This window comes from Hibiscus syriacus, unplaced genomic scaffold, assembly GCF_006381635.1.
Source record: "Hibiscus syriacus cultivar Baekdansim isolate YM2019G1 unplaced genomic scaffold, ASM638163v2 tig00110930_pilon, whole genome shotgun sequence".
NCBI classification, from domain to species: domain Eukaryota; kingdom Viridiplantae; phylum Streptophyta; class Magnoliopsida; order Malvales; family Malvaceae; genus Hibiscus; species Hibiscus syriacus.
The window spans coordinates 166,118-229,531 of NW_024062917.1; the positions used below are offsets into that span (position 1 = coordinate 166,118).

The 63,414-nt window shown below is 33.5% G+C and overlaps 6 protein-coding genes, 1 long non-coding RNA gene and 2 pseudogenes across 8 annotated transcripts in view; 6 read left to right on the forward strand and 3 right to left on the reverse strand.

Moving 5' to 3' along the window:
* Window positions 1–9,706: 9,706 nt before the first annotated feature.
* Window positions 9,707–12,430, reverse strand: LOC120146546 (annotated as a pseudogene).
* A 1,356-nt stretch (window positions 12,431–13,786) lies between these two features.
* LOC120146566 (ubiquitin-conjugating enzyme E2 variant 1D-like) lies at window positions 13,787–16,416 on the forward strand. The gene is made up of 4 exons (XM_039160093.1): window positions 13,787–14,005; window positions 15,249–15,388; window positions 15,695–15,820; window positions 15,994–16,416. The coding sequence occupies exons 1-4, from the start codon at window positions 13,972–13,974 to the stop codon at window positions 16,132–16,134; spliced, it is 441 nt and encodes a 146-aa protein (XP_039016024.1). The 5' UTR covers window positions 13,787–13,971; the 3' UTR covers window positions 16,135–16,416.
* An 8,323-nt stretch (window positions 16,417–24,739) lies between these two features.
* On the reverse strand, window positions 24,740–25,368 carry LOC120146653 (transcription repressor OFP6-like). The gene has a single exon (XM_039160162.1). It carries the CDS (start codon window positions 25,334–25,336, stop codon window positions 24,740–24,742), a length of 597 nt encoding a protein of 198 aa, XP_039016093.1. The 5' UTR covers window positions 25,337–25,368.
* A 3,778-nt stretch (window positions 25,369–29,146) lies between these two features.
* LOC120146570 (transcription termination factor MTEF1, chloroplastic-like) lies at window positions 29,147–30,331 on the reverse strand. Its single transcript, XM_039160095.1, has one exon. It carries the CDS (start codon window positions 30,254–30,256, stop codon window positions 29,252–29,254), a length of 1,005 nt encoding a protein of 334 aa, XP_039016026.1. The 5' UTR covers window positions 30,257–30,331; the 3' UTR covers window positions 29,147–29,251.
* Window positions 30,332–31,532: 1,201 nt separating this feature from the next.
* LOC120146577 (2-Cys peroxiredoxin BAS1, chloroplastic-like) lies at window positions 31,533–35,930 on the forward strand. Its single transcript, XM_039160102.1, has 7 exons — window positions 31,533–31,782; window positions 32,375–32,449; window positions 32,562–32,643; window positions 32,734–32,813; window positions 33,195–33,320; window positions 35,344–35,457; window positions 35,634–35,930. Exons 1-7 carry the CDS (start codon window positions 31,579–31,581, stop codon window positions 35,703–35,705), a joined length of 753 nt encoding a protein of 250 aa, XP_039016033.1. The 5' UTR covers window positions 31,533–31,578; the 3' UTR covers window positions 35,706–35,930.
* Window positions 35,931–42,905: 6,975 nt separating this feature from the next.
* On the forward strand, window positions 42,906–44,403 carry LOC120146654 (annotated as a pseudogene).
* A 9,634-nt stretch (window positions 44,404–54,037) lies between these two features.
* Window positions 54,038–57,072, forward strand: LOC120146640 (protein TRANSPARENT TESTA 9-like). Of its 2 annotated transcripts, XR_005518244.1 has the most exons (9): window positions 54,038–54,256; window positions 54,542–54,593; window positions 54,911–54,987; window positions 55,076–55,209; window positions 55,412–55,508; window positions 55,683–55,740; window positions 56,646–56,752; window positions 56,845–56,965; window positions 57,058–57,072. XR_005518244.1 is itself a non-coding variant. In XM_039160151.1 (8 exons), the coding sequence occupies exons 1-8, from the start codon at window positions 54,204–54,206 to the stop codon at window positions 56,849–56,851; spliced, it is 585 nt and encodes a 194-aa protein (XP_039016082.1). In that variant the 5' UTR covers window positions 54,038–54,203; the 3' UTR covers window positions 56,852–56,966. The 2 variants fall into 2 exon arrangements, 1 of the variants encoding a protein (XP_039016082.1); XM_039160151.1 differs by lacking the exon at window positions 57,058–57,072 and having other exon boundaries at window positions 56,845–56,966.
* Window positions 57,073–58,006: 934 nt separating this feature from the next.
* On the forward strand, window positions 58,007–59,983 carry LOC120146655. The gene is made up of 5 exons (XM_039160163.1): window positions 58,007–58,064; window positions 58,779–58,866; window positions 59,012–59,202; window positions 59,292–59,431; window positions 59,690–59,983. Exons 1-5 carry the CDS (start codon window positions 58,007–58,009, stop codon window positions 59,837–59,839), a joined length of 627 nt encoding a protein of 208 aa, XP_039016094.1. The 3' UTR covers window positions 59,840–59,983.
* A 156-nt stretch (window positions 59,984–60,139) lies between these two features.
* LOC120146641 overlaps window positions 60,140–63,414 on the forward strand; it is a 4,753-nt gene continuing 1,478 nt past the window's right edge. The window contains exons 1-5 of the long non-coding RNA XR_005518245.1: window positions 60,140–60,182; window positions 60,693–60,841; window positions 60,937–61,103; window positions 62,042–62,335; window positions 62,791–62,839. This is a non-coding gene — a long non-coding RNA (uncharacterized LOC120146641). The remainder of the gene's footprint in view (window positions 60,183–60,692; window positions 60,842–60,936; window positions 61,104–62,041; window positions 62,336–62,790; window positions 62,840–63,414) is intronic.

Genomic DNA, 63,414 nt, shown 5'->3' on the forward strand with positions numbered 1-63,414 from the left:
TCTTAATCAATTGATATTGAACACTCATACTTCTGGTATACATTATACTCGAACTCAAACTCGAACTCGAGATTTCAAGAAATAATAACTATTCTTTAACCACTAAGATTGGTTGGTTTAACGATGAGTTTATATCATGGTTTAGGATTGCATCCCAAGCTTTTCCCTTGTGTCAGAACAGCCTTTAAACTGGAAACTTCTCACCAGGTGACTGACTTCACAACTCAGTCCCTGCATGGTGATTTCTTCACCCTTTCTCAGCCAAGGTCTCAAGTTCCTAGTCTGGATCATTCTTCAATATCCCGATATGTTGAAGCCATAGTTACTTTAAAAAAAAAGTATCTATTATATTTATCCATATCGATATTCAATATGTCCTTGTAATTTAGGACCGGTCAGTAAGTATTGAACAAGTCCCTGTACTGTTATGTGGATTGCCTTTTGGTTCATGTGCTTTTAAAATGAGCAAAAAGGTCCTCGTACGTTAGAGAAATAGCAAGATGGTTATTATCGCAACAGTTGGGGAAACAAAGACTGTTAATTTTATGAGACGGACTTAATTAAATGATATGGCATTAATTCAAAATCTGGCGTGACATGTTCATCCGATTCATTGTAGCTTTAAAAAAAACTCAAATTGTTGTATTTAACTGGTGAACAGGGTATGAAATTTGGCTCCTTTTAATGTTTCTTTTGTTCTCCTTTTAAAAGTATAAGGGCTAAAATGCAATATGTGTGATATGGTATAGGGACCAATGCAGTACTTTTACCGAGCCCATCCCTGCAGCTAACCTTTCTGGATTATCCAGCTAAAAACTGTATGGTAGGTACCTCATTGTTTCCTAATCTGTCCTCTTATCTACAAATTGATGCTACTATGATGCAGTCAGTCATGAATCATGATCACTTTCCCTCTTTCTTTAGTTTTAGTTTACATGAGCTGTTGACCTGTGTCAGAATCTGGCTTAGCTCGGGTTTCATGGATCAATTGCAATTTGAATCTGCAGCCTTTGGTGGATCTTCTGGTCTTTCCTTTCGTTTTGCTCTAATCCATCGCCATATATCTTTATCACACTAATGAACAATCATAAACGGCCCCTCTAACTTTCAATTCTAATGCCTATTTCATTTCAAAGTATTAGCTCTTCCTCAGCTAAACAGCAATTGAGGATGTTATTTTTTACATGTAAAAATTATATACACTTGTCAGATGAACAATTCCTTAGCTTGTTGGGTCCCAAAAATTAAAGAAATAGCATGAAGAGGAGAAAGAGCTTGAATTTATTTCGAGAACAGTCCTCTCATTCACTGATCTGTGTATGATAATTGAAGTCCAGCTGACAAGGACCACTCCCTATGGCCACGACTTTGGATCAGTGTTATGCAGATGCAGTTTGGTGGATGATAACTGAACCTTTACCCAAGATGGAAACTTTAGTAATCGATGCATTCAAACTCTTTGAAATTTATTAAGTTTAAAACTTTGGTACTTGATTCAAGGCTGCATTGAATGCAGACTCTGCAACTCTTCTACACAGATATGGAGAACAATCAACTTTAACCATGTTTCCTATATCCTACCCTGAGGCCCTATACAATGTTGGCCTTGGCATACACCAGACATTAAGCAAGGGTAACGGAGCGTTGGGCACTCGCACAAAGCGTGACGCTGCCTGCTGTAGGACCTGACGAGAGGGGCTGATGTGGCGCGCGAAATGGACCGAGGGTTGGCTGGGTTCGGTTTCTTCCAAGCACACGCACGATTTGGGGAGTTCTCAAAGGGGCACTCGGGATTTTTAGGTTCAGAAGTTAGGAGGTCGAGTGCTCGGAAAAGGGCTACTACTTGACGACTAAAGAAAGAGAGGGTGGTGGTGGATGATGGCTAAGGTGTTCATCGGGGTTGCAGCGACGGACTCTGGTGGTCGACAGCTAAGGTTGCTGATAAGGGAATCTATAGGGGTTGGCGGCAGTGTTTTGCTAAGGGAAATTTTAGGATTATCAGATTATCCCAAACTTATGAAATTTTAATTTTCACCCCTAAATTTATAAATAATTATAATTTAGTCCCCATATTTTCCTAAATTTTGCATTTTAGTCTAGATTTCAAATTAATCTTTTAAAAAATCAATTTATAATAATTCTACCCACAACTTCTAGTCCGAATTTTGGGTTGTGACAGCCTAAATCAAAATCATAATCCATATATTTGAGAAATCCTTTGAATCCAAGATAAAGGAACGACATTAGTTAGGTGGATCAACCTACCATTGATCCTATTCTGCAATACTTTCCACGAGAGATAGGGGTATTTTTATAAATATCTTAGATTGGATCCGTGTGGGTTATCTTTAAACTCGACCTCGACCCTGATCCAAACTTAATATTAATATAAAATTTATTATTGCGTGATCCAATCCTATCAAACCTCAAAGAGATAAAAAAAACGCATTAAGTTTATGATCTCTGTATACCGTAATTTAAACTTCATCTGCTCGGCCTAGCATTGAGGAAGGCACGTGCCATGTCGCTTACCACCTCAAAGAGTATGTGCCTATAATTTAACAACTATTTTGGATTAACAGCCGAATATAATGCCTAACTTCCACTCTAAACATTTTGATGCCACTGTTAACCCTTTTCTGTCTTTACCCCATGAATTAAGTAAGCAGCTCCAACTCAATCTTGAATAGGTAATGGGTATTTGGTTAATTATTACTTGTATATTGCCTAATACCAGAGTTGTAAATTAGGTATTGGGATCAGTTTTTATATTCTTGTCAATGTCGTCTTGATTATGTCGGTGATATTGAAGTTTTGGGACTCTAATTGTTTAAGTTCGACATTTATTTTAATAAATATCAAACATACATTATTATAGATTTATTTTAATTTAATTATATGTGTTTTTTATTTTTATATATAAATATAGGGTGAATATAAAATAGTATGTGTTCGGAGATTTATAGTCTTTTTGAAAATGAATGCCATTTCTTTATATATACGGTACTCGAATCTCAAACCTCAAAAGATAACAATAAATCTTTTAATCACTAAAGTCGTTTGATTCGTACTTATTATATGATTTGTTTAAATATTGTAAAGTGGTATCATTTTTCGTTTGGGTTCAAAGCCTATATATCCATTAACCAAGCTCAAACTTTAAATACCCAAACCTAATTCCTTATAGTAATAATCTGTCAAGCCCAAACCAATCAGTCTAATTTTCTCCTCAAACCTTACAAACTCAAATTTTGGATATTGGTCAAACCCCAATCTACCCTAGCCTTACCAGCTCACATTGCAAGTTTAAGCTGCCGCAACTCTCCTATTTCCCACGGTACCGAAAAATGCAATAAGTCAAAAGCTCGTTATTAGAGATATAAATGAACATAACGTTGAATAAATTATTTGTAACGTTCATAAAAATTGAGAGTGATCATCTCGCCAACTAGGCCTGTAAATGAACTGAACGTTCAGTGAACCGTTCATGAATCGTGCGACGGTAAGTTCTTTATGTGCGTTATTTATTAAATGAACAAACATGAACAAGATTTTGTGTTCGTTTAATTAATGAACGAACACGAACATATGTCTCATTCGTTCATTTACGTTTGTGAACGTTCGGTTATGTTCGTTTATGTTCGTTCATTTATGTTTAACCCAATCTTCTTAAATCAATTTTGGTGACCAATTTGTAAGTATCTTAAAATATTAATTAATCTGATATTCTGATGACCAACTCCATAATTAACCCAATCTTATTTGGAGAAAATCCAATATGTAGTCCGTGAGGCACCTCGCACCTATATTCATTTCCCCCATTTTTCCCAAACCCTAGTGTTCACTGGAGAGTGGAGACGATCGGTGAAAGCTTCAAAACAATTATATTATAGTGCAATCTGAAGTTTTGCAGGTTTGTTTTCATCTCTTTTTCTGTTTTATTTGGCTTAATAGTTGATATGTAAAGTTATTGCGGGTATCTTCATATCTAAACTCAAGAAAAATCATACTTCTTTCTAGAAATAGATGGGAAGATAAAGGTAACATCGGAAGTATATGAGTATCAGTAAAGAGAAAAATATATAGAATTTGCCAGAAAACAAAACAAAGGTTTTTATGCAATTTCTGAAAAAGAGTGTAATAGCGAAAGTAATGAGTTTTCCTGGAAGAACCCATTAATAAGTAAAAATACACTTTGACAATGAACTTTTGTTTTCATAGTTATTGTGTAACCTTAGTTGTGGAGTAGACTTTAGGTACGTTAAAATTTGAATGGCGGTTTAGCAATAATATCAGTTACGATATGTAGTATCGGAGGGATTTCAGATTTATGTTATTGCCTTGTAGTCCAATTTGTACCGTTCGAAATCTTCATGCAGTTAAATTTTCTACTCTGCCAACAGAAAGGATCATTATTAACAAATCTCACTAAAGTCTGACATTGATGTTACAAAACTTTTAGCCGGCGAATTTATTAGAATAACGTAGTGGAAAATGATTGTTCATATGTAATCATGTACCACTAAGATAAATGTTATAGCGTTAAATTAAAGTTCTGTGAATCATTTAATATCTTTAAAGATCGATCGAAATATCTGATATCTTCAAACGTTTTTATCAATGCTAATCAGCTCTTACGCTATTTATCACTATAGATTTGGTTGATTTGCATTGTCGACTATTTTTCATGAAAGAACAATAATAGGTAGGGTCTCCAGCGTTTATGTTCGTTTATGTTTGTGTTCGTTTATTTATTAAACGAACATGAACAAGCTATATTCCTAAATGAACGAACATGAACAAAAAAAATTTTGTTCGTTTATTTATTAAATGAACGGATGAACATACCTCCGTTCGTGTGCGTACGGTTCGTTTACAGGCCTATCCCCAACAATCAATTTATGGCCTTATATAAATCTCAATTACACAAATTTTAGATTTAGTTGGAGTGAAACTTAAGGTGTTACATAAAATTATGAAAATATCTAACAATTCAACACTTATTTTAGAATAAAATTTAAAATTTAATGTTGTTTTTTAAAATTTAATAATAAAAAATTTTATTTAACATATTTTAATAATATTTTAAATAATTTATCTTTTTATGATGTGGTCTCTAAATTTAGTGAGTCGTCATTTCTCTTTAATCGAGAACAAAATAGCCCTCAATGAAAAATGAAAGTATTGTTCTTTATAGATATCTCGAGTTTTTAAATAACGATATCTACAAGGTAAGTATTTGTTATCAATGAATATGTATTATCTTATAATTATCATACTATTAAAAAGACCAATACAATATGTATAAACTAAAAAAAATTATATACTAAATTTTATCGCATCTACTAGTAATGAACACTTTTTTATGCAAATAATATAATTATAAAATTTATCATTCTTTTGTTCAATTCTGAAAAATAATTTTAATTATTTTATTTTAAATTATATAAAAGTATAAAAATAAATATATTATTAAGATATTATTAATTATCATTTAAAAAAATATTTTGATTTCATAAGTAAATTGATATACGCCAACTCATTTGGTAATAGAGATGAATAAAGATTATTTGTTAGGTTGTCATTAAAGACAATTAAGGAGAAATGGTCGTTTAACAACTTTGATAATATTGATTCACTGAATGCATATCCAAATCATGGACAACGTTCATTAGTAAGAAACAAAAATAAAGTCAAACCTCTCTATTTAACCGAAAATCGATTTTTTAAAATTTAATAAATATTAAAGGATTCGGGTTATATTATTTTGAAAATTTCGAAGTGAAAATTATATCTTTACTAAATACTCATCAACATCAAAATTATATATAAAACTTATTTTGAATTTGTCACAAAAAATAAAATAAACAATGATGTAGAGTCTGAGACAATTAATAAGATCACATGGATGCTGAAAAAGATTTAAATTAGCAGGGCAATTATGGTGGAAGGGAAAATGTCATACATCCATGCAAGGTTTGTGGATAAAATTTTCTATAATTATCTTGTTTAGAAAGGAATGCGAAAAAGGTTATTGTCTAATTAGTGTCATAACTGATATGTACACCAACCATTTGTCTGTCTAGTAAGATGCAATATTAAAAATTTGAAATAATACCAATGTTCAAATTCTGACGTTGTGAATGAATAAATTAAATTTAAACGATCATTTTCATAAAGGATCTATGTAGTACTCGAACCAGATTAGTTGAATAAAATGGACATGGACTTTTCACTTGATCCCATTAGCTGAAGCAAGGGATTATCCTGGAAGTAAAGTCCAAGGTTAGATATAGAGATAATGGAGATTGTAGGTAAAATGTTGAGGCATTAATATAATGGAATATGGGGTGTTGTTCATCTTTAATTGTAGGAGTTGGCATGAAAATTACAATCTGTTTTATTGGGTTGCCATTCAATTTGTTGGTGTTTGATATTAAATTCTTAGGTGGCCTTTTGTGTTGGTTTCTTAAAAATCCTGAGGTGTTAGCCATAAAAGCTGTTGAGGCTTTCTTTCTCCCTGTTGTATTTTACGCTGCACTCTCTCAAATCTTAAACGCCATGCAATGAATGAAGCGTTTCTCCTTCTCTGCAGATTTGTTGAATTGCAATAAAAAAGTTACTGCCATTTTCACCTCCTGCATACTTGTTGGGATTTTCTCTAGCCATTAATACATCAATTTACACTCTTCTTCTACCAATCCTTCAATTCCATTTCCTCCTTTTAACACCATGATTTAATTAAGCTTTTAATTAGCACCCACTTCTTCTCTCCCTTTATATATTTTGCTCTTTCTGCTTCAATCCCCTCACCACTCTCCCTTACCTTCCCTTGTTTTGATTCTTCAACAACAAGCGTTTGTTTTCGGGGTTTATTGACCTTTAAGGTAACCCGTGTTTCAATACAGTTCAACTGTTTGATGTCGTCTATTTGTTTTTATCTTTTTTGGTTGGTGTTCTAACATGTTTCCATCCAGGTTTAACATTATACGTGGAAAGAAGGAAGATGAGTCGCAGAAATGGACCCAAGGTTGACTTGAAGCTGAACCTATCTCCACCGACAGTTAATCCGAGAGTGGAATCGCCAATCCGATCGGCAACCATGTCACCGACATCTCCGCCGAGCTCATGCGTGTCGTCAGAGATGAACCAGGACGTTGATACCAGTGACGTCAGATACTCGAGTAGCCCTGAGGCGACATCCATGGTGCTGGTGGGGTGCCCGAGGTGCTTCATGTACGTTATGCTTTCGGAGGATGACCCTAAGTGCCCCAAGTGCAAGAGCGCCGTTTTGCTTGATTTCCTCCATGATACCGCCACCACAACCACCACCAAGACCAGGAAGGGCTGAGTAGGAACTAGGAATCCCCTCCCTCCCCCCTCTTTTTCCTCCTCGGCCTTTTTTGCGGGGTGGGGAGTTTTCCTAATCATATAACATAGATATGGGCGTTTATGGTTAGTGGGTGTCTTAGTTTAGGTCTGGTTTTTTAAGGTTTCTTCCTTCTTTAGCAGATGACTATGTAAACTGGTTTAACTGCCCTAATTTTCTGTTTCACATATTCTATATTGTTCGGCAAAATAATGCGTGTGCTTTGTGACTTTATATCGTACAAGTTGGTGATGGGGCAGTGACGCCATGCTAAGCTTAACTGAGTGAAAACGAGTGATGGGTAAAATTTTTACTTGAATCCCCTGAAAAGATGGGTAAAAATCCTAGATTTTCTTTTACTGGGGGGGGATTATACTAGTGGTGTTTTTGCTTGACTTTTGGCCCACAAGGTCATGATTGGCAGGAATCAATCATCCAACCAAGTTGTGAATTTGCAGAATGAGATGGCGACGAAGCCGTCTTTATTTATTTCTAGTTTTTACTGCACAAAATTCACGTATACAAGTTCAAATAAGTCAAACATTAAGCTTGGAGGTCAAACTAACTACATGCTGCCCCTCGGGACCAGGGGGAGCCTGGTGCTGCCGATTGCAAATCCAATGGGGGCAGGGTAAAATTGTCTGCAAAAGTTAACCATTTAAAAACATCACATCGTATCCATAGATATCATCAGAATGATGTAAAGGCGGCAAAGAAACACGAAAAGGGCATTTAGGTAAAGAAAGGGGAGTGGTTCCAGCATTGAAAAAGAAAATAGAAGGTGAACCTTATTAGATTGAAATGCCATTAAAACACATAAATGCAGGAGTAATTGAGACAGTTGAGACTATAATGAAAGGGTGAAGGGGGGAGATATTACGTCAGATGATAAAATACAAATTAAGTTCCTCAACAGTTGTCAATAACCATTTTTCATTTTCATCACTCACTAAATGCCACCTTTCTGGTGACATTGTCTATTTTGGTAACCCTTCCTCTACTTCTTTCTCCATTTTTCTTTTCACTCTTCAACCCTCTTGAATGAATCTTGTACTACTAGCATAGGGACTATAAAACTAGACATCATTTCGTTACGTAATCATAATTTCAGTCACAGAAAAATAATAATAATGGTGAAGAGAGCATCAGAAATAATTTCAATTTCTCAAAATAATTTGTAATCATAATTTCAGTCACAGAAAAATAATAATAATGAAGAGAGTATCAGAAATAATTTCAAATTCTCAAAATAATCTTAGGGGGGAAATTGCGGCATAGGAGCTTATAAATGGGCAGGATATCACCAATTAGCAGGGATGCACATGTTCCATGCCTCTATGTTATTTGGGGTATTAGGATCATATCTTTATACTATGGTCTGCTAGTTTGATACTAGATTTTTTGAAAGACAACTGAGAATGCGTTTGATTTTCAGATATGATTTTCACTTTGTATGGAAATCTGTTTCTCTTTAATCACAAATATACTAGATTTTTAGATATGAGCGACAACTTTTGACCGTCAATGTTCCAAGGAGCCATGGACTGATTAAAAACATGCCGAGAAAACCCGACACTAGTTTGCAACTCGATTCAATGAACTCATATGATTAATGTCTACTAGAGTTTATTTTGATTCATAAAGTAACTGAAAAGCATTCAATATATTCTGCAAATGATTCAGGAACAAGCCATGTACATCACTTTGACTTCAAAAACCAGCTGCATGTCCGAATCAATCGATGAAACGAGTCAGTCTGGTACCTGTTCAGCTTGTCTTCGGATTATAGACTGTTCTGATGGTTAGTCTTTACAATTACATAAGTTTTGTTTTGTTGTAAGCATTACCATACAGAGTCAAACTAAACAAACACAAAAGCTGGCAAACTAATGGAAACAATATATATATATATATATATATATATATATATATATATATTCCACTTTTCTCCTCTAGTTTTTCCATCTTTCTAATTTTCTTCCCATCCGACAAGCAAGGCCTAAACGTCTCACTTCAATAAACTAAGCTAGACAAGTAAGGAACCAAACCAACCATCTTCAAACCTGCTGCTAACTGTCCTTCTGCCGAGCACAATACTGAGTCATGTCCGACAGGGAAATTTCCATATGCATGCAAGCACTCTGCACTACAGAATGCATAAATTATGGAAATTTTAAACAGAAACTTCCATAAATTTACAAGCATTTGTCACTAAAATTAGAAACATATTCATTGTAACATGCTTTGTGAAAGTTTAATTGAAGTGACAACATATTATACAGAAAAAAAAACTGAAACAGAACAAATTTTAATACTTCTGAGGGAAACTATTAAATATGAAACAATCAAGTAAGAAGATTCAATAATGAGCTTGAGAACTAAAGCGCATTGTAATATTGGCATGAGGAGCTGAGAAGCTTTACATAATTGCCACAACAAGAGAAGCATTGATAGTTATTACATAAAATATGTATAATACTAATACTTACCCCAATCATATTACTAAAACTATTTATAGAAAAGAAAATGCAGGATATCATTTTGATTCTAGTAGTACACAGTACGCATACTTTGTGGAAGTTTACCTGTTAGATCTTAATATTGTAAAATCCCAAAACCATATAGCAAAGTAGGGCCAAAATGCTGAGGCTCTCCAAACTCTGAAGATATAAAATATGCAGTTACAGACTTTACAAAATTTCTCAGAGGTGCTTCAGTTCTCCCCATCCACTACTGCTTCTGATATACTTATCAACAATACCAAATTCTTTATTTTGTTCAACTCGCCTGGCATAGTTCTCGGTTGAAATAGGACCTTTCTTCAACCTCCTATAATAGATTATCTCCCAAGGCCACAAGCTAGCAGCACCAAAGTAAGCTTCTGCAGATAGATGCCTTTCATTTTCTTCTTGAGTTTCTAGGCCATAATGCTTAATGACAATACACAATTCCTCTGGCGATATGGTTGTAGAACCCACAGAGGTAAGCTCTGAATCAGTCTCTAAAGGTTGTACTGTCACATCCTTTGTTGTCATTGCATCAACAGCTTGACTGCCCTTTATCTCTCTTAAGTTCTCTGGAGATAAACGCTCATCAGCAAGTGCACTTTTCTCAGAAAGTGGTGTGCTTGGATTTTTAACTCGAGGCACTGACCTGGGTGTCATATGATTATCACTATTACTTCCCTGCATAGCTTGGTCTTTTTCCACTTCACTTTCTACTTTGGCAGATGAACCAGCATTTTTAATAGTAACCGGACCCACATTATTTTCAAAATTTGCATTCTCCAACTGAACATCACCTCCAACCATAATTTCCTTGGATTCAGGTGCGTTACCCGCATCCAAAGAGCCTTTCAAATTAAATTGCCCCTTGTCCAACATTGATTCTAGAGGCCTACCAAATGATACAGGTAAAGAGTAGGATGTTGGAGAGCTCAACCTTGAGCTAGATTTAAAACTTCTGGCTCTAGAACAATGTGATATTGAACTCAACCTTAGATTTTTAGATGATGAGCGTGCTCTGGATGATATGGATCTTGATCTAGACTGTGAAATTGACCTTGGCATATGCCTTATGGATTTAGATTTTGAGCGTGATCTGGATGCACCGTGATCAGGATGAAGTGGAGAAGAAATTGGCCTTGCTTTCTTTGCATTATGTCTTTGAGGAGTTTCAAATCTTCTCCTACTTCGCTTCTTTCCTTCATGGTCCTTCTCCCAAGCCCTGACTGTTTCCTTTCCAATAAAGGAGCTTCCATTCTCTATCAGTCTCCCACTCTTTCCTGAACCAGATGCTTTTCCGGTATCCTCAAATTGATTTGTTCTTTGGAAATCCTTGTCTAGCAGCAACTTTGACCGAGAACTGGATCCGAAACTTGCTAGGGCAGCTTTTTCCTACACCTCCTCTACCATTGTCATTGTCATACCTGAGGTCAAACCTGGAGAAACATCTTCCTGAAGTAATTTCATGGGGACAGTTATGCTTTTTGTGACCCAAGGCACCGCAGCTGTAACAAGCTTGCTGCACTTTTGAATCCTTGGGATGGTTCAGAGTTTCTTCCCCTATCAGCTCTGTCACTATTTTCTCTGGCGGGCTTTGTTCAGCAGGAGAACCACTGGAATACACAATTCGATGATTTTCAGCGTCAGCTTTCCTGTCATAATCTACATAGCGGTCAAATTCCATTTCATGCTCAATGTCATTACCATTAGAATGATCATGGCGTTGCCCATCCCACCTATCATCCATCTGGTTAGATTCATCCTGACCACTTTCATTCAGCGAATCTTCCCTATAGTTGTGATTTTCTTCCCTTATAAATTGCACCATACCATGACTCTCTGGTTGTTCAATACTAGTCTTTATAATCTAGCTGAACATTTACATCAAAATTTCTACTACCAACATATCCACCTCTAGCTGGACTCCTCTTTCTACGTGGGTTGCGATCATAGGTCTGATCAGCCCTATAATTTTTTTTGAAAGGTCTAGGCTGTTTATTTGACCATGTGAGAGTTAATGGCTTCCCACAGATATTTCTTCCTTGAAGCGCTCTCAAAGCCTTTTGTGCATTTGGAGGGTAGTCATACACAACAAATCCATATCCATCTTTCAGCTTCACATTGCATCTTCCAAACCTTTTGAAAACATGCTCAAGTTCATCCCTATGAGTGCGAGACGATAGATGACCGATATACAAAGACATCTGTATCAAAATTATAAAGAGAGAGCGATAGGGAAAGGGAAGAATAATTATTCGGTTAAAAGAAAGAAAATCAATTTAGATGCACATTACAAGCTTAAATGATGCAGTATTCTGCACCTTACATTGGTTTTGAACAGTCACAGGTATAAATGACACATCAATGTTAACGCACAAAGCACTACTCAAATGAGTAGAAAGGAGATGTTTGCTATACTGCCTTAATGAATAAGTGCTAAACATCATTCAAATACTTGCACGGCCAACAATAATAGTGATAAATGACATAGTTATCCGAAAGTTCAACAACTACAAGCACTCCTTAGTTAAGCATCATAAAACCAAAGCATAAAAACAAAAATCTGTTCATCTAATCTACTGCACAACTAGAGGTAAGGGAACCGTGACAAATGTATCACTTAAGTAAGAGAACATACAAAAATTCCATTGCACAAACCTGAAAGGGTATAGTTGAAAATGACAAGTTATTCAAAAATGTAGTAGTTTTACGTGTTTGGTTGGATTTCGGAAAGGTGACCTTTTAACAGCTACAAATACGAAGTTTTTGTTAGTTCTTCCTAGACACACTCAATATTTAACAGCAGGGAAGAAACCTGAAAATAAGAATTTAATCACCCTAAAGATGAAAAGAAAAACACCCATAAAAAATAAACTGCAGTTACATTAACTTGAGCCAAGCATTTAGACAAAAAAAATACAAAATAAAAAAGAAGAAAAGGTCCATATTTCGTATAGGCACTTCACCGAACATCTAATACGCAAAAACAATTGCATCAGAGAAACAATGAAAAACCCAAAACAGTGAAGAAGAAGAAGAACACTTGAAAAGGAAATGCAATAATACCGGGCAACAGAAGCGGAAAATAGCGGAGACAAACAGTGTTTTAGATGAAAATCTGTCTTTCCCTTTCTTTGTTGGAAGGCAGTGGTGTGAATATGGTATTAAAGTCTTTGAGTGGACTTTACGTACTCTGGGCCGAACAGTATCCTTGGGCCTTCCGGTACATGGTGGGTGGTAAATAAACAGAATTTTCGAAGAGTTACCAGTGAATTATTCTTATATTATTTTTAATTAATAATATTTGTTAATTTTATTGAATACAACAAGTTTATGAAAAACATAGTATATTAATTATATTATATTCACATTGGCCCTTTTTTTTAGTATTTTAGTCCCCAACCATCTCTTTACCATCACTTGGTTCATGCAATTAGGAATAACAATCACTATTTAAGTTCAAGCCTTAATAGTAATATTATTAAGAATAACAATTACAAACTTTAAATATGAATTATAAAATATATTTTTAAATATCATAAAAAGTAAGACATTAATTTTTATATATAAATTTAATAAAAATAATTTTATATAAATATATAGTAATTTAAATATACTATTTATATCTATTTTACTATTTGTGTCTAAAATTAATAATTGTCGCAATTTACAATATTATTATCAAAGTTAAAATTTAAACCTTTTATTAAAAGTACAATATACATTATCATTATTCCATAAAATATATTATAATATGTATAAAAAAATCAAAGAGAATATTAGGCACAATTCTACAGCTCCATTGTTTCCTCATTTCCGTTGATGGGTTTTGATCGAAAAAAAGTTTTCTCTAATCACTATAATATATTTATTTTACCATAATATTTTTTGTATAATCGATATTAATAATGGGAAAATAATAATAAGAGGAAACGAAGATGTCCTCTTTATTCTCCGCATACCACAGCTTGGCCCTCCGCCATTCCTTCACCAGATTATTGACTCTGACCCCCATCTCTCTCTAGATATCTTTCCCTCTTTCTATTTTCCGTCAGATCTCTCCAAACCCATTTATCAAAATCCTCCAGTTAACCACCAATGACGCTTGGCTCAGGGGGATCGAGTGTCGTGGGTTCGTTCTTCGATCCCCTGTCCCTTTTTCTCTTTATTTTTTATACCCTCTTGCTTATTCACCCGATCTTGCGTTTTTATTGATATTTTGTAGGAATATTCATGGGTTTTATTGGTTTTGTTGTTTCATCGTTTCTTTCCTGTATAATCGGTTATTATTTGTGGGATTGGTCATATTATTTGGACTCGTGATAAGAAATTGAAAGGGGTTTCCTCTAATTTTCGATTGTTATTGATTTAAAGCTTTGTGTAGCTGTTAATTTTTGCTTTCGTTTTCGGGCTGGTTGCATTATTGTTATATTCGACGTAAAGTGTGTGCTTTTTTGTCAAGTTTGAGTATTTAATTAGCAATTCAAAGTATTTTGTTGTGGCTGTTTATCTCACAATATTTTAGGTTCCTGATGAATGTTTGTTGTGGTTTATTAATAATTAGTATTAAAATATTAAGATTTTTTTGGCTTCCTATATGAAAATTTTGTATGAGTGGTCCACCGGTTGTTTGAACTTTGAATGTGCTTTTCATGTAAAATCTTGAATTAGAGAACCTGGAAATTGCGTTGTGTGTCTTTTTATCTCTTAAAAGCACATGATATTGGCCTTGATAATGTTAAAGTTCTTTTGGTGTAGAAGCATTGCTGCTTTTGGCTTCTAGAGTTGTAATCTGTAGCTTATATGAATCGTTATGATATTGGAGGACTGAACGTATCGATTTATTGGTAGCTTTCCATAACTAATCATTTGTCAGTAGCTGTGCCTTTCGGGAGTCCTTTACACTAGTATATTAGGGACAAGTCATTCTTGTCATTGTTGAGCTCGCTTCATTTCCTTTTGTATGCCACCCGGACCTTCAAACTTCAATGGGGGTTTAGTCTGAACATTGAACTACTGGAGAATGTAATAAAGGGGGACTAGAGTTTTTTCCCCCTTAAATATGTTCACTGCTAATTGTCTTTGCCATCGCATTGCAAGGAATTTCTGTTACTATTTCACGATAAGTGGAACCTTGTGCTGATATGATATTGCTATACAAGAAGCATAGGGAGCTGCCTCATCCATGCTTGTGCAATCTAATTGTACTTTACATTATTCAGATTGAAAGGGTTTTATGGCTTTCAAGTTAATTACCTTTCTCAACCTTCTCTGGAAACAGGAATTATTTAGCATTAATCCCAATACTAAGACTTCTTATGTTATTAGTGCAAAGGATCATGGGTTTTATTGATTATTACAAGTTCTTTTTGCAGTGCCTCGGAACTTCAGATTGCTGGAGGAGCTTGAGCGTGGAGAAAAAGGTATTGGAGATGGTTCTGTAAGCTATGGAATGGATGATGGAGATGATATTTACATGCGCTCTTGGACTGGCACCATAATTGGTCCTCACAATGTAATTGCTTTTTTTCAGTCAGCGTATTATATGTTATGGCGTAGTTCCTAAGTTGAAACTTTATGTTTGTGTTGACAATCATATATGAATCTTCTGAGTTCAAAAGCATCAAGTATCTTACTGTCACTCAGTAATTCTTTTCATGTAGTTCTTTTTACAAATAATTAGCATTCTCATAATGTGCTTGCTTTTGGAATTGCCTTACTCTCCTTGATTTTGATGTGAACAACAGGTGTTTCTGGGTATTTTTGAAAACCATCATTTTGTACATGCAATTGTGGTGATTTTTATTTTTCATGTTCTCAGACTGTACATGAAGGTCGAATCTATCAGCTGAAGTTGTTCTGTGATAAAGATTATCCAGAGAAGCCTCCAACTGTCCGTTTTCATTCGAGGATCAACATGACTTGTGTTAACCATGAAACTGGAATGGTATACCAATAATATTAACATTTGTTTGATCCAATAATCAGTTAATTTATGACGCTTTTCATTGATTAGCCATTTCAACTATCAGGTGCATTATGATTCATGCAACTCTATTTTGTTATATTGTTATGTGTGATGACTAGTGACATGGATTTGATTGTATCCAATGGCAACAGGTGGAACCAAAGAAGTTCGGACTTCTTGCAAATTGGCAAAGGGAGTATACCATGGAGGATATACTGACACAGCTGAAGAAGGAAATGGCAGCCCCCTATAACCGGAAGCTGGTACAACCTCCCGAGGGTACCTACTTCTAGCTTGCAAGGCCATAAATATATATTTATATAGATATGCTGGATCTAACTGGATTCGCGGTATGCAATTATATAGTTTGTACTGTTTGTTGATCCTGTTTAAGGTAAAGAACATACAACTGGGGAATCCCTGTCCCAATTACTTTTCCTTGTCCCCATTTTCGTTATCCTATTTTGTCAAACTATGTTGAAGGGATGCTGTTTGATTAATGGGATTTTATCCGTGTGTCCAACTTTTTACTTTATATGTCAATTGCATAAAATACTTTAGCTTTGGACACACTATATTAATGTTGCATCATCTCTTGTTGTGTTATTTCGTTACAGTTAATAAATTGAATTATATAGTTTAAAATGCACATATATATTTCTTAATTATATAAACCAGGAAGCTGAAGCATTGTCTTTTTCTTTCCCAATTTCGAGAACCATTAGAACACAGAACAAGGATCCTTTAAATAAAACATTGGCAGAAGGATCGTGTTAAAAAATAATATATAAATCATATTTGCTAGAAATTAAAGTAAATCCTACCATAGATGCCTGAAATCCAGTAATAGGTGATAACTTAATGATGCAAGGAGAAATTAAAGATCTCATAAATGCAATCTTTTGTAAGCAAAAATATTCAGAAGGGGGAATGATACGTGGAATTGTCTTACAACACCCTTTTGGCAAGGCAAAAATGTGCTATGTAGATTGCGTTTTTCAAAAGACAAATCTTTATTGATGTGGCATAAATTATAGGTAGACTTTTCAATATAATAATGGGCTAAAAATATTAAAATTGATTGAATAAATTTTATTTAAAAATAAGAAATACATACAACACATGTTAAAACCACACATTTGCATGAACATGAATTGGACAGTAAGAAAGGCGACAGCACAATCGTATATGTTATCTTCAATTATCCAATGAAATGTATGTTTAAAACGCTATATTTAAATACTTGAAAATTTTATATCTAAATAATGTGGCCAAATTTTGTTAATTTTGAATTGTTAAAGATAATCTTAAACTTGATCAGATTCATATCATTACAGTTCTCAAAGATGATTGTTATCTTCTGAAACACTCGTAATCCAAGTATATAAAATTGTCTTTAACTGTCGTACCAATATGAGTTTGATCAAATTCAAGACTTGTCTTTGATAGTTCAAAATCAACTAGTTTTGGTCATAAAATTCTCATATTTCACATTGTTTAAAAAAAAATTCAATGTTTACATATAACCTTTTAAGCATACACTTATTGAGTGATTAAGATAAGATCTATACATACGTGTTGTCGCCATCTAGTTCGTGCCCGTGCTTGTGCAAATATGTATTCTCAACACGTTATGCATGCATTTGTTCTTTTTAAATAAAACTCGTACACTTTTTTTAGTATTTTAACTTATTATTCTTATTTCTTTCATTTTAATCTCAAATGATTCAAATATAAAAATTATACTTGAAATCCTTACCACATCGATAAAAGCGCTCCCTACAAAACATATCTTTTAAAAACACGACCTGCATAGTGCATCTTTACCAAATGCTATTTTCCTAAATAAATATTTTGAGTGTCATATACCCAAATAAACATTAAATGAGTATTGCTATAATAATATTGTTCTGTTTCCTTGGTTTCACGTGAGACAATGTGCTTTCCTAGCTAAAAAAACTACTAATATATCTCTAAGATCACCTAATTATAAATTTGGTAACATTTTTTCCCTAATAATTATAAATATGTCGTTTTAGCATTAAAACTGAAATTAACATCTAACGTATTTGAAATAATAATATTTTTAGCCTTTGAAATTTATACCTTCTATCAATTTTATTCGAACAATTCAATAAACTTAATCATTTATATTTAAAAAAATTCATCAATTTTTTTAATAATGTCAAATTAAAAGAACTCATCAGATCAAAATGCATCAATTTTATTCGAAACAATTCAATAAACTTAATCATTCCATAATGTTTTATTTATAATGTCAACTCGATCGATACACTCTGGAAATAATTTTTTGAAAGATTACCCTACAGGTTGTTTGTCTTTAATCTTTATCGATTCAAGGCGATACAAGATATAGAAACACATACGATGGGCTAACTACAATTGTTTGCAGGCTTGAGCATTAATTACATCAAGGTATCTCCACAATTCATTGTGACTGTTATGTTCTTTTCAATTTGGGATTCATAGAAAACAACTGTTTCTCGGTTTTTCAAGAAATAAAATACATGCATGGTTTTCCCATGATTAGTATGGATGGACAGGTTATGGTTCTTTCATCACAATCAACTCCGCTGATTTTGAACAACAACAGAGAAGATTCATGAAAGGATTAATCTAAAAATAAGTCTTCAAACTATATTTGAAGTTAATTTTAGGTGCTTAAAGATTTTTTCATTCAAAATAGGTGCCTAAAGTTTTCAATGTTATTCTTTTAAGTACCTATATTAAAAAAGAAAACGTTATCTAACACGTGTCGCGTTTATAATTTTTTTTAAATTATTTTTTAAAATAATTTAAATTTATTATTATTGTTAAAAAGACCTAATTTAAAAAAATACAAGAAAAAAAAACCAAAACCTTAAAATCTTTAATTTCAAACTCCATTTATAGTCGTCAACGGTCATCTTCGGTCATCACCTCTGTTGTCGAATAACCACTCTGTAACACCCTTAACTCATATCCGACCCGAATACAAGTCTGAGGTTTCACATTGACTTTTCAAAACCTTGACTCATATAGAAAATCCCGGGAATTTTTAAAACTTTCATTAAAACGAAATACTTTAATTTACATAAGACCATAAAAATACAAAATCGATCAGAGTATTCGTAATTAACACTTATTACATACCAACACTTATACATAACCAAGTACATACTTTGTCAATTACTTCTGATCTGATCTCTTAGTAGTATTGTTGTCCGTGCTACTTCTATTTTCACCTTTCCTGATTCTTGGTACCTACGTGTAAATCACTTACACGCTAAGTCATAGACTTAGTGAGGCAATAAATGAATATGCAACAATAAACTTATGAATGTTCATACTTACATTTGGATCATGACATTTCAATATGCGTGTATCTATCGCACGATAACATATAATATAATGCACATACGAAACTTACCTTCTTGTATCACTTTCACTGTAAATCGGTATTTCAATTGCATAGCCCATGTATATTATTGAGATTAGAGGTATGTGAGTGCATTGAGGTTGTGCACTAATGCTGTCACCACAGCTCGTATCTATTCCCTCATGGGGCACCGAACCTTAATTCAGTATTCGTCCCGTAGGACTTCTACATCCCGAAAGACTACGTCCCGAAGGACTATTATACCCTCGACTCTTGGCATGCCAATTACACCTATAATTCTCATATCTTATACTATGGGCATTATTCTTATATTTCATATGTTCATGTACTCATATCATTTCTCTTGTGATCATGTATCTCATATCACTTCATATCATGTTCTCATATCACAGGTCATATCACATATCATATCATATCATATCACATGAACATATATATATCTTATGCATGTATCACAATAATTATCATGTATGCATGTTCACAACTACTGTATTATAAAAATCAACATAGGGATTTGACTTATCACAAGTCTTATTCCATTATAATATACATATAGTATGCACTCACCTTAGCTTTGCTTTGATTCAATTCTAATCCTTTGATCGTTCCGGAATAAGCTTACTTTTAGTATCTACATAATCGCACATGAATCTATATCAGTATTATAACTAATATGCTCTAATGATTCACTTTTTAGACTAAGAGAAAAGTCAATTTCATCTTTTAATGAAGGTATGCATCGATGCACTACTGATGCATCGGTGCATAAAAGGTATTCGATGTAGTATTATTGATGGGATGCATCGATGCACTCCTTATGCATCGATGCACCAATTGCATTCGATGTTTCATTATTAATGGGATGCATCGATGCACTACTTATGCATCGATGCATGAATTGCATTCGATGTCTTTATTTTAAAAGAGTGCATCGATGCACTACCAATGCATCGGTGCACATTCAAACAATTTCTGGGTTTTAACCTTGATGCATCGATGCACCATGAATGTGCACTCTGCCCAGAATCCTCTTTTTGAACCCGAAAGTTCATTCATTTAGATTAAATCCTTCATGTTTAATCCCCTTTTTCATTCTTAACTCTAGTACACATCCTTAAACCAATTCATACTCATTTATTTCATCTTAAACCTTTAAATCCTATCCTTCATATGTAATTCAAGAATTACATTAATAAATCAACATGTTTGAATTCCGTTTTTAACACTTCGTATATCTTAACTAGATTGATGACAAGTCAAATATAACTTTCAATTCTAGTTATGAACTTTATTCCAAGATTTCATTTAAGAACTTCAAATCTTAAATCTCTCCTAACTCAATCATCCTTTGATGTTAAGCTTTCCTTAAGCTTAGTTATCATCTAATAATCAAAACCCAATATTAAATTTAACAAGAAACTCAATAATCAGAATTCTTACCTTTGCTTTGGTTCACACGTACAAGGAAGAAAGAAGAAGAAGATAACTCTGGAAGGCTTTGGTGTTCTCTTCTTTTCATCCCACTTGTACTCATATATATCCTTATCCCTTCTTTAATTAATTTTCCTTGCAAATGACTCTTTTGCCCTTCCATTCCTTCTTCCTTTCAATTCAATCCTACACAATCATTTATATATAAATCTTTATACTATTCATTCATTCTATTTTAATCACCAAAATCTGAAACTTTCCAATTTAGTCACTAACCCGGTATTGAGGATGTTACACACTCATTTGTCACCACCCACCCACTAACTGACCATCATTCATCTAAATCCTTAAACCCTAAAAATTTCAACCCATGAATAACGGAGGAGGAATTACTAGGATTTAATCCCAACGCAAATTCCACCAAACAAATTGTAATAAATTTGATTACTTTGAGGCGAGGGAGGATTTGCTAGGTGATTCAAGAATGACCAACAAATTGTTCAAGAACTGCGAGGAAGGGGTATTTGCGGGTGATTCAAGAACGACGGGGAATTTATTGGGATTTGTGTCAAAACGCTTTGATCTTGCATTGGTGACGGGCTGATGGCTGGTAGTGGTTCCGTCGACGTTGTGTGGGTATTCACCAATGATGATGACAGCCGACGACGATGATGGACTTTGAGTTGGTGATTTGGAGGTATTTGGGGTTTTATAATTTTTAGGGTGTTTTGTAAAAGAAAAAAGAATAGAAAGGGTTTTTTTTTTGAAAATTTATAAATTTTATTTAAAAAATTAAAGGAAATTAAAATTGATGCCACAAGTCAAACATTGATCGATTAATTCATTTTTAATGGATTTTTTAACGGTCGTTACAGTGTTGGCACATAAAAGAGTAACATTGAAAACGTTAGATATATATTTTAAGCAAAATATTTTTTAAACGTTTAAAGTTAACTTTAAATATAACTTAGATACTTATTTTTGAGTTAAAACATTCCTGAAATCATGAGAAAGTCATTGGGTAATTATAGTCAACTCAGTATCCATGTTTACCAGCATGGCTAAAGACGGTGTTCCAACAACAACAATACAAAATATATTACAATTGAAGTCCCCAGTTCCCACCACTTGTAGTTTTCTTCTTAACAAGCTATTTAAATCTTTCTCACAAACTTTTTTGAATGCTCAAGTCGCAGATAACGCTTTCCAAAGAAAACTATTTGTCCTCACACAAAGTTGTTAGAGGGCCTCCTAGGATACAACGAAGTTTGAATTTTCTTTGATAAGCAGAATAAAAAAAATTCTCTTATTCTTACTCTTGTTATAGAAGATTGGATTGTTTGCAAAAGAAAAAAGTGATTTGAAAAACACAATCAATCATCTATTTATATGCATCCAATATGCATCACTTTGAAAGGTCGTAACATTTAATGTAGGATATGTCTCTTTAAAGAAACATGTCCCTTGGATGATGATAAATCATCACTTAAGTTGTGCTATAACTCTTTCATTATTCTCACTTAATTTAAAGTTCGAATCGCATAGAGTGTTTGAATTTTTCTAAAACTTTTTCTATGTAGTGAGACCGGCTTAGTGAAAAACCATTTTCATGTTTTTGTATCTACCTCATTGAGATCCTTCATCTTAAAATTTGAGGCTAGATACTCTTTGGTCTCGCAAACACCTTCCATGTTCGTCCCAAAAATTAACAAATCGCCCACATAAAGACAAATTATTACATTGTACCTATCGGTGAATTTAGTATAAATACATTTATTTCCAACATTATGTAAAAAATTGTATGATAAAATAACCAGGTCAAATTTCTCATGACATAACTTAGGTGTCTGTTTTAAACTATATAATGATTTCATCCACTTACATACCTTATGTTCATTCCTAGAAATCGCAAAGCCTTCTAGTTGCTCGATGTACATTTCCTCTTCAAGATCACCATTAAAAAGACTATTTTAACATTCATTTAATGTATTTATAACTTATGAATAGACGCACGTGTCATAAGAATTCGAATGAAAGTCACTCTAACCACTGTTGCATAAGTATCAAAATAATCTAGGTCTTCCTTTTGTCTGAATCCTTTCGCCACCAACCTAGCCTTATAGGTTGGAGAACCCCACGTTGGAGTATTCTTTCTTTTAAACACTCGTTTACATTCTATTGGTTTCGATCTTTGAGGAAGATCAATTAGAGTCCAAATATTATTGGTTTTGATCCTTGCGGAAGATCAATTACTAAAAAATTATATATATATTAACTAGAGTGATTGAAGATATTATTGTTAAATAATTCATTGAATTTAGAGACAAATTCTAATGTGATTTTATTTTATTTAGGGAGAAACTTTTAATTTTAATTGTAGTACTTTTAAAATTTATTTTTTATAAGATTTTATAAGATTTATTTAATTTAATTTATAAGAAAATAGTGAAATGAAATTAGAAAGACATTTAAAGTTTATGATAATTAAAAGTAAATATATAAAATAAAATTTATATAGGACAAACGAATTCATATTTATATAAATAAAAAGTTATATTAAATTCAAGATAAATATAATAATAATAATAATAATAATAATAATAATAATAATTTATGTGAGATGGACGAATAGGGTTAAATAATATGATTGTGATCAAATATATAGTTAAATAATATTATAATTTATGCTAAGATATTCCAACTATACATGAGGGGAGGTGTATTTTTATAGCATAGAGGAGCATCTCATGGTAAAGTAGTACCTTGTTTTGAGCTTTGTTCTTTTTGTAATACCCAAAAGAAACTTTAAAAAAGTTATGAGATTTAAGAGGTTGTAGTATTCGTCTCAAATGATTTCAACTATGACAACAAAATCACATTCACGTCTACTTTTATCGATCAGATAACCGTATCTATTTACAGAATTATAATTATGAGATTCTCATAAAAGAAAAAGGAAGAAAGCCATCATCAAAATAATTTAATAATTATAAATAATTAAAAGTTTTAATTTTTTAATTGAAGTGAATATATAATAATATTTAGTAAAACATCTTTTCTTTAACGATGAATATTAGTACTCTATAAATGTTTTTTATCTGTTTAATTTCATTACAATTTTAATAAAATAATATATATATCACAATCATTCTATGGAAGAAATGAAAATACAAAATATGACTAGTAAGAGTCAAACTTGAAATCTAAGATTCTAGCTACACCTAATTACTGAGTTGAACTAAGTATTAACCATCCTACATCGGAGTATAAAAATATGATAAAGGTTTAGAGCTAGCAATGAAAATAACCCTTCTTGTAGGCAGAACTTCAAACAATCAATTAGCTTTAATAATATTATTGAAAATTTTAAATATTATTGAAAAATTTAACTTATTTAATGTTTTAGTTTTTTATATTTTTATTGATAATTTATTTATATTTCTCTAAAATTTTATATTTTTTTATTAAATATTAAAAAATCTTCTCTAACATAAAATCAATCATCTAGGTTAACAAACAACTCAGCACCTACCCATTTGGGTCGGCTCAAAAATCAACTCCATGATCTCAAATATTGAATCCACCAACTAGCTCACCATAATTTACGAGGTTACCATTACAAGATACATGCAAATAAATTATACCAAATAATAATAATAACAAATATATTAAAAATTGCTTACCCACTAACACACTTGTGAAGCAAAATTTTCAGATTGGTTAAGTACCCAAAACTGGAATTCAAACAAAAAGAAGACACATGCAGCAATTTTTTTTTTGGAGTACACACAGCATATTTCCAAAACATATTGTCCTAACACATGACCCATACATATTCTAATTATACAGTTTACGTGAAGCACCATAAATAAACACACTCCTTGACTTTTTTGTTTAAAGAAATATTTTCCATTAATGCTTCTAAAAGCTTCACATTCATTTTTATAGCATTAAGCTTGAAAAATATTTGTTTAAATGCCAACAATCGGAATTTACTAAAAACAATTTCACCCACACTGTACTGTACTCAAAGCTAAAGCCCCCCAAAAATGTGGCATCAGCTGCACCTACAAGTCACGTGGTCTCAACCCAAAATGCAGCTTCGAGGAGGAAGAAGAAGCAACGCCAGGCTTGACTGAGGAGAACACCCCGTTCCATATCTCCGTGAAAGCTCTAACAATAATCCCATGGTAATACGGCGAATTCAGCTGCAAGAAACAGTTCAGAAGCTCCCTCAAATCATCTTTCGAATATATCTCTTTCTCCAATATCATTTGCAACATGGAGTGCCTGAAATCCAAATAAGGGTCATCTGAGTGCTTTTCCACCGCCAGGCTCTCTCTTCCGACTCTACCAAATCCTCTTACGGTGGCCGTTGAAGACGTGGCGCCTTTCTCTGAATCGTTGTCGACGCCACAGTACAGAGGGGTATCTGTGCTTGGAGAAAAAGAGGTGGCGGTTTCGTATTCAGAGAAAGAACAATGGGTTGTTTTCTTGGATGAGCTTGAAGAAGAGTAGCTGTAATGAGAATGGGTTTTAAAAGATGGAGATTTTGGCTTCGGTTTTGGGTTGAAAAAACTCGTCAGCTTGGGTTTCTTGCAGCTGCTGCACCCGAAGCTGACTGAAACTCTATTAAAGATCAGCTTCTTTCTGTTGCTCGACATTTTTAAAACAGATAGCTTACAACAGAGCTAGATTGAAGAAATTTGTAGACTTTCGATTTTGAGCTGAAAAGGGAAAGAATAAGCAAACTGATTGCATGAAAATGGTACTAGACTCGTGTTGAATTAGGGTTAGAGAAGTTGCCTATAAATGCTGCATACGAGCAGGGAAATCCAAGGGTGATAGAGTGAGCCCGCTGTGACTTTTAGTTGCATGACAACTTCATCACGACCGTCAAATCTGATCAGTATGCTTTATTGAAGAAAGGGTCTTGCAATAATTACAATAAACTATACATTAATAGATTAAATTTGAGAGTCATGTGCGAAGTGGGAGGATGAAAAAGAGAACAATGCATGAGCTTTTCCTTTTAGTCTACTTAGAAAACGCTTTTTGACTAGATGTTGGGGCAAAGGTTAGGAAGAAAGGAGCTTTACTGTTTACATGTAATCAATGACCTAAGGGGCTTGGGCATGACTTCAAAGGTACATAGTGGCCATGATTGTGTATTGGAACTTGAAAACATACTATTTTTATTTATTACTTGTAGATTATTTGTTCTTAATTTATGATTTGTTTAGGGTAAACGTATTTCCCTACTTGAAGATAGGTGGAGCTGCCCTATAATCGCAGGGCCATTTCATTTATAATCAAAACTTTATATTTGTTTATGTCTAGCTCCCGCGGTTAAATATATTGAAATCTCAAGTATAAACATGATATAAATATTAAATGGATCATTTTCTTCCATTGATGTGCAAAATTATCATGTATCACACGATAGTACTCGATGTATTTCAGAAAAAAAAAATGAGGAAGCAATGCCTTGAGTAGAAAACAAGCTTAATGCATATTTTAAACATTCACGTGCAATATTAGTGCTGAACATTTGATTATTGACCATTATCCATTTGTCTTTACATATGTTTTTCAGGATGATGGGCCTTTTACGTAAGGATCACATTGGGGTTTTCTAGGTAGGGGGAGTTGAGATATCAAATTTGACGAAGCTGACATCAAACAAGTAATCTTTGTGGTTTTGTTGCCAATATTTAGTTTCCCCTCTTTAAAAGTTGACAACATAATCGGTAGGAAGAACAATTGAAATATGATTATAGATGGATATGGGTTAAGTAGAGTCGGGATTAAATCGTTTCGATTTAGAATTGAGTTTAATATTTTTACTCCATTCAATATTTAATCCGATCTAATTTTATAAATTTTCATCCATTCTAAATGTAATAAAAAATTTGGAGTTAAAAATGTGCCTTAATTCTATTCGGTCTAACATCAACCATCTAAATTTCAAATACAATAAATCAAAGAAAAAATTATACAGAAATAAAAACAAAAAAAATATAAAAATATAACAAAATTCCCAAAAACAGAGGATAAAGGAGAGAGAGAGAGAAAGATTTATTTTTTGACAAAATATAAAATTAGCCTTCAATATTTACTAAAATGATTATTTTATCACATATTTTTTTTTTGAAATATTTTGATCATAACATTTTATTTTAAGGCAAAAAGACTTCTATATAGATGAAAATTATTAGTTAACACACTATTAACGCTCCAAAATAAGAGATTTTTTACAACTAAAATGAAATGTTGAGGGCTATAATACTCAAGGAAAAAAGAATAAGAGTCAAAGCAACTATTTTGTCATTTTAAGACCTTTTTGTCCTAAAATGAAACATCAAGGGTAAAAATACTCAAAAAAATAAGAGCCAATAGACTATTTTGATAAACATTGGAGACTAATTTTGACATTATGCCTGTACAATATATTTATGTGATCCTAATTTAAAAAAAAAATCAATAAATTTAATCTTTCATATTTATAAACTTCATCATTTTAATATTTGTTTTTCTCCTAAATTCCTTGTTATTCTTTTATGAACTTATATTATTTTGCTGTTACTTTCTTAATATAATACCAATTTAATAATAATTTATTATTTTATAATAAAATATTATTATCCAACTACTGCCCTAATTCGTCTAACTCGCTTGATTTGACAGTATAAAAATGATATTAACAGAAATTTTAAAAATGAAAGATTAAGTTAATTAGACTATCTCAAACTGTGATAAAAATGATAGAATATATAAAATTTTGAAGACCAAAAATATTATTATTCCAATCACATTAGACATTTTTCTTTTCATTTTTAACGACGAAATAACATATTTGTAACTTAAAAAAAAAACTCATTTTTAACGACGAAATGACTGTTTGTAACTTAAAAAAATTGACTCATTTGTTGCCCAACATATAATTGAATGACCTGAGATTTATTTTATCCATTAATTAATTAATTAATTAAGCTACTTTTGGTGGCCACTTTCTGAATTGTTTTCTCAAAGTACATAAAGAATGAAGTTCCATGGCGCTTGAAGCAATTAAACATTTCCAGAATTTATTGCATTGTTAATGAGCAATTGAGTATGTCAATATTTCACTTTATATAAGAAAAATGTTGAGCATGTCAGGAGGAAACAAAATATTTCAAAAGTTCAAGGAGTTACTAGGAAGATTGTCAAATCTCATATCGTCTACCCTCTTAGAAAACCTTATTGGCTTAAAAGTTTGTAGAAATCATTTTATCTTCTAGTAAGTCCCCAGAAGTCTATGACAGGGAACCAAGGTGGATTAATGGATTATCCCCGTGAAGATGAAAGGAACAATAACTTATAATATGCCAATAGATGCAAGTGAGGAATCAAATGTGGCCACTATAAGCTTGCTTAATGGCATTAAACACCAAGGTTTCTTCCATCACTTCAGTTTCTCATCCTACAAACGACTCCAATGACACTATGAACCAAAACCCAATACTCAAGTTCAACTGATTAAACACTGTGAACCATCTTAATTTAAAGCAGACGACACGGCTTTCCTGTCCATGGAATGAGAACAAATATTGTTTGCCGAGTAAAAGCAGAATTTCAACTTACTGATTCACCCAATATATGTGAAGAATTCCTTAGCAATTATCATGCCAAAACCTTAACTTTCCATCATAACTGACTTGAAAACCATCAAGGATACTACTTGACTTCAGTTAACAGAGGACTAAACCATTTGAAAATGATAGCAAAAAATGTATGCACCCAGGGATGGACCTAGAGGGGGGCGGGTGGGAGCGGTCGTCACCCCTCTAAAATTTTCAAATTTCTATATATTTTAGATATTTTATTTGTATTTTCTATTGAAAATATTCCCCCCCTAAAATTTTATAAGTTCACTCATACTTAAATTTTTATAAATTCACCCCTCCTAACATGAAATCCTGCATCCGACGTATTTGCTTCAGCTAGTTATGTACATTATCCTGAAGATGAAAAGTGAGAAAATATTCCCAACCACTGCAAAATGCAATTTTTCTCTCAAATAAACATCTTCAAGCAAATACAGCAAAACCAACCAACAAATACTCAAGCATCACCCAAGATAACACGTAGGCCAAGAACGTCCTCTAATCACAAACTTGATACTACTAGAGAACTATTCAATAACAGTCATAATAGAGAATTTTCCATTCAATCTAACACTTTTTTATTTCAATCTACTTTGGGAGCATTTTGATGGCCGGTGGGAGGTTCCATCTTCCTTTTATGACCGGAGCCTTAAAGCTCTGCATTTAGAAGACTACAAGGACAGGGACAGACGGACATAGGATTTTATGCTAAGGGGGTGTATTTCTAAAATTTTAAAAGGGACTAATTTATAAAATTCTGGTGAGGCGCAAATAGAGTATCAATAGAAATACAAGAAAACATCTAAAATCCATCCGTGTACAAGGGGCTTCTACCGCAGCATCCAGATGCAGCTTCAAATTGAAACACAAAACAATGGAGGCAGCCACATAAAAATCAATTATTATTTTTCACTGTTATACTGAATCATAGTATTAAATATCACAATGTTTAGAACACGATAAAGGAGAACCCTTCAAGGGCAACGTGGAATTACAACAAACCTCCAATCTACTACGAAACTCAATTTCACTCGTCTTTAACAAAGCAGGCAAAGGGAAACAAACCCCTTTTTCAACACAAATTTGGTGCCTCGGCTTTATCCTGTTTTCCAAGCTAAAAGAGAAGTACTGAGGGAACTCTTTGATTTCTCTCAAATCCCTCCCCATTTCCACCACAAAATAATTCAGTTTGTGCTCGTAATTTTCCTTAATACTGTAATTAAACAGTTGGGGAAATCTACGGAACATGGAGATGGATTTCCTGTGAGAGAATCCGATTTTTTGGAAGTAATCAACGCGAGGGATGAATTTATTTTCCACGCTGCAAGACAGTAAGGAAGTGTGTCTTCTTATCTCGGAGATTCCGATGCTTTGGAGGAAATATAGGGTGGGACGCAGCTGGGTCTCGACGTTGCATGCGAGTAATCTGGGACGTCTGTTGATAACTCTCTTTAAATCGGAGCCGTTGACGCGGGCTTCGCGGAGAAGGAAAGTGAAGATAGGGAGGAGGGAAGATGGTTTGATGGTTAGGATATGGGGGCACATGGAGAGGATTCGGGTAAGCTCAAGCGTAGTGAAGTTCAACGAGAAAAGGAATTCAACGGTGGATTTGAGATCATGGAGAGAAGCGGATATGATGGGAGGGTGGCGTTGGACTAGAGAGAATAAATCAAGGCCGATGGAGTCAAGGTAAAGCATTTTCTCTTGGAAGTCAGAGCGGGAGGTTGGTGGCGGTAGCGGCGGCGGCGGCGGATGGGAAATGGAAGGGAGTTGGGGATGGGTTTTGGGAGGAAGAGAGGCGGGGGTGATTGTTTTAGAGGAAATAGTGGGGAAATGGAGGTTCCTATGGCGAGAGAGTGAGGGGAAATGATGGTGTTTGTGGTGGTGGGAGGAAAGTAAGGGGTTGGTTTGGGGGAGGAAAGGGAGCGTGTCTCGCATGGTGTGTGGGCATCTACATTGCCTGCTGTTTTTGTTTCCTTTCCACTTCTTTTCATTTTTTCCCCTGGTTTGGGAAGAGAGAGAAATTGGATAAGGGATAGAAAATTTTACGACTTCAAGATGGTCAGCCAGATTGCTCTCAGATTCTGGATTTCCAAACACACTCCAACTTCCGACAAAATCTCTCTCATACGATACGAGATTGGGTGATGAAACCAAAATGGATTGGAGCCCAATTTTGCTTTGTTCAATTTAGATATAAGGCCCATTGTCTTGTACAATTCTTTCCTCGGAGATTTAGAAAAATGACCTAATAAAAATATTATAATGTAATATTGTTATGAATATGTGTACAGCTTTCTTTACTATAAATATTTTTTATGTATATATCTATCTATTATGAATAATTGTAATGACTTCCTAAGAGTAAATAATTATGAAACAAAATTCACTATTTCGATAACTTAGCTTTTTCTCTTATGAATAGAAACATAGGGATTAAGGGTGTAAATGAACGAAATTTAAACAAGTAAAGTTTTGTTTATGTTTATTTGTTTATTTTAAAAGGTGTTCATGTTCGGTTTGCATTCGTTTAAATTTTTAATATCATCTTTGTGTTCGCTTATTTATTTTTAAAAGTGTTTGTGTTTGTTCGTTTAGCGTATGCAAGCATATTCATTTAACATCTGTTTATATGTTTGTTTACATGTTCACGAACATGTTCATTTGCAATATAAAAAATGATAAAATTTTGCCACTACTGCTTAACCTCCTTAATCTTTCTATTTTAAACTTCAAATTTTACCATATGTTCAATTTAGTCCCTACATTCATTGATGTTTAAAATGTACAAAAATAAACATGTTCGTGAACATGTATTAAATGAACTCATAAATAAACATGTTCATAAATATAAATGAACCGAATATACTTTTATTTGTGTTTACTCATTTATTAAATGAATATAAAAATTTCGTTCATACAAATTTATTTAACTTAATAAATAGATGTATGAACGGTTACCCAAATGCTTATGTTCATTTACACCCATAATCAAGAGTAGGCTAAGAGCCCAAAGTTAAAAGAAGTTAAAATCTCAAAGAAATCAAATGAGATTTCAATTGTTGAGAATCAGAGTGAGATGAGATAAATCTCCGGTTTACCCAAAATGTGTGGAGGCGGGTAACCCAATATAAAACCCCACCCAACCCTAAACCCATTACCTCCACTTATCCTCTTTACATTCCAGAACTTTCATTTCTCCCCCTTATTATAATCTTCTTCCAGCTCACTGCGAGAGAGATAAAGCGTGAAAGGCAGACATGGCTTGCTCCGCTACTTCAACCACAACCACGGCTCTTATCTCCTCAAACCCCAGGCCCAGGGCTTTCTCCCCCAAATCCCAATCTCTTTCTCTCCCTAATTCCTTCACTGGTCTCCGTGCTCCTCTCCTTTCTCGTGTTGCCCGCTCCATTTCCCTCTCTCGTGCCTCTCATTATCAGAATAGTTTCGTCGTCAAAGCCAGCGTGTGATATGCCTTTTATTTTTATCTCCTTAATTTTCTATATATCATATGTTTTCTATGTATACTAGTTGTGATAATTGTTTGGGGTAAATTAGGATGGGGAGACACTGTAATGTGATGTTTGGTTTATTTAGTTCTTTATTTTTGTTAATATTTTAAGCTAAAAACAATTTTTTGGGCTGTGTTCAGTCTTTAACGCTGCTTAGTGAACATTTTTTGTCATCTTTTAAAGGCATTAGTTAGAACGAGCTTAAAATGAGGAATTGGTAACCGGTCTTGGTTTTAAACAAATTGATTATGATGAACATAGCCTGTATCGATTGGTACGATTTTTTTTGGGTCTTAGACTCCATTGGAATGGCCAAAGTGTAAGCTAAAGCTAACTACATTTGCGGATGCAGTTTTAAATATATTAACATGTTTAAATTCAATAGTTTTGTTGATCTTTTTAAAAAAGAGAAGCACATTACAAATGTGAGTGAAATTGAAAAAAGTCTTGGAATTTGTTTATAGCATTTTCTTGAAGTTTTGATGACACTGTCTTATCTTCTGTTTTAGGTCTTCGATTTCTTATTTTGAGCATTGTCTTGCAGAGTGAGCTTCCACTGGTGGGAAATACCGCTCCAGACTTCGAGGCAGAGGCTGTCTTTGATCAGGAGTTCATTAAGGTTGTATTATGTGGATGCTTGTAGAAGTATGTTTAGGCCAGTCACTATTTTTCTTCTTTTGGTATGGAACTTTTTTTCCAACTTAATTCTGGATCGTGCATTATTGTTTCAGGTCAAACTCTCTGAATACATTGGGAAGAAATATGTGATTCTCTTCTTCTACCCATTGGACTTCACATTCGTTTGCCCCACAGGTTTGTTTCAGTCTGAACAGTTAAGCTGAAGTTTTATGATATTGGATTCTTATTCGTACTTTTACCTCCCCAATTTTTTTCTTCTTGCAGAGATTACTGCTTTCAGTGACCGTTATGAGGAATTTGAGAAGTTGAACACAGAAATACTAGGTGTTTCTATTGACAGTGTTGTAAGCTCCTCAGTGAAAACCTCTGCGTCAATGATGTATTAGTGCTCTACAATAAATTAATGATTTGTTACTTAATCATCTCTAAAGTTGCATAATCTCCAGTAATAGGTGCTTATTTATTCGCATATAGAATATGGAAAAGTTGATATTATGCCAAGGGCTAAGCTGGTTCTCAGTATTTTAATTTTCTTTTATCGTCTGTGTAATTGTGTTTAAAATAGCTTACATTATTATACTTATTGTGTAGAAGCATTAATATGTTTATTGCAGCATCTGCATTTGTAATTTATTGATGAGGTGTACTTTGTTACATTATAGTTTAGCATGTGTTTTTGCATCCAATTTATATAAAACTTAACCTCAGCTTACACTTTATTGCAGTTCTCTCACCTTGCCTGGGTTCAAACAGATAGAAAGTCTGGTGGCCTTGGTGACTTGAAGTATCCACTTGTATCTGATGTCACTAAGTCAATTTCAAAATCTTATGGAGTGCTCATTCCTGATCAGGTATGTGATAACTTCATGTTTTCTAGCATCTAATCCTGGATTGGTAAACTGTCAGCTTTTCTTTAACGTTTTGAACATGTTGCACGAAGAATGTTGCATATCACATTTGCTGGGTTTTCCCTTTGGCAATTATTGGGATGTGCCCATGACTGGCTGGATTGTCACCGAAGGGTAGGGATGGCAAAAAAACCCGAACCCGAACCGAATTTAACGGGTCGGGTTTGGGGATGATAAACGGGGACGGGGACGGGGAAAACCCGTTTATGTTAAACGGGGACGGGTTTGGTAATCCCCGGCCCGATTACCCGTCCCGATACCCGATCCGATAAATATTAAAAATAATTATTTTTTTATATATAATATTAATAACATATTTTAAATTAACCCTTAAATATTTTTTATTATTTTTTTCACCCCATACTGACCCACTTTAAAAAATCGTCCCCGCTTCAATTTCTAGAATTTACCTCAATTTTCGCTGTCTTATAATATTCTTTTTTTCTTTTAATCGTAAAAATAGTGCTTACACTTCTTGTTTGCAATCACGTGTGAACCTTTAATATCTTTTAATAGACAAACATTGTCTAGTTAAATGGGAAAAGTCTGGTTGGTTTGGTGGTATTATGCCACTTCCAACGAACGTGTACTTGCTGCAGGGTTCTCGTCCAGTACACCATTACACACTTGAAGCCCACCACTAGCATTGGCAAGCTGGAAATTATGTTCAGCAGAATTTAAAATCAATGCAACTTGCATATTGTCTTCGTCTCTTCGACAGCAACCCTCATTTTCACCTCGCATTCCAATAACCTCATACAAGCTGTCTCCATTACACAAGCTTTAACGTTCCTCTGACAAAGCGAAGCATGTGAATTAGCCATATTAAAATCAGTCTCGGGACCTATACCAACATCACGTTCTTCCCTAGCAAATGGAACAACAGCTGCTCTCTAGTATTAAATTCGAAAATTCTAAAAAATTTCGGTTAATTCAAAAATTAACCGAATTAACCGAAATTTATTCGGTCCGGTTAATATTTTCGAAAAAAAATTTGGTTCGATTAACAATTAAAGAAAAAAAAATTCGGTTAATGGTAGTTCGTTCGGTTCGGCCATCGAATTAACCGAATGAACAACCCTATCGATACCCGTTTAAATAAACGTTTATGCTAAACGGGGATACCCGTTTCCCTGCGGTTTTTCCCGATTACCCGATGGGAATCCCCGTTTAAATCCCTGCGGTTTTTTAAACGGGGACGGGTACCGGTTTTTTAAACGGGGACGGGGACGGGGGACCAATACCCGGCCCGAACCCGGCCCGTTGCCATCCCTACCGAAGGGGTTTACATTATTGCTTTACAAGCACATCTATTTGTGTGTGTGTGTTTTTCTAGCCCTCTGGGTTCAATGGTTTCATCTTTAGGAACTGTTTTTTCTTCTTTTCTTTTAATTTTTGGTAAGCCAAGATTGTTGGAGTCAAATGTGAAGTTTTTGTATTAAGAAAGAGAATCAAGTAGTTTTCTGAGAAAACTTGATAAGTTGAGGTCTGGTATTATGAATGTGGGTATTGCTTGTGCTCCAGTATACCAACATCGAGTCTCTATGCTTAATTCTAATGCTTAAATTAAGAAGAAGGAAAAAAAGCACAGATTCTTTTAAAAATGAATTATGGATTTTGTTTCTGTAATTGATGATTCTTGACTTCTATTGCTTCACCTTTAGCAGAGAGTAATTCCTGCAGAGACATATTTCTTTTCCGATCAATTTTTAGGATATGTTAGTTTCAATCCGAGGGTCTTCTATCCTTTCTAGGGAAGGATGGATGTTAAATTTACTGAAATGAATTTAGTAAGTTCAGGAATTATCTGGACCAATGAAGTGCATATATATGTAACATTTGTGAAAAACTGAAAATTATTCTAAAAATTGTGGATTATTTTTGTTTCTTCTTACTTGTGCGTATCCCTACAGTGAGCATTGCTGTATGGGAAACATGATTCTAACAAGTTCAGTTTGGATGTTAGGGAATTGCATTGAGAGGACTTTTCATCATAGATAAGGAGGGGGTTATCCAGCACTCTACCATTAACAACCTTGCAATTGGGCGTAGTGTTGATGAAACAATGCGGACACTCCAGGTAATTATATTTACTAGGCCGGCTTTGCCATTGTCTAAATTTCCATTCCGATGTATGTGCTTAGTGTCATTCATGGAGGCCAGAGATAAGAGTGAATTATAGATTTTGCGTGCTTTATGGTTGAGTTTCGTTGTGGTATGTTGCCTTATAATTTGGTTTTTTCGACTTTCCTGCAGGCCTTACAGTATGTGCAGGAAAATCCAGATGAATTTGCCCAGCTGGGTGGAAGCCAGGAGAGAAATCCATGAAACCAGACCCTAAACTCAGCAAAGATTACTTTGCAGCAATTTGAAGGTAATTAAGGGTGTATCAGAGTTTTACTTCTATGTAACTGTTAGCAATCACGAGCTTCGGATCCGATCCTAATCTATGGCGAATTATAAATCATGTTTGCGTGTTTTTTTTCGATTGCATTTATGTAGACAAACAATATCATATATTTTTTTCACTCAAGCAAAGCACTTTTGTCAAAATGGCATGGAATCTTGATGTGGATTTTACTGATCTGATAGCATTTCCAAGTATCATAAAAGCCATCAGTTAGATGAACAATCGATCATGTGTGTCGCGTTATATTCACTGCAATATCCGTTTTCTTCGCCCAATTGGAAGTATGGACCTTTGTTTGTTGGTTGTCAGGGATGATATATTTTTATTACGTACATGGATTGTGCTTCTATTATATTATGAGTCCAATTCCCAATGATCCAAATTTGATTTCATGAGCAAAAAAAAAGCATCCATCATTCATTTTTTGTTTGTTAGTTAATAATTATTGTCCTTAAACTACATTTTTCATTATTCTGTTCTTAAACATTTTAGAGCCCTTTAACTATAACTCAAATCTTAGAATCTCTAAAATGTTTAGAGACTAAGGAAGTAATAATAAAAACATACATGTGTCCTATAATGTTATCGTTAACGTTGTTATTTTACTTTTTGTGACATAAAGTAAATCATTTGTTTAAAATTAATATTTGTTTTTTTTTAATAATTGTGTGTATATATATTTGAACTAGTGTTAAACTTATGTTGTATTACTATGTGTTTTTTTATAAAATCAATACAATTTAAGCTATTTTTAAGTGAAATTAAGTAATTAACACGTTTAATAGCAAAACATTGGATATGAGTTTAAGAACGTGTAGTCCAGGTAGCACTTTTAACCCATTTTCCTGAAGGCTGTTGGGCTAAATCAAGTTGCCTGAACCCATTTTCATTTTGTAGGTACGCTTCCCTTTTTTGAACGTGGGAATGATATTTAACTCAAACCGAAAACACTATTACAAGTATGAAAGCATTAGTCATTGGTTTTAATGGTTAGATCTTTAGGGTTTAGCCATCTTTGTTTCGATCTGTTTTGAACCATGGGTGGTTCAATAGTTAGCGTAAGTACATAATGGAAAATTTTACTTCATTGTAATGAAAATGGGACAGTAGTTGAACAAAGTGACGATCTATCATAAAAGGGAAATGAATATATTTTTTAAAAGGAAAGTTATTTTTTCCTACGTAAACGATCGGGAAATTCTGTTCCTAAAATACAATGTATTGATTCGAATAAAACAATCTGTTGATGCACATTGAATTACTTTAAACCATAATGTAATCCAAAACATCGAGAGAGTAAGAAAATTAAAGAGAATGTTTTTACTTAAATTGGATAAAATCCCCTCTCTAATACAGATAGTGCACCAATAGTTACCTACCTAAGTGCCCCCTCCCAGAGGTCAGTCTTTCGGCAAAGGAAGGTTTCCCAATTAATATAACCGTCAGTGATGAAAAAAAAATTAGAATATACCGGCTTCCAATCCAAACCGATTGGTCCTATGTCTCAATTCTACAATTCATTCGGGTTTTCAATGACATGTCAGAATCGATAAAAATCGTAAATTAAAAATTGAAAAAATCTATTAAAAAATATATCTTTTTTCTTAGATGATCTTAATTACGTCATCAGTCACCGTGAATTATTACGTCAACACCGTTGGTCTTCGTATCAGTATTATAAACTGTCAATTAACATCGTAACGGTCAATGATGGAAACTATTGGTTAAAAGGTCACATTACGTGGGTTTGAAAACTGCATCGAATGCAGAAATAATTCGAAGGTCGTGTTTATTTTTTTTTTAAAGTTTGAAGAATTCATACATCGCTAAGCTTAAGTTTTATTGAATGAATAAAAATATCTTTTATAACTGGTATTGAACTCTTGTAGCAAGTTATAAAAAGAACAATATGTCATCAGAAATATTCAAAGAGGAGAAAGAAATATCACTTATACACAAGTTTTTTAATTATATATTTAAAAAAATTATAAATAGATTATTGATTAAATATTATTACAAACATATTATTGTAACATGATATATAACACTTTTAGTCTTTAAAAGATATACAATATATCAATTTTGTCATAATTCAAAACAATTTAATAAATTTAACTTTTCATATTTTTAAAAAATATTATTTTAATCTTTATTCTTCTATTAAATTGCTTTTTATTCTATAAGGAATATTATATTATTTTTATGGCATTATAACAATTTAATACTAAATTGTTACTATATGAAATAATGTACTTATCCAACTATTATTTTAATATGATGAGTTCGTTTGGTTTGACAATATCATAAAAAATCGATGAAATTTTTAAATATAAAAGATTGCATTTTCTAAATTATTTCAAATTAGTATAGAATTAATAAATTGTAAAAGTTTTGATGATTAAAAATATCATTATACCAGGTTTTATTATATATTTATTTTAATTTTAACGACATACTAATATGTTTGTAATAATATTTTAATTGAAGAATATATTTATATATTTTTGAAAAATATCATATTTATTATTAAATTTATAATTAGATGACTTTGGACGTAGATTATCCCCCAAATTATTTGGTATTTCGTTTCTCATTGAAAGCATGGCAAGAGTACGCATAATAGTCCGTTGAATATTCAAGGGAGAAAAATTATTAACCGAGAGCTTTTAACCATCTATTTTAAAGATTGTTGGTGTAAAATGTAATCATTTAAAGGTTCAATTAATATTTTTTGAGTAATTTGGGACAAATGCAATGTGATATCTATTTAAAGATAATTCTTAATTATTTGACATTAAATATTCATACTTTTAGTATTCATATTACTCAAATTCAAGACCTCAAAGTATAGTATCAAATCATTTACAACCAAAATCATTTGGTTTGTGTTTCAATATTTAATTGGTAAATACAGAACTGTTTTTTTTCTCCCAAGAAAAACTAATGTAATAGGGACGGGTATATTTGATTAATAGTGCATATCTTTATACTAATGCATTTAATGAATTAGATAACATCACATTATCTAAATTATAAATTCAATTTAAAATGATCTCTCATGTTTGCGTAAATTATTTAAAAATAACCTAACTTATAGGTCTGTGGTAGTTCTCTTCTTTAATTCGGTTTAAGAGGCAATTAATGCACTTAAGCAAGTCTAAAAGAGAATATTTCTCACAACATATTTCAATAAATTTAAATAATTTTTAAACTATTCAAACATTAAATTGAAGAAAAATCCATTATGTAAACCTTTCATCTATTTTTAAAATTTTATCTCACTTATAAATTTACTTATCAATAACATGATTATAAGAAAATATCACGAATTGCTTTAATATGTCTTAATAAAGAGCGTGTGAATAATACTTCCCACTTCTTTGTTTTTGGTGTATTAATATGTTTTTAATTAAATTTAATAAAATATATTGTGACAATTTTTCATATAAGCTTGAGAGTTTTTGTGTTGAATATTAAGATCATGGTCTTTGAAGGCGTTTTTATACAAAAAATATCTTTTTTAATTTATATAAACTGTAGTCAAGAAAAATTATTTAAGAAAGTATAATCCTTTTGAAAATAGGTCTCGCATGGGTCGCATTTTTCGAAGGAACGTTTGTAGGACGAGTCTTTATTAATATGTCATAAATTTTATATTTTAGACAAAGTTATTAAAGTTGACACTATTCAGAATTGAAATGAAAGAAATTAAAATCATGAACTAAAATTATTAAAATTGTACGAATTTTATTTAAAAATGCACACAACACATAATGTATGAGCACAAATAGTCAATCGAACAACAATAATAATAACTCACGTATATGTTTTGTCTTCAATCACTCGAAATAAGTAATTTAAATACATAAAAAACATGTCTAATAAGTTGAATTGATAATCTCATGGTTAGCGTGACACCCCATTATTAAATTAAAAATTAAAAATTTATTTAGTTAATTTATGGATTAAATTGTAAGTTTTGGAAGTTTACGGCTCGATTTGAACATGTAGGTAGTTCAAGAATTTAACCCATTTTTTTATTTTGGTTGGTAGAGAAAAAAATAAAATAGGAAAGGGTGTGCTCAAGGGTTTCAAATCCCTATCCATAGGCTGGCCAACCATCACCCTACATTTAAGTTAGGCACTATTTGTGATTATTAATATTATAATATATATATTATTGGTTAAGGCTTGAGTTATAATCCAAAGCCATCCCCATTTCAGATTTCAACCAATTTCCCTCTAAATCCCTAGTCGCTTCGTCGCCCTCACCATCCTCCACCGTCTGGATGCCGTGATGGTCACGCCCCCATCAAAGTGGTCAAAACCTCCCATAATCAAACCCCTCCACCCTCACAATAATCGTCATCGTTCGCTGTAAAACCCACCACGAAGAATGTCGGGATAGACCAATCCCACATTGAAATTCGTTGATTGTCGCAGATCTAGCCACACGCTCGTCTAATAGCCACTCCCACTGGCCTCTCTAGTGTCGAGCGATTAAAACCCAAGTGGGTTCGTTGGCTATCCTTATTGCTCTGCTATTTGTCATCGATAAGGGTTTCGATTGCTTTTTATATGTTTTCGTCGTGGTTTTGGTTCAGTTTTTTGGATTTTTTGGAAGTAATATGTTAATTGTAACTTGTAGTAATCAGACCGTCAAACACCCCTGTCACTGTGTCGCAAGCACGTCATGCGACCTCGGTGCGCGTAGGGTTCCTCTATTGGTCTAGGAGCCTTTTAGAATCGGTCCAGTCATATCGAACGTTCTAGTCAGACCGAACCGGCTCAGTCAAATTGAATCGGGTCAACTGAGTCCACTCGACTAAGTTAACCCGGTTGATTCAACTCGAACAGAGTCAACTTGTTAACTTTGACTGATCGTTGACTGACCAGAGTTGACTTGATTTGACTAGTATTGACTTTGACCAAAAAGTCAATTTTTTGGAAAATCATATTTTATGTGTTTCGATGTCATAAGTCTAAATCTGAAGTCCGTTTTGTCAAATTTAACCCGAAAGCCTCCGAATTGACCATCAAACTCGAACATGCATATTTACTTGAGAATTTTATTTAAGAATAATTAAATTAAGGTTAATGAATGGTCTAAGATATTTTTATTGAAGGTATATGAGACTCTCTTGACCGTTCGACAGCTCGACCTAGCTCTTATCGATCCGTTGGACCTTATGAGCGGTGATTACTTGTATGACCCGTGAACCTTATGAATACTTAGATTAAATTTTACTTTGATATTAACTCAGTTTATATGAATTAGGTTCGAGCACTGCTGCAGAGCGCATCGAGGCAAGGCTCAGTAGAGTACCGTCTGATCTTTTTGCTAGGTGTTCCCTTTGTGCTATATGATTGTTTTATTTGCTTTAAAATGTGATTTACAAAATTATTGATTTACTAAATATTTTAACAACTCGTTATGATTTACTAATTACTGGGTGACTGTTATGAATCATGGATGTTTGATACATGTTATCTAGTTACTTGTTTTCACTGGAAGATATGTTTATGCCGATTATGGATATGAATTCACTATTTACTATGTGAACTGTTTATTAAGAAATCGTTTTGGGTAGGATACTGGAGTATGGAGGTTCAAACTCTGATCAAATTGGTAATTCCTTACGGACCTAAAGGCCCTTGGTAGCTCCGAGGCCCCGAGAACTTTATTGGGTAGGCTCTCAGGCCCCAAGATATTCCTTTAGGTTGGCTCCTATACCTAATGGGTATAAGGTAAGCCCTTAGGATACAATTTTGGGGAATTGCATTTTGGTGTACTGGAGGAGGGTAATTATGAGTTTTAAAATTCAACTTCTCTATGACTTTTACGATACTTACTAAACTACTTCTTATTTTACTCATTATGTTTTACTTGCAATATTGGAACAAACTGAGCTCCCTAGCTCACATTTTCGAACCCCCCCTTTCAAATACTTTTGAATAGGAGATATTCCTTTAGGTTGGCTCCTATACCTAATGGGTATAAGGTAAGCCCTTATGGATACAATTTTGGGGAATTGCATTTTGGTGTACTGGAGGAGGGTAATTATGAGTTTTAAAATTCAACTTCTCTATGACTTTTACGATACTTACTAAACTCTTCTTGATTATTTTACTCATTATGTTTTACTTGCAATATTGGAACAAACTGAGCTCCCTAGCTCACATTTTCGAACCTTTCCCCCCTTTCAAATACTTTTGAATAGGCACCCCAAACCTGACACTTGGAGAATTGACACATTCGTACAAATATTTTTGTAATTTTTTATCTTTGAAACTGCATTATTTTCAGTGACAATACCTTTATTTTGAAATACTTATTTTATGACTATTATGCTTGCTACTGATGTTAGATTTACTGCGATAAGGATTATGGTGTATTTTATTTTACCCAATCACTTACGGTTTATATTTACTCGTTAGATTTTTATCGTTATTAATTATGTTTTTTTTCCAAAGATATTATTTATAATATAGTTTTAAATTATCAAAAAATGTTTTGAAAATTTTTATTATAATCCGCTAGATTTAGTCGTAACACATAGGTTGGGCTTAGGGGATTAGAGTTAGACATTATTAATTTTTAGGTGTTAAAGATAAATATCGAACTTAATCAAATTCATATAAATATGATAATAAAATTAATTTTAAATATTATCACTTTTCATCCTAAAAATTATCAACGTTGAAAACTCCACTTAAAATTTATATCACGTCTAACAAAAATGTACTACAAAACGTACATTTTAAAAACATCCTATATTGTATATCTTTATAAAAAATTATACTATTTTTTAAATATTATTCACATAAATTATTTAAAAATATGTACTAATCCAATAAAAACCCGGATTTGAAGGGGTATAATTGATAGTTCATTCTCTTAGAATGTCAAAAGAGTATAACCCAGCTCTAATCCAACATGATTCGTTGGTCCAGCTGTGTTGTCCACCGTCGGTATTGTTTTCTCCTGTTAATAAAGAAACAGTGGAAGAAACAACATCACCCACCGCTATTCACTTTAAACAAATAATAATACTTCCCTTCACAGTAACATAAGCAGAGCAAAACAGAGAACCATTCATTTCCCTTTGTTTTCTTAATGGCTTTTCTTCATTTCATCTTATCTTTCCTTATCATCTGCACAAACATTGGCATCAGCCGACGCCGCCACCACCATCAAAGTCTTCCTCTCTCCTTTCCCTCACCGTTCTTCCTCCAATGCCTACCAAATTCTCAATAACTTGGCAACTTCTTCAGTTGCAAGAGCCCACCACCTAAAACACCACAACCCCGAAACCAGTACTCCCTCTTCCCTTCTCAAGACTCCACTTTTTCCTCACAGTTATGGCGGCTACACCATGTCTCTTAGCTTTGGAACTCCGCCTCAAGTCCTTCCTTTCATCATGGACACTGGCAGCAGTCTCTCCTGGTTCCCTTGCACCTCTCGTTACCTTTGTTCCCAATGCGCTTTCCCCAATGTCGACCCAGCCAAATCTCCACTTTGCCCCCAAACTTTCGTCTTCCACCAAGCTTGTGGGTTGCAGGAACCCCAAGTGTAGTTGGCTTTTTGGCCCCAACGTGGCGTCTCGTTGCCGAGACTGTGAACCCACGTCCAAAAACTGTACTCAGACTTGCCCACCTTACGTAATTCAATACGGTTTAGGTTCCACTGGTGGACTTCTATTAGTAGAAAACCTTGTTTTCCCTCGGAAAACGTTCCCAGATTTCCTTGTCGGATGCTCCGTTTTCTCCAACCGACAACCCGCTGGAATAGTCGGGTTCGGTCGGAGCGCTGAGTCTTTACCATCCCAATTAGGCCTCAAGAAATTCTCTTACTGCCTCGTTTCTCGCCGGTTCGATGACACAGGCATCAGCAGCAATATGTTGTTGGAACGGGTCGGGTACGGGTGGTGCCAAGACTCCGGGTCTTAGCTACACGCCGTCTAAAGTTCACAAGAACCAAGCCGCCTCAACCCAGCTTTCAAAGAGTTTACTATGTAACTCTACGTAAAATTATGATCGGCGATAAGCACGTCAAAGTCCCGTACAGTTTCTTGGTCCCGGGATCAGACGGTAATGGAGGCGCCATCGTGGACTCAGGATCAACGTTCACTTTCATGGAGAGACCAGTCTTCGAGCTTGTCTCGAAGGAGCTCGAGAAACAAATGGGAAATTATAGCAGGACAAGGGAAGTGGAAAACATGTCCGGCTTATCCCCATGCTTCAATATTTCAGGCTATAAGTCAATAAAAGTCCCTGAATTAACTTTCCATTTCAAAGGAGGAGCCAAGATGGTATTGCCTTTAACTAATTATTTCTCATTCGTCGGCGATGATACGGTTGTCTGTCTGATGGTTATTACCGACAACGTCGTCGACCAAGGTTCACACGGCGGGCCGGCAATTATACTGGGGAGCTTTCAGCAGCAGAATTATTATATCGAATTTGATTTGGCAAACGATAGGTTTGGATTTGCTAAAAAACGCTGTGTGTGAGCTGCATTTTAGTTTCTTGAAGATGAAGGAGGTCTTTCTTTTTTCTTTTTAAATGGAATGGTGACAAAAGAGTTATACGCTTTTTTGCTGTCATTATTTATCATATATTATATTTGGAGATTTCAAAAGTAGCATTAGTTTATAATTCAATCAATTTCATTGCTTTGTAGAATATAAATTTACAATTGCAGTTCCTGGTGAATTTCTTCCTAAGCAAGTATTCCTATTGAAGGGTCTCGGCTCATCATCTTCCTTCCTTATAGGCATCTTTTTTTTACTTTATTTGATGATGATGGAGCAAAACCTTCTTTATTTTATGGTGATTTCCTTTCATCTTCGTGTTACAACTTTCCCGTGAAACATCCAGGTCCATTTGGTTGAAGTTGCTTCCCAAACTTACCTGGTCTTATAAAAAATGTCCCATTTCTGACAAGGTTTATCAAACCCTTTTTCTCGGCATCATTCTTGTACAGATGAAGAATTTTAGAAGAACAGTAGGCAGGCTAAGGAAACCGTGAGAAATAAGAGCAAATCTTCTGAAGTTCTTGCAAAAAGTTATCTGCCACGTTACTAGAGTATTGACTGTTTGCATATTAATATAAATTGGACCTTTTGCCCACCTATCTACACAAGGAGTTAAGTTGTGGGGTTGTAAATTTTGGAAGTCCAAAATAGAATAGGTTGCTCATAAAAACGAGAATTAAATCACTTGAACATGACGAGTTCAATTTTGGGGAACTGAGTTAGAAATGTAGGACCCATTGTTGAGTAGTATTACAAATGGGGTTTACAGCCATCCAATTCTCATCTCGTTTAGAACAATACAAATTCTACAATTTAGTTTTTCCTTTTCAAATGCTATTATAATTACAGCAGGAAAGATGCATTGCTTTCTTCATGTCATTGATCATTTATCCCAATAGCGAGTAACAATGATAAATAGCAGGTGGGTGTTGGATGTGTAATCACAAGAGAGAAAGGGCACGAAAAAGGCTGTTTTGAAGGTTGGAAATAATGATTGAATTGAGAAGAAAACAAATGAGCTTTGTTGTGCTATTCACATGATCAGCAAACTTGGAGGCAGTTGAGGCTTTTTTTTTTGGGATCTTTTTCTGGAAATAATTTACGGACGGACTAAGAATTCAGTGCGTGGGGTCGGAAAAAGTGGCGTGGTGAATAAAAAGAGATACTTAAATATGAAGATTTTAAATTTTCAGAACACTCCTCGATTCATTCCTTGTTCCGGCTATAAATTTGCACGGTGGGGGTCCTCAATAGATCGAGGACAGGCATACACCTCCGTTGCAGGTTGATCCAACAAATTTCATTCAAAATGAAAAGTGAACAAATTTAATAACGACAAAGTGAGAGAATAGTGAACCAATTTAATTTTGGTACTTGAACCGTCGTGAACGGAGGACAGAGAAGCAACGTTGACCTTTGACGGCAACTTCAGGGTTCAATTTACAGAATATATATATATTTCTCTAGAGAAGAAAAGTATTGAAAAAACTTTGGTTTTGATTTGGAAATTAACACTCAAAATCAAGATTACTCATGAATTATTATGATTTAATGACATGAATTATTATGATTTGAACTCATTAAGTGGTTACAGTGAAAAAGAATATTAATTAGGTTCAACTATATTTACAAGATATGTGTGACTAAATGTATTATCAATAAGATAAAAAAATTACCTTTAATATAAAATAAGCAAATTACAAATTTCATCGTTTAACTTATTTTTCACTCTTATTATGATATAATATTTAGGTATCACATGAATTAAACAACTTAAGTGGTTAAGAGACTTATTATTAATCTTTAAGGTCCCAAGTTTAAACATCGTATGTGCAATAATATGAATGTCATTGTCAAATGAATAAGTCTTTACACATATTATTTTATATTCATATAAGATTTATAAAAAAAATATTTAAGTGTTAACCAAGTTGTTTTTTTAATAAAAAATAAACTAGTATTTTAAATCATAGACAATACTAACTAAACAACTTTTTAAAGAAAAATGTGTTTATGAAATTCAATTTTTAAGCCAACTTTTTAAAGGAATTGTAATTTCTTTATTTTAAAATTAGATTTTTACAAAATTAACCATTTATCATCATCAATATTTACCAACTATAAATATTGCGTAAATTGTAAACTTATTCACTGAATTTTATTCTATCTCTTATTTTACTCATTATATTTTTAGTTTTTTTTAAATTTAATCACTCAACTTTATACATTGAGTAAACTTATTCACTGAATTTTCTCTATCTCTTATTTTACTCATTATACTTTTATTTTTTTAATTTAATCATTCAACTTTATACATTGAGTTTTTTTGGTTACTAAACCGTTATCTCATTAACATGTTAATTAGGTGACTTATTTTAGTATTATAGCAGGTCATATAAGATTTATAATTTAATAAAATAAGAGATGACATGATATTTTTTATTAGCTTTTGAATTGTTGATTGGGTTCTTTCATTTCTTCTCCACCATGAAAGTATGACAAGCCCTGCTCCTGCTTTTTTTAGTTATTTTCAGAAGAAAGAATAACAAAAACGCTAGGGATTCGACAGTAGCAGCAGTGGTCAATGGCGACAAAAGCTTATTCTTTCGACGTGGATTCTCGAGTGTTCAAGATTCCTTATGGGATGCTACTGGTCGCCATTATTCAAGGGATGCAACATCGACGATGTTGTGGGTTTCATTTCTGGTAATTACCAATCTATCTACGAGGATTGTTCTATATTTTATCTCAGGGAGATATTATCGCCCGGGCAGGGATGGAACTATGCGTATTTCCGGGCTCCCCCGTTAGTAAAAGTTATATAAGGATAAATACCTATTTAGACATTGAGGTTTTGATTTATTTTGATTCTGTCTCTCCTACTTTTTATTGTTAATTATGTTTTGTCCCCTTAAACTAGAATCCTGGCTCCGTCCCAGCGTTCGGGCTTCCAGGTTTCATCACTGAGTGATGGAAGGAACAATCCCTACAATTCGAACGAGTTCTTTTTCAAGAACTGCAACATCTACGAGAAAGGGACAAAGTACTTGGGTAGGCCATGGGGAGAGGGATTAATTTTACATTACAAATTTTCGAAAGTTGTCCATCCTAGTGGTTGGAATGCTTGCAAGTGTGTTGGCAAAGAGAAACATTTGATTTTTGCCGTGTACAAGAACTATAGACCAGGAGCAAACACGCCGAAGAGGGTGAAGTGGTTGAAGAATCTGGATGTTCAAACTGTGGCGAAGTTAACCAACATGCCTTTCATCGACAGTGATGTGTGGCTTCAAAGTATCCTTATCAAGTATTTTTAGTCCATTGTATATATCATTTTGATGGTTCATTTCTTTGTTACTCTAACTGAAGCTCTGTATGGTCATCATTTGCATAGTCAAAACTATTATGTATCTTCAAAATAAATAAATAAAAATAAAACACATAATGAGAGGTTAAGTTATTCATTATGAGAGCAAAGGAAGCAACAGTCGGGCATACTGCCACAGAGTATCGAAACAAAGGTTATGTATGTCATCTGGTGAGGAGAAGAAGACATGGCACGAGCAACAAGGAGAAGAATGGAGCTTGAAGCATGCTTTAGAAGAGTGGAAATGAAAAGCCAGTTCACTGCAAGTCTGCAACTCCAGGAGCTCATGCGTTGTCTTTATATCTTCCAGACAACTTTACTCGTGCAAATCTTGTGAATCATTATTTGTTCATACTTGAACAGCTAGAATGAAGACGACGGTGGTTATAACAGCCGTTGACATGATGATCAGAGTCGGAGTTCTTTCAGGTTGAGGAGAGAAAAATGGAGAGAAATGAGAGGAGGAAAAGGAAGAAGAAAAAAGTAAGGGAGAAAATGAAGAAAGAAAAAAATATATATAGTTTTTTATTTACACTAAAACGACGTCCATTCGATTTAAATTGATTTTTTTAGAGATCCAAAATTACATAGTTTTGGACTTTTGGTATAAGTTACAATGTTATAACATCGATAATTATTTAACGACGAAATAAAAAAATAATATATAAAATTCTGTAATTAAATTAAAAAAATTAAAAATATAATTAATAAAATATGAAAGAGAGTAAAGTTCAATAAGGAAATTTATAATTTACCTATGACTATTTTATATTTGTTTAAAAGGTAAAGTACACAAATGGTCCCTCAACTATAGGATATTATTTTGTTAAGTCTTTCAACTATTAAAAGTTACAAAATAATCCTCTGACTATAGGGAGTTGCTTTGTTGAGTTCCTTAACTATTAAAAGTTATAAAATGACCACTTGACTATTCATCATGTTCTAAACTCATATTTTTCCGTTAAAATATTAACAGTCGTCTGAGCTGGCCATTAACGTATAGCTCAAACTGTCGTTAATATTTTAATGAAAAATGACAAGTTTGGAACATAATGAATAGTCAGATGACCATTTTGTAACTTTTAATAGTTGAGGGACTCAACAAAGTAACTCTTTATATTAGGGCCTTATTAAATAATATCCTATAATCATGAACTATTTATGTACTTTACCCTTGTTTAAATATATCTCATTTTATTAAGTGATGTTAGCACCCATCATCCAAATTTAGAACGCATGGCTTCCTAATTATATAAAAAAATATTCCCAAGAAAGAAACAATACTAGTTATGAAAATTTAAAATCTATGTCGTTAATAAAATAAATTCTTTTTTTTTGATAATAAATAATTTTATTACCTAAAGAACAGTCAAAATACAAAGAAAACAACAACCAATCACAAAACATTTACAGCCTACTTACAAAAAGAATGATCGGTTAAGCTATACCCCAAGCGTTACAAAGATTGATATTAATACTATCTAAACGGTTAATATTCTTTCCTCGAAGTTGAATTCCAACAACGTCTTTAGATTTGAGGATGTCTTCTGCAGTTTTGAGCAACCTTTAAATATTCTACGATTTCGTTCTTCCCACAAAGTGTAAATGAAGGCAGACCAAGCAATTTTAAGACGGTGGTAATAAGGGATTTACCTTTCCACTTTTCACAAGCTTGACAACCATATCCTCCCATGACAGAGCTGTTTTCTGCAATCCTGAAGGGTCAAATATTCCCCCAAAGGTAATTCGCCAAGTAGCAATCAAAGAATAAGTGATCGCGTGTTTCATTGGCTTTATTGCAAAACACGGAGCACCCATCAATGTGGATTCCCATTCTTTGAAGCCGAGCACGAGTGGGAAGCCTATCATGTAAAGACATCCAAGCGATTATAGTGTGCTTAGGGATGTGTAAGGAAAACCAAACCAATTTTTCCCACTGGACCTTGTTGCCTTTCGCTCTAAGCTCTTCCCATATATCTCTTGTTTTAGTTATTCCCTTAGATAAAATTGGAAAAGCTTCATTCCTGATCTTGAGCAGCCTTTTTAAACACCAACTAAGGTTGGCACCCGTAGTCATAAGCCAAGGATCTTGGTCCTTAATCATAGGCCTTGATCCAAGCAACCCAAATGGACCCATCACCAGCCAGCATTTTCCGAATCAGTTTAACCATGCAAGCCTTATTCCATAATTTGATATTTTTCAGTCCAAGGCCACCTTCCGATTTAGGCTGACAGATTTTCATCTAGCTAATACGCGCACCAGCAGCACCTTGTATGTTTCTTTCCAAAGAATCTGGAACAGAGTTGTTCAATCTTGGTCATAATCGAATTCGGTAGAACCACTGTTGCACCAATAATTCACAATGCTGTACAAAACAGCCCGGATGAGCTCAAGACGGCCAGCATAACTGAGAAGCTTAGCAGACCAGAAATGCAGTCTCGATTTTATGTGTAACACCCTTAACCCATATCCGACCTGAATAGGAGTCCGAGGTGTCACATTGACTTTTCAAACTTTGACACTTAAAGAAAAACAGAGAAATTTTAACTTTCATTAAAACAAATACATTAATTTACATAAAGATACCACAAAAAAAAAATCGATCAGAGCATTCGTAATTAACCACTTACATGCCAACACTCTATACACAACCAAAATCTATTTTGTCAATTACTTCTGATATGATTTTAGTGATGTTGTCCTTGCCGCCTCTATTACTGCTCTCTTGATTGGTACCTACGTGTAAATCACTTACACGTTAAGTCATAGACTTAGTGAGACATAATATAAAATATATATACATAACAATGCATTCATGAACACGCATTCTTTCTATCTGATCATGACATCTTTATTTGCATGCATCTACTTCACTATAACATATATGATAGTAACATTCACATATAAAACATATATTCTTATAATAATTCAACTTTAATTGATCTTTGGATTGCCCATGTATATTATTGAGAACAAAGGTATGTGAGTACATAGAGGTTGTGCACTATGCTGTCACCACAGCTCGTAATTCCCTCAAGGGGCACTGAATATTTGTCCCGAAGGACCACTATGTCCCGAAGGACCACTGATTATTCCGAAGAACCACTATGTCCCGAAGGACCACTGATTATCCCTCGACTCTTGGCATGCTAATTATACCTACAACTCTCATATTACATAACATGGGCTTAATTATAAATACATTTCTCATTTCATATCTCTTTCATCACTATCCATGTAAACACATCAGTCACTTCACATAATCATTTCTCTTATTTCAGATACCTTGAAGGATTCTCTGACAATTTTCATTCATAATATCATATTAAGCATAAATGAATTATGCATGAAATCATTGTATCCAATATATATATGGATGCATGTACATGAATATGAAATCATGAATTCAATTATAAGAGATAGACTTATCGCAAGTCTTATCTCCATACAATTCTATCTAGTGTGGCACTCACCTTGGCCTTCTTGTTTTGACTTGATCTTAATCATTTGTTTGTTCCGGAAAAATTATGTTTATATCTACATAGTAATCATTGATACTAATCAGTATACTAATTAATATATTCTTAACTATCACTCCTTAGGCTAATAAAAAAGCTATTTCTAACTTTTAATGAAGGTATGCATCGATGCACTACACCATGTATCAATGCATCCCTTAATGGGTGCATCGATGCATTATCTATGCATCGGTGCATAAATCCCATTCGATGTTTGTATTTTAAGCAGGTGCATCGATGCACTCCTTATGCATCGACACTCCGTATGCATCGATGCACTAATTGCATTCGATTTATTTATTTGAGAGTGCATCGATACACATTGAATGTACATCGATGCACACAACCCATAAATTGTATTTAAGCCGAAAATCATCAATTCTTCACTCAATTCCTCTATTTTAAACCCCTATCATGTCATTAAACCCAACCATCATTACTTAAACCAACTTATATCCATGAAAATCATCTTTAACCTCAAAATCATATCCCTTATATATAATTCAAGAATCATACTCAAATTTCAATATGTTCTAAATATAATTCTAACACTTCATATTCCTTAATTAGCACGATGACAAGTCAAATTAAACTTCAAATTCAACTTATCAACTTTTTTCCATAAATTTATTTAAAAACATATTTTCTTTAATCTCTTATAACTTCCTCACCTTATGGCTTTAAAGCAAATTAAGCTTTCCATAAGGTTAATTAGCATCTAAGGATCAAAATCAGACTTAAATTTCAACTAACAACCAACTTATGAGAAATCTCACATTTGCTATGAGTTTCACGTTGGGAGAAAGAAGAGAAGAAGAGAATTCTATAAGCTTATGTTTTGTTTCCTTCTTTCCACGTGTAGCTAATACAAATATAAGAAATCTTAATTATTTTCCTTTACAAATGACTATTCTATCCTTCAATTCCATCTTCCTTGCAATTTAACCTTATACCAAATTACAACACTATTCAATCATTCTATTTTAATCACCAAATTCTAAAGTTTTATAATTTAGTCACTAACCCGGTATTGAGGCTGTTACATTATGTTCCCGATTAGCATATCGCAGTCTTTTTCAGAAAGTTTTTTGGATACAAGAGGAACTCCTAAGTACATCACAGGTAAAAAACCTTGAATGAAACCAGTGCTGCTTAATCAGATCAATATTACTAGGCGAGATTCCAGCAGTAAAAAAACCATGGTTATCAAAACCGGACCGGCCAGTTCAACCGGTTGAACCGTGAATCGATGGCCTGTCCGGTTACCTCACAAAACTGGGCTAGTAATGAACCGACTGAAAACCGGTAGAACCGGTTGAAAACCGATAAAATCGGGGTGAACCGGCTGAAAACCGACAAAACCGATTTGAACTGTCGGTTCACTTTTTTTCTTTTAAAAAAAATTAAATCAAACGACGTCGTTTGTTCAACGAGCCAAGTCAAATTCGAGTATTGCTGAGCTCGACTCGAACTCGAAAACTTTAAAAGTAAGCTCAACTCGACTAAAAAACTCACGAGCTAAAAATTATCAAGTTCAACTCGAACTCGAAATATAATATTAAAACTTGAACTCGAAAAGGCTCGAACTCAAAAAAATTAGAAGTTCGATTGAAGCCTAAAATTTGAGTTCAATTGAAGCGAAAGAATAGTTCGCTCTGTGCTCACCAAAAGACTCCATGATTTTGAATGTCAAATTACCTCTATTATTTATAGAAGTAAGTTGGAATACTCTTCTATGTTTCTTAGCCATGTGAGATTGTTTTGTTCTCATATTTTTACTCTTTAAACTTTTGGGACGCTCTTCTATGTTTCTTAGCTATGTGGGATTTTTTTTTAAAAATTAAACCAAATGACATCATTTGTTATGATTTTTTTAAGCCACAATTTTATTTTTTTGAGTATAGTTATATAATTATATTTATTATTTAATATGTTTTACCTTAAATATTATGTTGTAGTTGATTTGAATCATTTTGTTTCACTTGATTTTATGGTTTTTAATTTATATATGTTATTGCTTGTGATATTTTTATACCTTTTAATATTGTAAACTAAAAAAAAGTGTTACATATATATTAATATTGCTTTGAATATTATGTAAAATTAAAAAAAAATTTTATATAAAATCTGGTTCAACCGGGACCGCGGTTAAACCAGTGAACCAGTACCTTCACCGGTTCAATGTCCGTCCGATTTTAAAAACATTAAAAAAACACATTTGGCAGCATTTAATTTGAGGCCTGACATTTCATAGAAAGACTAACACATCAATAACACCAATAACAGATTCTCAATTATATAATATATAATATTATTTTGTTAAATTTATCGACTATACAAAATGATTTTTAGTTATAGGGTGTTGCTTTATTGAGTCTCTCAACTATTAGAAGTAATAAAATGGTCATCTAATTATTCATATATTTCAATCTTGTCATTTTTTATTAAAAAATTGACAATCGCCTTAGTTGGACATTAACCTGCTGACCGAGATATATTAAACATTTGATCTCAGAATATCAAACGACTATATAATCAAAACGACTATATCAACGATTATGAAAATTTTATCATGTACTAGTCAACATATTAATGTCCAATTTAGACGATCAATTTTAACCGACGAGTTTAAAATATATAATAGTCGAATAATTATTTTATAATTTTTAATAATCAATTTAATAAAATTAATAAAAAAAATCATTTTATAATTTTAAATAGATGATAAGTTGAAAGAAGCACTACATAGTAAGATACCATACGTGTCCATCTGTAAAATTTAGAAACTTTGAAAGTTAGTTGGCAGTACACAGCATCGAATACAAAACCAAACCAAAGCAAAAGCCTCACTCCAGTCCCTTGCCGCGCGGACCAAACTCAACTGTACGTCTTCCAGCAAAATTCCTCCCCTTCTACAGCTTTCTCCTTCTCTTCCTCTAGGGTTTCTTTCCTCTCTCAGAAACTAAAAAAACAACAACAGATCTCCATTTTTCACGATGTGGCGCTTGCTTTGGCGATCCATCGATCGCTTCTCTCTTCAACACTTCAAGTAAATTCTCTCTCTTCCTCTCAATTATTTTTTTAAAGCTTACACAAGTTTAAACTGCAATTAATTGTATTCCATCAGGCATCAAGTTACAATGTGGTACTAATTTTTCTTCCTTTGAATTTTGTTATTATTTCTCGTTATCTTGATGATTTTAAATAGGTTTAGGCGTTTAGCAGTCACATTTTCTTCACATTACATTTTTTGTATCTTTTGGATTGGTCTTCGATTTTCATTTTGATGATTATTATTTTGACGGTTTTTTAAAAATCTTGTTCGTGGATATAGATCTGTAGTTACTGAATTGCGGCAGATCAAAGTTGTCGATGACCAGAACAGGGTAACTTATTTGACTTTTAAATTTCTTTTTTTATTATATGCTAGTTCGGAGCATTAATCTATGTATAAAATGGCATTGAAAGGTTGAAAACTCCACGAGTAGGTTCATATGTTTACCACGTATCTGTTTAACTATAAATAAGGAAGTTAAATTTCAACTGATTAACTTCGGATATATAGTTAAATGGACATGTGGTTGTTAAAAAACCCGCTTGTGAAGTTTTTGAATTCTGGTGCCTTGATGTATTGCATAATAGTCCTGATGAGTATATATGAACTTCTTTTCAAATTAGCCTCTTTGTTCTTTCTCTTGTGCAGGATGCAGTTGTAGATCTACTACAAACTATTCTAGAGATAGTGACATATGGGGACAGAAAAGATCCATCAATATTTGAGTATGAATTTACTCAGGACGTATTCTAATAATGATTACGTCTTTCAGTATGTTTGTGATGAAATCTGAATTTCATAAATTTTTTCCAGCTGTTTTATGGAATACCAAGTCTTAGCAGAGTTTGTACGGGTACTAAAGATCAGTACAAGTTCAACAATTGAGGCTCCATTTCTTCAGTATCTAAGCATAATGATTCAAAACATGGATAGTGAACACGCAATTTGTAAGATGCTTAGTGCCATAGATATGTATGTTAAACTTCTTGGTTATTTAATGATTTCTCTTTCGGTTTGCATGTCTCCAGAAATGATCACAAATATAAATGTTGATATTCCATGTGCAAACATACATTCAACTTTTTCTGCGTAGTCTCTGAAATTATTTCTGCTGCCTTGACTATTGTTTTTGCAAATTTGGTGATGCAGACTATTGTTTAAGCAATGACTATATCAACAACATCGTAGAACATCAATATAACTTCAATACAGGGGATCTTGCTCTTTATTATGTATCTTTCTTAAGGTGTGTTATCCCTTAAATTTCTAAAGCGTAACAATATAACTTTTATTTATTGAAACAAATTATTTCCTCAGATTTCTTTTCTTTCTGAAACTATTGCCAGACTTGATTATTAAAAAATGGAAACAAAATATTATAATCATGTTTTTCACATCTTATGTTTTTCTGTTCAACCAGAGCAGTGAGTAGTAAAATAAGCAGAGACACACTTTGCCTTCTTGTTAAGGTTCATGGGGTAAGTTAAAGATTTTCAAGTAGAGCTCAATGGTCTAAAGCGTTTCATTGTAGGTTTTAATATGTCTCTCTGTGTTCAAGTAGAGCTCTTTATCCATAGAATTCATGTTTATAGAATGCTCAAAGAATTGACGTTTTACTTGAGCAAGAAACCTGGATACAATGAATGCTGCATAACGACATTGTTTAAATAATTCCCTTAGCCCTAAATCCCTTTTCGATCAGCATTTATATATATGCTGCTGCCTTTAAAAGAGATTCTGATGACCATATGCAAAGTTATATATTTTGCTCTTAGAGCAAATGAAGAGAGGAGAGTTTCTTCTGACGAAGCTTTTGGTAGGTCTAGGGTGTTGGCTTGTGCATTTTGTTCAAGCGTATGAGGCATAGTTGCATTATCTTGTTTGAGGCACCTAAGGATCTTCGCACCTACCTGAAGTTTTTATCATTTATGTTATGGTCGGAGATTGTAGACTAGCAGAAAAGAAACACAAAATATGTTTGACAACTTTCTTGTATATAGGTAACGAATTTTGATTTATTTTGTTTTATGGGTGTATTTCTTCTGGGACCAATATTGTCTGAAGTCTCAGGTTAAAATCATTTAGCAAAATTCATTCATGTATATATATATGTATTTGCTTGTGCTTGTGTCCATTTTCCAACTAATCAGGATATGTTCTCTTCATTTCTTTGCATTTGCTTGTGTGAATGAAATACCTTTTCTCTTCTCTTTAATGTCTTGCTTTTACAGTTTGTCTTCTTCTTTCCTCCAACGTTTTAGCAGCTAGACAGCTTTTTTCCTACCCTTGCATGATTTATCTCCAATTTCCTATATGGGGTCATTAAATTAATTAAATCGAGTTTTCTCCTGTTTCACTTTTCTTTTACCCTTTGTCATTGCAGGATGTAGTGGTCTCATTTCTCCTGTACAGTGAGGCTCTTAAATTTGCTCAACATGAGGAAAAGATGATTCTAACAGCTATACGTGCATTAACTCAACATATACAATAGTACTAATCATCTGTTGTATCTTAAAATTTCTGCTTTATTGAATTTTTGGAAGCTTAAAATGTTTGCATTACTGTTATTTTGGTTTATGCAGTTTGTGACAATAATGTCTATCAATTTATAACAACTCCTCTAGCCTCGATTTACTTCTCAGACTTGGTTTGTAGTTTAAGGGAGCAATGTCTACAACTAGATGCCCTTGTCCATTCCACAGAGTATGTTGCTTTCAATATTTAAAAGGATTTTTCATGATTAATTTCTTGTTAACTATAAAGTCTTAACTTTTAAGGAATCGGCAATGGTGCAGGGAAAAATGTACTTGTAAAGAAAACAAGGACATATTTCTGAAAACTGAAAATCATAGACAATCTTTACTACTTCAAGGACATGCTTTCTATTGGCGAATCGCAATTAAGTAGAGTAGTTACGAAAAACCTTCTCAGTGTACTTATTTTCCCTTGTTGCTTCCACTACTGAACTTAGGGAGAATAAAGTAAGTTATCACCCTTATGATTCTTTGTTTTTGACTTTGTACTTAGTTCTTAAGAAATTTACAAATGCTTTAAAAGAGTAGAAGTATCTGGTGTTTGATAACCCAAATGCCTTATAGATCTGCTTCTTGCATATTTTACATGTTGGAGTCTGTATTTTTGGAATAATGTCTTGAAACACTCTCATGATGTCATGTTTTAAACAGTCAGGCAGTGCTCTGCATTTATGCGCAGAATTTAGAGGAAAGAGTATGAGAATATTATTTTCCTTGTACATTCTTAGATTTGTTCATGGACTTATCTTCTTTCCTCTTTGTTTATCAGAATTGCCTGCCACCTTCAAACGAAGTAGAATGGTATTCTGCTGAATGTACGATAGACTTGGATTTTAGTTTATACCATATAACATTTGATCCTTTCCTGCAAAAGGAAGAGAGATGAAAATAAAAAGAAAAAAAGGAAGGTTTTGGGACAAAGCAAATTAAAAAAAGGAAAAAAAAAAAAAACTGCTCCAAAGTAGAATTCTGTTGATGGAATATCTAATTATATCTCTACACCTGTTTGTCAGCGTGTTAATGTTAATGATATTTGAAAATATGTTATTCTGTGCTTTCTCAACATGAAAGATTCATTCATCAATTATTTTTATCAGGGTAGCTACAACATTTCAGCAATCACTTCTTTGTACATAGTTGCTCAGCTTCTTCAAGTTGTTGGTGGAAAACATTTGATTAATGGAGTGGCTTGTCTTCTTTGTATCATTATATGGCATTATGTCATAGAGATGCTATTGCTACCAATGGGGATACAGCTGGTGGCAAAGGTAATGTAAGTCCTCTTCTGCACGTGTTAAATGATAAATGAATCAAAATATCTGGTCCTGAGGCTGGAGGAGAAGAAATCAATATAAACTCTCTACTTCAGCATTTAAATGAGCATACATCTACAAATTCTCATTATGACGGCACCCCTAGGGATGATAATGTGCATGTAGAGAGGTTGGTGTCTCCCTATTCTGATGTCATAGTTGGTCTTGACAGTGTCAAGAAACTCTTTAATTCTCATAAAGAAGTGGGTATTTATAAATGCTTTAATTATGGTTTCATTTTCTTTCTTAAGAACCAATGGCAATATTAATGTGTATTTTTAGATCTAATGGCAATATGGTGTTTTGCCACCAAGCAAATTCCAACTAAAAATAAAATATTATTAAAGTTATAACTTGGGAATGACTTCACCATTCTAGAGGCTTAGGTCATGCTAAAAGAGTTGACCATTACTTGGTGACATTAAATATATCTAAATATATGTATTTAATTCATATGTTTCCTTAACAATTGATCATTACTTGGGAACTAGAAAACACAGAATTATTTAGGTGCTCTCATAACTGAATATATAATGAAAACAACTATATATGTGATGGACTACATAGTTGATTCACAACAGTTTCTTTATGTAGCTACTTTTTCCTATTATGGTTGCAAAATTGCAATGAATTATAATTTGTATTCTTTGAAATTGTTATTGCTGCAAGTTTGGGATATTTGCATATTTGTTTTCAGACAATCACAGTATATCACTAGCATCTTTATTTCTATTGCTTACTCTTGCAGAAAACAAAGGTACCTTATGTCCTTTCAGTTTGTATATCATAGTATTCTTCTTTGGATATAAGATATAATTCCTTGCATCAACGTTTATTTTCATTTCTTTAATGACCCTCTTTTTGTTACAAAAAGAAAAATGTAATTTTGTCTTATCCTACAGTTCTGGAGCATTATCCGGCATCACTGCTCAGAATGAGTCAAAGTCAGGGCTTGACAGTAAGAATGGATCTCATATGTGTCTGAAGAGATTTATTTTCTCTGAAACTATATTAGATCATGCTTGCCAAACAACCATTTGGATGAATGACCGCCACCTGTTATTCCTTTTCTCCGTTCTCATTGGCGTGAAGGGTAAACTATAAATTAATTGGTCTCTTTTCATGGTTTGCTCATCTTCAGTATTAAATGACTTCTTACTATTCTTTCCATTTTCAAAATAGATTTGAAGGCGTTAATGAAGGTTGTAGCATCCCAACCACCAGTTTCCGTTCATATAAAGTGGCATACAGGGTGGTTTTTGCGAAAGCTACTTCAATGTGAAGGAAATATGCTCACTGATGATAATGTCCACCTATTCAATGTAAGCATCCTACTGATTTGCAGTGCTTTCTTTAAATTAATAATGCCAATGGAAGTATTGCTGCTTCCTACATTTTCATATTATAACAAATTGGATGAAATTTTCTTTCTTATGCTTGGTGAGAAGCTGAAACCTTTACTTAGTTGTAGCCTGTTTGTTACAATAAGCATAAACCATCGTTAGCGGGTCGGATTTCTCTTTAAAACTTGTGATTATGTGAAAATTTTCTAAAGTTTTATATTTTCTAGTTGTTGACAGACTTCATATGAGCAGTCCCGTGAATGTCTTCGAAAGGAACTTGATGGATGCCGGTTTGATCATATCCCAAATACTATAGGACATGAGTGGGGAAGCAGTAAAAAAGTATCAATTACAGTGATTCAATTCCTGATTGTACTTCTTAAATAGAAGGTGGAATTCTTGCAAGGTGCGGGTTTGGAGGGATGTAGTGACTTGTCATATCTTCAAAATGGAACTAAAATTGATGACTGCTTTTGTGAGTACATACAGCTCTGGAGCTACAATCCCAAGTTAGGGATCCCTTATTACATTGGAGTTGGCAAGCTGCCAGCAAACCATTGATGGTATTGGGTCTTCCCCCTTTCTCATCACTTCTAATTCATTGATGCATGTGCAATTTGTGTCTTGGCTCATGGGTTAATAAAAAGTTATTCTCATGTAATGCTTCAGTAATAAAAAGTTAATAAAAAACTCATATTTTGCTTGGCAGAGGATGGTTGACGCCGTAAAGGTTTTCTACAACATATATATAGTTTTTGAATTTATTATATTTACTTAGTAGTTATACATGTGTTCCAGCCTTATTAAGGTTCCTAAGTATTTAGCTTTATCGTCAATTGTGGACATGCATACAATTTATCTAATAACTGAAGGAAATCAAGTTGGTTTGATTCATGTATAGGATTGAAATAAGTATTTAGCATTTTTGACTTTCATTTATATGCTTAAAAACAAGACATGTAGAAATAAGAATACGGTTTGATGCATGTATAGGATTGAAATAATTATTCAGTGGCTACATGACTGAAGTATACCGGTCTCGTGTTTTGTTTACTAGCATTTTGACCTTCATTTATATTGTTATGTGCTCTGAGATATGATTGCCTATTGTTGCATTTGATTAATTAGTCTTGCTGAAAGCACTGCTGCATGTATTCTGAAAATATCTCCTACAAGGTTTTTCCTTTTGAGTTTCACTATTGTTTTCCCATTAGAAATCTCACAGAACTTAAAATTGTAGGTTTTCATTCTCCATCTTCAGCTCAAGGCATTTATTTTCATGGGACGTTTACTTGAAAAGCCCTCACTAAAGTCATGGTGTAATAGTGATTTGGGAAGAACTTCTAGCAGAGATACTTCATCTGCCAGATTGGTCAGAGGTCTCTTTAGGTTGGATATCAATTTATGCAGTCAACTATCCAAAATATCTTACTGAAACTATATATCTGGAAATTTGATTCTTCCTTTTTATTGAACTTTTATAGGATCTGGAATCCCTTGTAGGATTGTTTTCTCGTATGCTGGAGTCAGGGATGTTTACGTAGTAGCAGTGGCACAAGGAATTTCTGGAAAATTGATTCTTGCGGAGAAGCATCCTTTCAAGAATCAGCATGGTGTTGTAATTGCCATTGCTCCCCTGGCAGGGTTAAGTGTGAGTGAGAATTTTGCTGATTTGATTTTTCATTTTCCCTCTTCACCAATGGTGATTCTAACGAGGAAATTGAGGATATGTTTGGTATGACTGCTTTGGCATGTTCTTTTCTACCAAAATGAAAAACATGATCAACAAATAATCATATCTCTTGGTTGGCTTCTGAAATTTCCTAATTCATTTCTTAACCGTCTCCTTTCTCAGTGCGTCCTGTATCTTTGATCTATTATTCATCATAAAATTGGTGAACCTGAAAGGTTATGCTTCTTGCAAAAGAACGGAGTAATATTGTCAGCTCCCTACTAAATCCTTGCACTTACATATCGTTGCTACATAGGATAGATTGTGTTGTGAGAGATCAATTGCTGGAAAGTTTATGAGTAGACCTGAGAGTGTGAATTGTACAAGTTGCCAATTAAATGAACGGATGAGCTCTGGTGCTAGAATGCCGCACGGCCCTCACCAGTTAAGAAGTAACCATAGAAACTATGGAACCCACTATATATTTCCCCCTACTATTTACTCCCTTGTTTTAGTTACTATGCTTTTATTTTATTAATACCTTAACCATAGAAACTATGGAACCCACTATATATTTTCCCCCTTCTATTTACTCCCGTGTTTTAGTTACTATGCTTTATTTTTTTAATACCTTTATGAAAAAAATTTCTTATGCTAATGAAATGCCTGATGAAAAAGAAAAATCGTGGTCAAGATAGTTTTTTTCATTTTCATTTTATACATCGGATGAATCTGGTTTGTTATTAACAGAGTATATTGATTTGTAATGAACAGCAACTTTGCCTTGTGTATTGATTGTGTTGTTTGACAGCAATCAATGAAAAGGCTTTGATTGTTTAGATACTTGAAGCTTGAATTGAGTAATTGATTCTTGATAACTTTGCAATGTTGTTTCTTTTTCTTTTCACTTGAACCAGCCACAGGTAGACTAGGACCACCCGACATGGTTACATCTTCAGATAAGAGAATTCGATCCAGATTTTTTTAAAGCTAAAGTCAACCAATCTAAGGTTTCCAATACCCCTGCCGATGGGAGATGGACACTTGGGTTCCATAGTGCAAAGGCTTGTGAGACTGCTCAGTTATTGATTCTTGAAGAGACTAGTAAGCCAAGGTCCTCTGTTGAGAGCATGCTTGCTCCACTGCTTCAGGAAGATTATCTAGAAAAAATATGGATAGCCGAGTGATTAAAGCTCCAGCCTGAGTTCTAGGTTTGCCTACTAACTAAAAAGAATGATTTTCATTGTCAAGCAGGTTGGTTCAACTAAGAAATCTTTAATTTTGCAAAGGAAAAGGTGTTCTCTATAGTTCTTTTATTTTCTTCTAAAGAGGGAAAAAGAAATCTAGTACAGGTGAGTGTCAAGTGTCAAGGATGTTAATTTGTGTGTAGTTGTGTGTGTGTAGTTGACATGTTTAGAAAATATGGGCATAAGTAAAAATGGCATTGTGATTTTGAAAATTAGCTGCTTCCATTTTACCCTTTTGGTTGTCTTCCTTTCCCTTTTTAACACACTTCATTAAGAAATAAGAGATTCCTTTCTTCTATCTTATCTCATGATTTTGACGTATGCTCGAATAGATTATCCATGTGCTTTTTTTTTGGGGGCTTACATCCCTGTACAAAGCATCTCATATGAAAATCCATTTCCTGTCTTATCATCTTCAGGAGTGGAGCCATTGTACCACTCTTCTCATCTGCAGTTTTCCATGTGACGGTGCGTCAACTACTCTCTCCCCTTATTCCTTGCACTGCATTCCAGCTTTGCATGACATCAAAAGTTGCATCAGTCAAAATCAAACTATGCGGAATCTAATGTTCATATCTAAATTCACCATTTACCAAATAAATCCATAGTTTTTTGTAGTGAAGTTTACTCAAGAGTAAAGTTTAGTAACAATCACATAATTTTATGTTTAAACTGTTTTAACAGGGTAATAGACTGTTCATTTATTTGAGATTGTGTGATCATTACAGCAGTTTATCCAGCCTAATATATTATGAAATGACTTGAAACATGTAGTTATCCAACACATTGAATTTACATTTATGTTTGAATTCAGGTAACATGGTATGGCACATGTATTTGTTCTTAGTAATTAACACAATGGACGTAGAGTAATTGGTTTTTCCGGTTGGATTGGTTGGTTTTTCAATCAAACCTACAAAAATCAATCTGATCGAATTTTATACTCTAAATAAACACAATTGAACCGATTAAAGTCGGTCAATTCACTTAATTAATCTATTTAATTTAAATCAATAATTTGTAATATAAAATATTTATTATAT

Bases quoted from the DNA above. Each gene is read 5' to 3' on its own strand.
- LOC120146640 (XM_039160151.1), top strand. From the start codon at position 54,204: ATGTGGCGCTTGCTTTGGCGATCCATCGATCGCTTCTCTCTTCAACAC. The intron at 54,594-54,910 runs GTAACTTATTTG...TCTCTTGTGCAG, and splicing joins TTGTCGATGACCAGAACAGG to GATGCAGTTGTAGATCTACT. The intron at 54,988-55,075 runs GTATGAATTTAC...AATTTTTTCCAG, and splicing joins AAAGATCCATCAATATTTGA to CTGTTTTATGGAATACCAAG.
- LOC120146577 (XM_039160102.1), top strand. From the start codon at position 31,579: ATGGCTTGCTCCGCTACTTCAACCACAACCACGGCTCTTATCTCCTCA. The intron at 32,450-32,561 runs GTTGTATTATGT...TTATTGTTTCAG, and splicing joins TTGATCAGGAGTTCATTAAG to GTCAAACTCTCTGAATACAT. The intron at 33,321-35,343 runs GTATGTGATAAC...TTTGGATGTTAG, and splicing joins GAGTGCTCATTCCTGATCAG to GGAATTGCATTGAGAGGACT.
- LOC120146653 (XM_039160162.1), bottom strand. From the start codon at position 25,336: ATGTCGAGCAACAGAAAGAAGCTGATCTTTAATAGAGTTTCAGTCAGC.
- LOC120146570 (XM_039160095.1), bottom strand. From the start codon at position 30,256: ATGCGAGACACGCTCCCTTTCCTCCCCCAAACCAACCCCTTACTTTCC.
- LOC120146566 (XM_039160093.1), top strand. From the start codon at position 13,972: ATGACGCTTGGCTCAGGGGGATCGAGTGTCGTGG. The intron at 14,006-15,248 runs GTTCGTTCTTCG...TTCTTTTTGCAG, and splicing joins AGGGGGATCGAGTGTCGTGG to TGCCTCGGAACTTCAGATTG. The intron at 15,389-15,694 runs GTAATTGCTTTT...TCATGTTCTCAG, and splicing joins CCATAATTGGTCCTCACAAT to ACTGTACATGAAGGTCGAAT.
- LOC120146655 (XM_039160163.1), top strand. From the start codon at position 58,007: ATGGCATTATGTCATAGAGATGCTATTGCTACCAATGGGGATACAGCT. The intron at 58,065-58,778 runs GTAATGTAAGTC...TATTGCTGCAAG, and splicing joins GGATACAGCTGGTGGCAAAG to TTTGGGATATTTGCATATTT. The intron at 59,203-59,291 runs GTAAACTATAAA...TTTTCAAAATAG, and splicing joins CGTTCTCATTGGCGTGAAGG to ATTTGAAGGCGTTAATGAAG.